This window comes from Myodes glareolus, chromosome 10, assembly GCF_982192425.1.
Source record: "Myodes glareolus chromosome 10, mMyoGla1.1, whole genome shotgun sequence".
Classification (NCBI taxonomy): Eukaryota; Metazoa; Chordata; class Mammalia; order Rodentia; family Cricetidae; genus Myodes; species Myodes glareolus.
In genome coordinates, this window is record NC_142035.1 from 3,438,071 (window position 1) to 3,499,018 (window position 60,948).

Here is a 60,948-nt window from a genome sequence, read left to right on the forward strand (position 1 = left end):
GCTAAGTTTAAAATATAGGGGCTGAGGAAATGGCTCGGAGCACAAAGTGTTTGCTTTGCAAACATGAAGGCCTGAGTCTGACTCCTCAGCATGCACACACTCACCTGCACAAACCCTATGAACACATGATGTTCATACACCACACACAAATACTAAATAAGATTTATTCTTTGTTATGTGTTTGGGTATTTTGCCTGGATGGGGATGGATGGATGGATGGATAGATAGATGGATGTGCACCATGTGTGTACCACTGATGGGTGACTATCATATGCCCCTGGAACTGGAGTTATAAATAGTTGTAAACTTTCACAGGTGCTGAAAATTGAAGCTGGGTCTTCTGAAAGAGCAACCATTTCTTCTCATCGGCAGAGTATGTGCATGGGGAGAAAGACAGATAGTCAGACAGACAGACAAACAGACAGACAGGAGAGAAGAGAAGGAGGGAGAAAGAGGGAGAGAGAGAGTGAGAAGTTTTTCATTGTGAAACCCAGTTGGTCTAGAACTTGCTATCTAGACCAGGCTGTCCTCAAATTCACTAAGATCCACCTGCCTTTGCCTCCTGAGTGCTGGGATTAAAGTCATGTGCCCACCACACCTGGCCAGATATATTTATTTTTAATGAACCAGTTTAAAGCCCAAAGCTAGCACTTTAGTACCTAGGCCAGGCACTTTCCTATACTGAGCCATGATCTGTAGAACACAAGGGTTAAAAACACATATGACAGCCACATCTGCAATCCCCTATCACCATCTGAGTCTTGGATTCGATTCTGACAAGCAAACACAAGGGTAGAATCCATCTTTGGTGGTAAGGCAGCCATACTTCAAGTCTTCAGCATGCAGGTGGTCCCACCCCGCCTTCCCACCAACAAGACAGTGACCAAGGGATGTCTTCAATTTTGTCCATGTCACAGGGAGCATGGAGACCGAAAGAGGACACATCCTAGCCCACTACTGTGAGAGATGAGTATCTTCTGGGTTTTGAGGCCCTGGACACTTGTGTGTTACAGCCACAAACAGTGACCACCCTGACCAATCACACTCAACGGTGCTGACTTCTCTCTCAAGGTTGTCTGCCCATTGTCTACAGTTTCTTAATTGTCCTGTATGAGTCTTACCTGCTTGGGTTCTGATGAGCTCAATGTTATCAGCCATTAAAGCTGTTGAACAAAGACAATCCATGCCACCAACACCGTCAGGCCCAAGAGAGGCCACAGCATCTGAAGTCTTGGTTGACAAGAAATGAGACAAAGTGATTTTTCCAAATGAGGATAAAGCTACATGGAAAAAGGAAAGGAAAGAAGGAGTAGAGAAGGAAGGGGGGAGGGAGGGAGGGAGGGAGGGAGGAAGGAAGGAAGGAAGGAAGGAAGGAAGGAAGGAAGGAAGGAAGGAAGAGAAAACATATAGCAAGATGCTTGGAGCTGGGGTGAGAACAACAGAACCCTGTCCCCTCTGCCCCGCCCTCTGCCTGACTATACAGAACTTCTCCCTTGCCAGTCACGCTTCTCAGTCTGAAGCACACTATACACACAAACCACTCTTGGGCTGGCGGCCTCACCTGGAGTCCTATGTCCGGGATTTTGCCCCCACGTGCCCTTTCCTGTATCACTCTAGCCTGAGAACTCCTGATTCATCCTTGGGGTCATGCCCTCCTGTGCCTTCTTCCCTGCTTCCTCTGAGACACAGGGGTCAGTCGGCCACTGTTCCTTTGTGCATCCCAGCCAGCCAGCAAACTAGAATGCCTGTGCAGTGCAAGCTAGGGATGCAGCTCACAGCTCCTCCCCTAGGGCTCCCGAGGGCTCCATGGGGAAGACAGGCATGAAGATTCAGCGGATCAAAGGGAACCTGTCTTCAAGCATTATAAGCCAAGTAATCACATGTATATAACCTTATAAATGAAAGAATTTTAGAAACTTAGGCTTGAATAGTGGCCACCAAGGGGCTGGGAGAGAGGGGAGAGGGTGGGAAACAGGTGGTGAGGCTGCTTGCTGCAGGCTCAGCTTGGGCGTTAGTCCTTCCCAGTCTGTGAGGGTGAAGATGTGGGTGATGAGGTGGCAAAGGATGGTGGACACACAGGTGCGCACAGGTGCTACCACGAGGATGGTGCACACCACGAGGTGCACACCAGAGGAGGACGGAGCAAAAGCCACGAGGTCTCTGCACTGACTGATGCAGCTCCACGTGAACCTTCAAAGACGGCCACCCCCAGTTCCCCTGAGAGAGAAGCAGACAGTAGGCAGGCCTGCCTCTACCCTGCACCTTGGCACTGACTTTGAGCCAGCTTGAGCAATGGCACAGCTGGGGAGGAAGTGTCCTAACAGGGACTCACATGGGTCCCCAGCCATTGGGATGGGGCACTGGTTTTAGTTTCTGCTAAGTGTACCGACTTGCAGACACCACTTTGACGGCAGATGTCCTTTGAAAAACACAGCAATCCCTGTTTTCAACCCTTTCAACCTCCAAATTGCCCAGCTCTTGGTGGCTACAGATTGGAGAACTGGCCACAGCAGCCCCATTAGCACAGCTGTGTCCCTTTCATTTCTGCTCGTCTCCTGGCCGGCATTAGTCAAAGTCTCCATCCCTCTCTTAGCATGGTGCTGAAAGCAGCCACTAATGTGCCCTACATCATGAATGTCCCCTGCTGCTTCCTATTACACTCCTGTCCAGAACACAGGCTGCTTTTCAAAAGACCACCGAGGACCAGAGTTATCCAAGGCTGTGTTTCTGTATAGCGAGGGTCACTAGCTAGCTCGCACTGTGTTTGAGTCCCTGCCACCTGGACACGTCCATTAAGCCAATACCACATGCTTAAGTTCTGCTGCTCATGGCTCCACTCCACTCTGCCCTGCATTTTGTGTCAGCTAAGATTCAATTTGGCCCCAAGCAGTGGAAATTATAAAACAGCAATCTCTTAAACAAGGAGCATTTAATTCCTCTTTTTAAGTCTCAGTGTGATACAGGGAGGAAGCAAGGGAAAGAGGGAGACCCCTGGGGGTCAAGGAATCTCTCCCATCCATTCTGTTGCCATTGGAACCCATACATAGGACGGTTGCCCCAGTTCCGACCAACATTCTCTCACTGCCTCAGGGAAGAGAAGACAGGGACGAGACAGACCGTCTTCACCCTGCAAAGACACTTCCTAGAAGCGGCTGTCCTTGGACCAGAGTGTAGTCACATGTCTGCATTTGGCTGGAGGATGGGAAATGTCACTGCCAGAATGGACGGCTCCTGCATGGCGGGATTCTGGGTTCTTTTGCTGAGCAAGAAGAGGCAGCCTAGGTTGGTGTATTTGGAGATAAGTGGCCTGCTGCAGCCTCTGAATCTTAGTTCCTTCATCAAGTATCCCGAGGGCTTTGGAGTTAAACCTCCAGAATTCTAATCACTTCTTTATGGCAGAGGGGACCATGGCCAGGCTGGTTTGTGGACAGTAGTCTAGAGAAGAGATCTGATCTCACAAATATCCCACATCCAGGGCTGCCCTGGCTCCTAGCTAGCAGACTGGATCATCCATGAAGGAGGCCACTGGCACTCTTCACAGGGACATAAATGATGTCTCCCTGGTCAATAAGGAAAGCGTAGTGAGGGTTTTTGTTTGCATGTGTGCACGTTTGCTTGCACAGTTGCTCTTTGTGTTTTGGGTAGGCTCTCACTCTGCAGCCCAGGCTCTCATAGTTCTTCTTTCCTGCTCCCATTGTCCTCCCCTCCTGCTCCCATAGTCCTCCCTTCCTGCTCCCATAGTCCTCTCCTCCTGCTCCCATAGTCCTCTCCTCCTGCTCCCATAGTCCTCCCTTCCTGCTCCCATAGTCCTCTCCTCCTGCTCCCATAGTCCTCCCCTCCTGCTCTCATAGTCCTCCCTTCCTGCTCCCATAGTTCTCCCTTTCTGCTCCCATAGTCCTCCCCTCCTGCTCTCATAGTCCTCCCCTCCTGCTCCCATAGTCCTCCCCTCCTGCTCCCATTGTCCTCCCCTCCTGCTCTCATAGTCCTCCCCTCCTGCTCCCATAGTCCTCCCCCTTCCTGCTCCCATAGTCCCCCTCCTTTCAAGGCTGGAATTGCAGGTGTGCTATGACAGGAAAAGGAACGTTTTCCAGTGGCAAGGTCTCCTACATGTAGCAATCCTAAAGGTCCACAGAGCATACACCTGAGCTGGGAGTTCAACAACCCAGGCTGTTACTGTGTGCACAAATAAATAAATTAAATTAATTTAATGAGGCATGGGCTGAATTTTTAACTTCAGTGGCTGCAGCTGACTTTGGATTAGCAAGTCATTCAGAAGCTAAGGTTCCTAATAACAGCCCATCCTCTGAAACTATTTACCACTGTCGCCTTATTTTACACTCCATTGCCACCAGCAAGAAGCTTCTTGCACGAGGAGATGGATTTTCACTGGAGGTGACTGATTTTCCACAAAACCTCCCGGTGCTGGCGTAGCCAACAGGGACCATCTCAAGGGTGCAGACAGCTTTCATTGTTTTAGGGTTTGCTTTGGGGCACTGGGGATGGAACACAGGGCTCCTCTGTTCATGTTTGAACATGAACCTGTAGGAAGAACCAGCCAGATGACATCCAGGAATGTCTCCTGCAGACAACAGCAGAGGAAGAGGACTGTATCCAACTGGCATCTGAGCAGGGCTTGAGGCACACTTCTTCTGTGAAGACACCAACAGGGCTGGATGTCAGAACCCCAAGGCCTGCGCTTGGGAAAATGGCCATTATGAGCTGGTGGCATGGGGGATCTGAGGAACTGTCTTACAAATATCTAAAAATGTTGGCAAGATCAGCATTAACAAATGTCTAATTAAATATCTACACAATGTAAGGCTGTGCTCTCCTTGTTAATTGCTGAATCTGCATTCATGAATATCGCATGAGTATTTTATTACTTTTGGAAACAATGTGCTGGAGAGCATCTTACAAGGCAGGAATCTGCAAATGTGCACCACAAGACCATGGGGAAATGAGATGAAGCACCAGCAGAGGCACACATACTCAAACCTCTCAGGAGCATCTGGTGGTGTGTTCCTAGCACAAGGCACAAAGCATCAGGGTATTTGCTGTGCGCTGGGAGTTCCAGGAAGAATGCTGAAGGGGAGGCACCAAGCTTGGCTTCCTCAGAAGAGCCTGGAAGACAGGGCTGCATACTGGGATTTGCTGGCCTTGGATGTGTCTATGGTAGCTATGAAACTTTGCTGTCAGAGCTCAGAGCAGCCTGGCACCACAGGTGTGGCTGGGTATCGATAAACCTTTATTTACAAGAACAGACAAGGGACCAGATTCTCTTTGGTGGTCATTTTCTTTCTCTTGGCTTGGGTCTAGAAATATCTGACGACGATTTACCAACCCTAGCCTGTAACTCAGACCCAAACATATTTTTTCTTTTAAAAAAGTATTTTATGTGTGCATGCATGATGTGTGTGCATGGGTGGACATGCCGTTGTGCATATGTTTAGGTTAGAGAGCAGCTGTGTGGGGTCAATATTTACACCTGCTCAGGCTTTTAAAAGGGCACACGTCCTTGTGAATAATTTTAAAATACTCTTCCTACCCTGCCCTACCCTATCCAACCCCACCCTGCTTCTGCCATACAATTTACATGAATACGAAGTGGACAATGAAATCCTGTAAAAGGTTATGGTCCTGTTTAAGCAGAAATAGAACCAAAACATATTCTTTCAAAGTTTTCTAAATTCTTTCACCATACTAATAGAAGGAAGTTAAATCATGGTGTGCCTCAGATTCTCAAAGCACGTTCTGTTTATATGATTTTAAGCTTAATTATTTTCCTCAAAATGACATAGCTGGCTAATCAAAGCGTGGAAAGGACTGTTATCTTTTCCAAAATCACTGAAAGTACTCATTACATACACTCTAGAAAACTCTTTTCGTTTATTAGCTTTCTCCACTTAAAAGGAAGCAGAATGACAATCACAGAAACGTAAATAATCTTTTAAAAACCCATTTTCATTTTCCCCCCAGAATTTCCTACTTCTCAGCAAACAGCCAGGTGACCCATGGGTTGCAGTTTCACTCTCCATCAGAGGTGGGTCACCAACAGAAGCAAAGAACACATGATTTGCTTTATGGCTTTCAAGAAAACGGGACGAATTAAATTTATAAAGCATGTAGCCCACCGTTCAACTTTGTTTCCAGACATTGAGTTTGGATTCATGGCTGAGCCGCAGGCTAGGACCATGTCTTAGGTCCTCCCCTCTCACTGTCATGAAACACTCTGACAAAACTGACTTAAAGGAGAAGGGTTTATTCTGGCTCACCGTGCAAGGGTACAGTCCATCATGGCAGGAAGTCAAGGCGACAGTCACAAGACTATTCACAGTAAGAAAGCACAGAGTGATGCATGCTGACACTCAGCTTCCTCCACATCCCAGCCAAGGAATGCTGCCACCCACAGTGGATGCCTCTTCCAATCTCAGTGAAAACAAGATCATCCCCCACTGGCATGCCAGAGGTATATCCCCCAGATGGCTTCCAAGTGATGGTCAAGTTGGCAACACTAGACACTGTGAACTAGGAAGCCATTAAGAATAAAGAACAAAAGGAGCAGTCCATGAGGAGTAACCATCCTCCCAAGTCATGCCCACCACATGCTTTTAGGAAGGAACTCTTCCTAAGCCATGTGTTGATGTGACATGGCTTCAGATGGAGTAGATTTTAAACTCAAGTAGTCCAGCAGCTCAGGAGGGAGGTCCTGCTCCAAGAAGGTCAGAGAGCTGAGGGTCTCAGCTCCTTCACACTCTCCCTCCTCTCTGTAGACATGGGGTGGGTAGCCAGTGTCACCATTCAGAACATCAATAGCGTGGAGTTTCTATGGAAGGCAGAGAAGGAGACAGTCACTGTCCTGGGCTCCCAGACAGCACCAGTATCCTCTAGATAGATTTGAGGAAATCCTCTGGCTGCTGGTGGGAGAAAGTCCTCAGCCTCACAGATTCAGCTGTGGGGGCCAAGCTGAAGTGGGAGCTACTGCCTTCTTCATGACTATTCCAGCTACGATGGTGACCATCCTAGGTACTGATAGCCTCACCCCTGAGACATCTCACCCATTCCTGCTCCATGGGCACTCATCCTTGGCACTGTCCCCAACCTCCCATATCCAGGACACGTCCTACTCACAACTCTCCTGGATCTTCACTTGGGTCTCTCTTTTATCACGCATACCATGTTTCATGTTGGGGGACCCTTCCTAACTCACAAATGTCCTTCCCTTCCGCCCACCCTTCACTGTCTCCATGGAAGGGTGATCTCCACTCAGTGTTCCCTTAAATATTATCCTGTCCACTCCCACCATGTTCTGACTTCCCAAGGCATGCACAAGCCCCGGTATCACTCACTCCCTAACAAAGGTAACAGGTGATTAGCTCTCAGTTTGGGACAACTCCCTGTCATCACAGTCAGGGCCCAAATCTCTACCTCACCTTCCCTGGGCAGCTCCACAGGGCCAAACACACAGATGTCACACTAAACATCCCCAAGAGTGCCTCCTCTTGCCTTCCAACAACCTTCTCCACTGGAGTTCCTCAACATCATGTCACAGGAGCTGGCACATGGCAATTCTGGGGACAAACCCAGCCCAAACACTGTTGAAAATGAAGACTTTGGTGCAACACAACCAAGCTCCCAAGTCAATACAGTGGCAGAGTGGAGATGTTGGGCTCGACCCACAAGTCCTGAAGTATTTTCTGGCTGGGTCTTCACAGGAAGTTGGTCAACAGACAGACCATATCAGATGGTCCTAGAAGATGCTGGGACACATTTTCCTCCGCATGCAGACACTTTAGTGAACTCCATAATTTCATGAATACTGTTGATTAGCTCACAATACAACGAAAAATTAGCTAAAACGTACAATGAGTCATAGTGAATGGGTAAGACATTCCTGGGAAGGCTGTGTGGAGCCCTGAGCACATGAAGCTGTAGTTTGGCTCACACCATGACACCCCCAACATTGCAACAGTGTATGGAATTCTTGCATTGTTCACTGCGTCCCCATCTGCCACTCTTCCACACAATGGCTCTGTCTCCTCTTCTCCAATGCCTTGGACACTGCCTAGGACCCCTTTCTCACTATATTTGCCAGAGAAAATAATATTAGGCACCTGAGGGACCTCATTTGCTTTCCCAGACAGACACAGTGACTGAGCATAACCCATGGATGACAGGCATCAAGAACAGTCACCTGGCCACAGAGACTCCCATAACCTCTCTTCTGGCCACATGTCTTGGGTTCCTCCTATTGGTAGGGTCACACATGGACCAGAGATGCCGGGCCCTTTATCCCATTCAGAAATTTCCTTTTCTTAAAAATGTTTTTTATACTCCCATCTACCCCCTCCCCACCCAATCCCCCATCTCCATTCAGGAAGTGGCAGGCCTCCCACAGGCTTGCACAAGGCATAACACGTCAGAAATTTCCTTTCTTGCAGCTCAACTGTGATATGAGCAAGAAGCACAATCTTCATGTTGTCACTGGCTCCCTCTCCTCCAGGCCTCTGCTGCTCTTCTCCATGAGTGAGGGTCTCGGCTGCCGATCTCCTGTCTGGAAGCTCTGGCTCAGTGTTCAGGGCCCAGATGTCCCTCCGGCAGCATTGTCTGACTTTTTCTCGAGTCGCTTGTTAAGTGTTTACTGGGTAGGTGGGCAGGTGGACAGACAGCTAGAGCTATGGACGGATGGACAGTAGAGAGAAGGGTGATAGAGAGATGAAGGGAGGGAGAGAGGTAAAGATGGAGGGACAGACAAACGGTGGTATGACTGGAGAGATGTGTGTATACATGTATTATGTATTAGACATGCATGGAAGGATGGGCAGATGGAGGGATGGATGGACAGACGGAGAGACGGACGGATGGACAGATGGAAGGAAATCAAAGAGAGAGGGATGGCTAGATAGCAAAGAGATGAAGGGATGAAGGGGTGTAAGAAGAGCTTCAGTCTATTTACTGGATTCTAGGATGGTGCTATCTGAAATGAGCCACTCCAGTCGGTTATAGAGGGAAAGGATCTGGAGGGATTTCTTAACCTGTCATTATCTTAAAAGGGACTCCTGACAGCTTGTGTGGAGGACAAAAGCAGCCAGAGCACGGAGACTCAGAGCCTGGACAGGCGAAGCCGTGGGGCCTTGAGGACCCATGCTCATGTTCCCCTAACAGCATCATCGTTTGGTGCACTCTGCTGTCAGCCAGATGCTCTCTACCTCCCTGTCTCACAGGAGAGCGGAAACCCAGCCTCCGCTATGCATGGACTGCGGTGCCCACAAACAGGAGTGGATCTCACACACCAGTTGTGTTACCTGAGGGCTGTGGCCTCCACCCTGCTGCCATCCACTCCGTGCCTGGGTAGTGGTGAGGAAAGGAAGCTCTCATAGCCGAGAGGCGAATGCCCAAACCTGGCCCAGATGTTAGGAGTCCAGTCACGTCCTTTGGGCAAAGCTAAATAGATAATTCATGACAAACCTGGTGTGCACAGAGCAAAACAGAACCAGGAGCAGGGGCTGCGCCTCAAGAATTCAACTTCAAACCCCCAAGGCTGGCAGCCAAGCAGCAGGGTTCTGCACCCTGATTCAGCAATTCCAGAGTCCCCTAAGATCAATAATTCATCACAAACCACCAACTAAGTCTGAAGGCTCGGGAGGGAAAGAACCGCTCTTCTCATCTGGGTGTTTGATTTTTTTTTTTTCTTTCTTTCTTTTCTTCTTACACCATGGAACTCGGGGCTTAAGTTGTACTGCACTAAGCTGCTTGTCTCATTGGCACAAAGAGGAGGGAGCTTCTCAACTGGAACTCAACCTTCTCCTGCCTCGATACATGGGACCTGTGCCCTATCTGAGCTGCCTATGTGACCCCAGCTAGGTGTGTGCACACGTGAAAATGGGCACCGATGCCATGGTCACCAGGAGATGTGTGTGGTAGTGCATGGCCTCATCAGTGCACAGTCTCTGGCCATGGGGTGGAACTGGCCAGCATTCTTCACGGTTAGGAAGTTCAGGCTTTGCTGATATCACTCAATAGCCAGGTGGGCTAGCCTGGACTCTGTGGCCTATAGTCTATCCCCAGATCGATTCCTTGTTTCTCTGTCACCAGGAGGAGACAGTGGTCTATGGCCCAGACATAGCTCTGCCTTCATAGCTCAAAAAGGTGAGGAAGTTGGTGGGCTGTGCCAAGTCTCAGCTCTACAACATGGATGACTCAGTGGTCTAGCCACTGCTCTGCCTTCACAGTTCTGCCACGTGGGTGGATGACTCAGTGGTCTAGCCCCAGCTCTGTCTTCACAGCTCTGCCATGTGGGTGGATGATTCAGTGGTCTAGCCCCTGCTCTGCCTTCACAGGTCTGCAACGTGGGTGGATGACTCAGTGGTCTAGACCCAGCTCTGTCTTCACAGCTCTACCATGTGGGTGGATGATTCAGTGGTCTAGTCCCTGCTCTGTCTTCACAGGTCTGCCACGTGGGTGGATGACTCAGTGGTCTAGACCCAGCTCTGTCTTCACAGCTCTGCCATGTGGGTGGATGATTCAGTGGTCTAGCCTCTGCTCTGCCTTCACAGGTCTGCCACGTGGGTGGATGACTCAGTGGTCTTGCCCCAGCTCTGTCTTCACAGCTCTGCCACGTGGGTGGATGATTCAGTGGTCAGCCCAGCTCTGTCTTCACAGCTCTGCCACGTGGGTGGATGACTCAGTGGTCAGCCCAGCTCTGTCTTCACAGCTCTGCCACATGGGTGAATGACTCAGTGGTCTTGCCCCAGCTCTGTCTTCACAGCTCTGCCATGTGGGTGGATGACTCAGTGGTCAGCCCAGCTCTGGCTTCACAGCACTGCCATGTGGAGTAGCTTCCCTGGGCCTTGTTTTTCAGGCCCATCTTTCTCCTGGAGCTTTGGTGACAAATCCATCTTTCATTGATTATTCCTCTTGGACTCAAAGTCTACTGAAGTGACGTGCAGGAGTGGGGCTACTGAGATGTGCTTGGATCCTGAAAACTCCGCCCTCACCAAAGGTAAGTGACGGAATGATGGAAGGCAGGGTTGGAGGAAGTGGGTCCCTGGGGCTGTGTCATTGCAGCCTCTCTCTTGCCCTGACCTCTCCCTGCTATTCTGCACCACTTCATGGCAGCCTTGAGTTGGGCACCTTTGTTGCACCAATGTGTCCCCACTGCTGAGATGTTCAAACCACAGGCTCACAGTAAGGGAGACAGTCAACATGGGCTGAAGCCTCTGAAACAGAGAAAATATAAGCCCTTTCTCCCCTCAGAGTTTTTTTTTTCTATCAGGTATTTTACCAGAGATGGAAATGTGGCACTCTTTGAGGGTATAGGGTTCCATCATAGAAGTTCTAGTCTGCAGAGAGAGAGAGGGAGGAGGAAGGGGGTGGAGAGAGGAAGGAAGGAGGGGGAGGGAAGGAGACAGAGACAGAAACAGAAACAGAGGGAGTGAGGGAGAGAGGGGGAAGGAAGAGGGGAGATGAAAGGAGAGGGGCGGTGGAGAGAATGGCTCCCCAAGGATATTCCTCCCAGAGATCAGGGCCCAAGACAGGGTCTTGCAGCCCAGATCTGGACACAAAGTCTCCCAACTCAGGAGCCTGGTGGATCCGCTTGTGGTGTATTCCAGCAGCCGCCAGGCATTGTCCACATGGCAGATCTCACAGGCAAAAAGTCTATGGCAGCTACAGACTTACCTGGTGAAGTGCAGAAGCCCCAACACTGGGAGACCCTAGCAGAGGCGCTACATCTAAACACCGTCCAGGCTCACGATGCCCTGCAGCCCTGTCCCTTGTCCACTCTGGCACCATAGATGGAGATGCCAGGGGTATCATGAGGGTTCACAAGACAAGATCTCATAAATGAAGTCCAGAGGCTCTGTTTAACATCCCAGGTCCGTAGCACCATGAGGGTTCACAAGACAGAATCCCAGCACCTCAGATGAGAGGTTCCGATGAAGTTTGCAATAAACTTCCGTGGTTTAAGCCACCAGGTACTGACACCATTATGGCAGTCTTTGTTGACTCTTACGGTGGTTTAGGAGAGAACATCTCCAGTTGGACTTGGAGCAAGGTAGGAAAGGGGGAGATTACAGCCAGTGCAAGTACAAAAAGAACCTACCTGATTCCAGGTCTCTATCACCCTTCCTTCCATCAGTGGCAGGGGGCATCTGGGCACCAAAGGATCCAGATAGACCTGCAAAATGAACCAGAAGCCTCTAGCCTGAGGAGCACTGGCCACACAGCTCCCTGCACCAGTATGCCCTGCCCTCAGCACAGATTCAACACCGAGGGAGAGTCAGGCCAAAGACAAGGGGCTCACACTTCCCTGTGTGCTGGGAGCAGGGAGTTCCTGCACACAGCAATGCTGGGTAGAAACACATTAGTAGGAAAAGCGACTGGTATCCACCTGTTAGCAGCATTAAGGTCTCTTCCACAAGCCCCATTCCTTGGGGACCTTTGTGTGCTGCCCCAATCCCTGTTTATAATTTACCCTTTAGCCATGTTCATGACCAGCCCAGGTCACTCTCTGAGGTGGGAACACGGGCGTTCCCTGTGTTGATGCACCCAGCTGAGCTCTAAGGGTTGCCACAAAGGAAGCGTCCAGTGGGAGGGCGCAGGTTGACCACGTGCCAGAAGCTGCATGATGCGCAGCCATGTGCCCGGGGCCTGGCTGTCAAACACACTTACACTCCATTCATATCATGCATGTGCTAGGTTAGTACCTGAGAGTGGCAGAAACATGAAGAGTTATGGATGACAGAAGGGAGAAGAGGACCCTTCACCTAGTGGGAGCCAGGGAGACCTCTTAGGGCAAGGAGAAATGTGAGGGGGGAATGGAAGCACCACGGGGCAGGCATTTCTGGGTGGAAGGGCTGTACAAGGCCCCAAGGCAGGAGGGAGGTTGACGGGTCCTCATGGGGGTGAGGCAGGGGACCCCGGCAAGCAGCACTGAGGAGGGGAAGGACAAGGGCAGAGGCCAAGATATGGAGGATGTCACAGGGCAAGGGCAAGCTGCCAGGGGCTGTAAACTGGAAGTGGAATGCTGGCCCGTGCCTATAAAGGACTTGTGACATGTTATGGCTAAGTTGACCTATGACCATCTTAAGTTTTGAGACACCCAATCCCAAATGACATACATAAAGATGAATGTATGAATATATACATAAAGTAGAATGTAATGTCTAGACCAATTTTACATCTCCTTGATGACACATATAGACATGTGTATACACACACAAATATATACACAAAACCTGGACATGCCTGTCTCAATACATAGACACTTACAGATGAGCATACACAGCGGCTAGTAGCATGTTCACCGCACCAATGCTGATAGAACTAAACACATCCAACAACAGAGGCAAAGCATGGGCTGCACCCCCACACACAGTCCTGGGCACACTGTCTGCCTGTTTCCAGGGCTGGGAGCACTTGATTGGAATGGCACCACTGCTTAGTGTCCTCAGTTTACCTTCATGTGCTTCTCTGAGGAGACTCCTTCAGACTCAAGCTGTGGGGCTGGGGGGAGGGCTCAGAGGTTAAAGCTCTTGCCAAGCGAGGAAGCAATGAGAGTTCAAATTTCCAGAATTTGTGTGAATTCTGTGTGGGCACAGCACTCTTCCCATACTTCCAGCCTCAAAGGGCAGAGACAGGGCATCCCCAGAGCAAGGGGACTAGTGAGACTAGCTAGGCCACTGAGCTCTGGGTCTTTTAAGACCCAGCCTTAAAAGAGTGAGACAGAAAAGTGATGGAGGTTGATTCTGGACATCGACTGATGTCCACAGGCATGTGCATACCAAAGCACGTGTGCACATGCACATACACACACACACACACACACACACACACACACACACACACTCAAAGAAGAGGAGGAATGCAGGTTTTGTGTAACATAGAAGCACAGGTTATCATATGTCTTTTCTAATCTGGTCAGAAGTCAGTGTGGCTTCTTCCCAAAGAAGACTCATGCTGGTTTTGCCTTGAGTCACTTAGCATCCTAACACTGGGCTACAGGAGAGCCCTCTGCAGCCAGGACAGTGCCCTCTCCTTACTCCGCACCTCTCTGCTCTTAGCCGCTGGCCATGGGCCATGTCTCTAGGCTTGTGACCATTCAACAGTATTTCAGCAAAAAGAAATTTATTTTCATCTTAGGTGTTTGCAGGTCATTTCAGCGGTGTTCTCTAAGGTTACTTTTGCATTGTAACAGAAGGTGGTCCTCACCATCTTGAACCCCATCTGGGATGCCACACCAACTGGCTTTCATGAAACTTGAATTAGGATTTTTTTCCATGTCTAATGAATCAAAGAGAATTTTCAGAGGACGACCAAAGCTGTTCAAATACTGATGATAGTTGGGATGATTCCATGAACATATCAAACATTTCTTGATGCTCAAAAGGCAATTTCCCATGAGAGAAGAATTAGGTATTAGGAAGTATACTTCTGCAACTTCACCCCAGCGCCTACGTTTCTGTGGTACCTGGTTTCAAGAGAATCATTATTTGAATCCATGCCTCTGGTCAATAAGTGTGAGTTATGTCGATACCCCATCACGGAAAGGCTTTAAAGCATCCACTTATCTGTCTTATTAAGAATGGATGCTTGGTGGATTTCAGTGGGAAAGAAGGAATCTGCTACCACAGGGGCTCAGAGCAGGAATAAATTGGGTGGTCTTTCCCATCCACCCCATCTCCAGCAGCTCGAGGTCTCAAAACACCTGTCAGTGCAAAGATAAGCGCAGATACACTTCTGCTGGAGCAAGCATGCAGCAACCCAGCAGCCAAAATGAATTTGCAGGGACCGATGCCTGTGGGCCTTCACATCCTTAGAAACCTGCGGTTTAACTACTTGCTTTGTGTATGTGAATGAAGGCATGTCTCTGGTACATACATGTCTCTACTACATGCATGTGTGTGCACGCATGTGTGGAAGCTTGAAGTTAATGTCAATTGTTTGGGGCCATTCTGTCTTTTTTTTCAATCTTCAAAATTTCCTATTTGTGTGTGTGTGTGTGTGTGTGTGTGTGTGTGCGCGCGTGCGCATGTGTGTGTGTGTGTGTGCATGCGCGTGTGCGCACAGGTCTATGTGTGCATATTGTTCTGTCTAGGCCAGAGTGTGTGTGGAGGTCAGAGGACAGCGTGCAGGAGCTGATTCTCTCCTACCATTTACCACTGATTCCTGGGATGTAACTGGAGTCGTTAGCTTTGGGCAGCAATCACTTTTCTCTGCTGAGCCATCTCCCTGGCCCCAGTGTTTATTTTTTGATACACAGCCCCTCAGTAAACCTCAAACTCATCAGTTTGGCTAGGACAACAGGCTGGTGAGCCTCAGGATGTGCCTGTCTCCACCCTCCCCACACGCACTCAGACCTTCATGCTTGCCTGGGCACCTTAAGATTGAGCCATCACCCTCATCCTGTGTCAACCACTTCTAGTCCATATTCCATATTCTATTCTAGGTATGTTGGGTGTTGACTATATCTTGAACCCACTCTTCTCTCCCAAGCCAGCTATATTTTAGTAGTTTAGTACAAGGTAATGTTCATGGCACCATGCACGGCTATACTTACCGGGGTGGAAGATCGGTTTCTCATGCCTCTTGGCTCAAAGAGCATGCCATCACCCTTAAATTTAAGAAGAATGAACTTTTGTTGATTTCACATAAACCAGAGACAGTGCTAAATGCAAGACTAGGAGTCATTGAGATGACTCCTCACTTCACTGCTGAAGGGGAGAATCCTATGGACTGCAATGCAGATATTCACTGCAGAGTCTACACGGGGACACTCACAGCTGACAGTCCACATACGGGGACACTCACCGCAGATTCCACAGGGGAGACTCACCACAGAGATCCCACACGGGACACTCACTGCAGAGATCACACACATGGGGACACTCACAGCTGATAGTCCACACATGGGGACACTCACTGCAGAGATCTCATACACGGGACACTCACCACAGAGAGCCCTCACAAAGGTTTACATGCTGTGTAGCAATGGCACACGAGGCTGTCAGACCTGACCTTGCATTCTCAGACACCTAGTGAGGCATCCTGGGTCATGGCCATTACCTCAACAGGTGAATGGACACCTATTCAATCCCTAGAATACAGGACTGGCCATGCAGCATGAAGGGTCTGGGTGAACAAAGAAATAGCGGGGTCCCTTTGGTTAAAAACTGAGGACTGAGTAGGTGGTAGCAGCAGAAGGCTACCCTTCACAAGTCTCCAAGTGTGACTCCCGCACAGGCCCTGCGCTGGGCCACTGAACAGGCTCCATGTCTACAATACCAGCCTTACAGGACTAGGGGAGCAGGACTTCAATGCCCAGACCCTCACTGGTGGATTCTGTACAGAGAACAACAATGCTCAGGTGCAGCCTAGGCAGCAGGAAGATCCTGCACACATCGTGAGTTCCTTCTTAGAAGGCTTCCTCCTTCAGAGAGGTCTTGGCTCTTCATGCCTTAAATACTACTTCCTCATATGCCAAGAAAGTAAATTTTTATTAAAATAGTAACCAGTGAGGTCCAAATGAGATGGGTACCCCAGACTCATGTTGAGAGAGCACAATTAGCTAATTGGCTCTGGCATGTGTGGTGGTCATGTGAATTGTCCTCTGGAGGACCTGGGAGAGTCACAGGTACCCTCACCTTATAGCTTCTTTTGGCTTTAAACATATTCTATAAAAATCACTTTGCCAAGCAGGGCTGTAAATCTAGAGTTGGCATGCAGGGTAAATACAGACACTGTAGAGTGGGAACGGGGGTCCTGCTTGCTGGCAGTGCAGGCTCACTCACACGCTTTTAACTTAGAGACTGAGCTCTGGTGCCCTCAGATGGACACTAGAAAATGGAAAGTCTGAAATGTGTCATCTTTGATAAGGACTATCAAACAACGTGTGTGTGTGTGTGTGTGTGTGTGTGTGTGTGTGTGAGAGAGAGAGAGAGAGAGAGAGAGAGAGAGAGAGAGAGAGAGAGATTTATCATGGGTAAATGCCTTCCCAGTATATGGGGTGACAAGTGACCACCACCATGTTTGTTTGTTTTGTGTGGATCCTGGAGCTTGATCTCAGGTGCTCAGCTTGTACAATTTGCCAGCTGAAATACCTCCACCCCCTCAAACAACAGCCACCAACACAAGCAATGATAATTTTAATTTTTTAATTCTATAAAAATGTTGGGATGCACGGCTTTCAGAAGAAAGGCCACCTATGGATTTTCATTGTGTGTGTTTGCTATAAACTCACTATGAATCTTCTCAAAGGGATCTCTCTCTCTCTCTCTCTCTCTCTCTCTCTCTCTCTCTCTCTCTCTCTCTCAAAGGAACCATCTGCCTGTCACTGGGGAGGTGACTGCAGCCAAGAGCAGCCATCTGTAACTCAACAAATTCCCTAGAGCACAAGACACTTTGTCTGTCCATGGCAGGATCTCACCAAAGTCCTGGGAGAAATTCTGGTTTTCTCCAAGATGATCATTTCTTCCCAGCCGGAAGGCAACCAACTCCTCTCCTTGCTCAGGTCCTCAGAGGCAAGGACAGCAGGGCAGGAAGAGGAGTGGGGGGAGAAGGGCAAAATCACAACAGCCCTGAGAAGCCTAGCTGGGTGAGGCAAGGAGTCCAGAGCGTCTGTGGTTGACACAGGTCCCTAAAATGAGTGAGCACATGGGGTTGGTCTAGGTAGGACGGTGACAAATGGATTTAAGAGATCTAATAGATAGCAGGTGATATTTGCATAAGATCTCTGTGGTGGTTTGAATGAAAACAGCCCCCATAGATTCATAGGGAGTGACACTATTAGGAGGTTGGCCTTGTTGGAGGAAGTGTGTTACTGGGGGTGAGCTTTGAGGTTCCAGGTGCTCAAGCCAGGCCCAGCGTCTCTCTTCCTGCTGCCTGTGGGTGTTGCAGAACTCTCAGCTGCTTCTCCAACACTGCCCACTTGCTGCCATGACCATGGACTAAATCTCTGAACCTGTAAGTCAGGTCCTTAAATGTTTTCCTTATAAATTGCCATGGCCATGGTGTCTCGTCACAGGAATAAAAATCTAACTAAGACAAACTCTGTATTTTAATTTAGACTTTCCAATCAATAAGAAAGCAAATTTTCAAAGAAGATCAAGCTGGTGGGCTGAAGAAATACCTCAGTTGAATGCACAAGCGTGAGGGCCTGAGTTCAATCCCGAGCACTGGCATTAATTAAAAAGCTGGAAATTGTGGTGTCTGTCTGGCTCCCAGCCCTGGGGGCGGGGTAGGTGGAAAGCAGAGGATCCCTTAGGCTTGCCATCTGGCCAGTTTAGCCTAAATGAGGCTCCGGCCCCAGAGAGAGACCCTGACTCAATAAACAAACAAACAAATATAAGAGATGGATCCTAAGGAAGGGACACCTGAGGTTGACCTCTGACCTCCAACCATAGTGTACACATGTGCACCCTCAAGCACACAGGCACATACACACACACACACACACACACACACACACACACACCATAAAGGAAATTTGTGTGGCTCTTGACATTGACTTGATATTATCTCCTTTGCCACAGAAGTCAAAGAACTGCTCTAGCAAACAGTCCCAAGTGGTTCCTTAGCTCCGAAAGAGTGGGAACAGAGGCTGATCTAACCAATGTTATGAAGAATATGCTTAGTGTGTGCAGGACCCTGGGAAGGAACTCAGGGACACAAAAATTTGCTACCACAGGGCCTCAGTTTTCTCTCCTGTAAAGTAGGGACCAGCACTTTGGTGGTTTAAATGAAAATGTTCTCCATAGATTTCAGCTACTGCTGCTGTGTGGGGAGGTTCTGGCACCTTCAGGGAGGAGCTTTGCAGGAGGAAGTGTGTCACTGGGGGTGGGCTTTGAGAGTTTATATCCTCACCCCATGTTCTGATCCCCCTCTGCTTCCTGTGTATGATCAAGATGTGATCTCTCGGCTCTCACCACTGCCATTCCTCCCTGCCATGACGGACTCTCCTCCTGGGACCTAAGCCAACGCAAACTCTTCCCTCTGTGTGTTGGCTTTGCCCATGGCATCTTATCACAGAATAACAACTAATACACAATTCCCCTCTCCCTGCTGTAGTTCTAGTGTGAACTCAGTGGGACTACACATGCACAGTGCACACCACAGGTTTAGGCACACCTAGACAATGCTCTGACCTCAGAAACTTCCAGACTAAAGAATGAAAGAGAAAGCAATGTCTTCCCACATACCACGGTTGTAGTTATGGTAACAAGTCAGACCGCCCTGACTAGGAGGGCTGAATGAACAGGGTAAGCAGAGACCCTGGGCCTCCCTTAAATTCTGCAGCCCAGAGTCATTTGAGACTTTCAGAATTGGAGGCACCTGCTGCTTAGATAAAGAAAGCTAAGGCGGGCTTGTAAGCAGCTCTAAACTGCACTGAACTGAACGGTGAGTAAAACCTTCCCCCTCCAGTTCCTTGTCCAGAAACCTCGTGACATGTGGGCAGAGAAGCAGCCAGGATGTTTCTCCTGCAGAACCAACAGCAGATAGCATCTACAGAGAGGTGATACCTTCACATCTGGCTTGGCATGGGCCGCAGCTGCACTGAAGGATAGAGCAGGCATCTGATCACCCCCAGTTGGCTGCATCTGTAAAAACCAGAGGAGGAAATATGACCGTGGTCAGAGGGCAGTTATAAAAGTCAGCAAAGAACCCCGCAATCTAAAACACAGGACTGCAGTGCTGTCAGGAAAGAGCCTTGTCTTCCATACCTTCAGATGATGCATCTGGGGAGTGGATGTCTTACTGCTTGCCATTCATTCTCAGTGGCTGGGTAAGAGGGTGAACTTCCTACTGTGCAGGTTTTATGTCACATTATACCATGAGACCCCGGATCTCAAAATCATCCTCTCCTAAGGCACCAGCAATGGCCCCTCAGGTCTCATCCTATCCTCACTCAGCAAAAATCACCCCAAGGAACTTCAGTGTTGATGGGTACCCAGTGGGGCCCACCAGCCTCCCTACAAACAGGCAGGCATCCACATGACCCAGGGATCATCTCAGCAGAAGAATGTGGCCATGTGGGTGAGTGACTCCATCTTAGATGGAGTCGTTCCCCCAAAGAATAGAATGTCCTTGGTGTAGAAGCTGGATTGGTTGGCATGGTCAGGTGAGATGGACAGTCAAACAGGCATACACATGCTGAAATGGTGTTACGAGCCAATGAGGTCAGCTGCCAAAATTTACCGAGTGCCGTCAGTGCTCAGCTGAGGACATGACTTTGATTAAATTGTCCAATAAACTGCAAGGGAGTGGAAACATTGACCTCACTTTATATATGAAAACCCAGGGTCAGCAAAATAACCTAATGCTCACCAATGTGGTTAGTTGAGTCTCAGTTCCCAGAGTACCAAAGATGCTAGTGTAGAACAGTTGTTTCTCAGCTATTATTTGGGGAAACTTATGGAATCTCTGTGGAGAAAGACATAGCAGGCGAAGGTGGGTCACTGGGGCGGGCTTTTGAGGGCCATAGCACCATTGTGGATTTTGGCCTGTGCTCTCTCGCCATGAAGAAGGCATTCCTGTATGTTCCTGCCACCGAGGAATCACTCGCTAGCCACCATGTGTTCCTCACTGTGATGGGTTAAGTCTCCTGAACCATGACTCAAGAAAAGAAAAAAACTACACAAATGGACAGAAGCCCACCTTAAGTTCTTTTCTGTTGAGTGTTTAGTGTCAGAAAAGAATAAGTAACACAGGGTATGTCCAGTGACCCAGCAGGACTTCCTATATCAGCCACTCCTAGTTCCCAGTGAAGACAGACAGGCGACTTCATGACACCATCATCTCGTTGCTCGTGTGACCCATCCCAAAGCAGCCACAAGGACAACAAACAAGGCTACATTTCAGCACCATCAGGTGGGAAGATCCAGCAGGCACTGGTGCTGGCTCCCTGCAGGTTGTGGTTATGTTGGGCGCGTCCTTAAGGACTGTCCTTCAATCCAGTACCTGGGGAGCAGACTCCATCCCTTCGGGCCACAGATGGCAATGTGAGCTTAAATAGTGCATGGCTGGCTCAAACACACCAAATTAGTAAGAGGTAAAGGCAGAAAGAGAGTTGAGTATTGTCCCTGAAAAACCAGGGGGACCTCTTCTTGCCCTCCGTGTTACAGGAGGATGGAGCCGTAGTTCTGTTATAGGATGACTGACCGAGCCGGAGAAGCTAGCTCATGTGTCACCAGTGAGCAAAGCAATGTCACCCAGAAATCCTCAACCTGGCAGAATTGTTTTCTCCTGAGCTTGGTTTCTCACACTGACACTGAGGACACTGGGCCAGGTAATTCTGTGTTGGGTGATATTTGACTATAGTCCTGGCCACAGGCCATTAAGGGCTCATAGTATCTTCTAATTGCGACTATCCAAAGTACCTCCAGGCATTGCCAAGGGTTCCCTCGAGAAGAACTGAGCATAGTTGAGAACCACTGATAGAAAACACAAGCGTGTCTGGCTGTGACGTGCAGTTGTGGAAGCAATGCCTTCCCATGTGTCACTCAGGCTTGAATTAGGAGTAATGAAATGAGGTCTGCATGATGGCTCGGCAGTGTCGAGCCCCGGCTGACCGTCAGAGGATCCAGGTCCAGTTCCCAGCATGCAAACAGCAGCCCCAAACCATCAACTCGTAACTCCAGTTCCAGGGGATCCGAGACTCTTTTCTGGTCTCTGCAGCGAGTACACATGCCTGGAGTGCAGACATACATGCAGGCGCTCACACACACACATGAAGGAAGTTAATCTGTGCAATGTGTGCTCTACAGATTTCTGCTGTTGACATCGCTGCCACGCAACGCACCGCTCCACGGTCCCTACCTGGGCTGAGAGGGCTTTGCTCTCCTCGTTGTACACAATCAGCGTCTGGTGGCCATTGTCACTTGGGATGACGCTTCCGAGCCTTCTGTGTCCAAACGCAGAGCGGCACCACAGCAGAGAAAGCAGAGCGGCTGTGATAATACAGAAAGGACAGAGCAAGCTCACCTCTGTCAGAGGCCTCAGGGAACCAGGTTCCGCTCACATCCACTCAGCCGCCACTGGACAGGGTCAGGCTCCGTCTGAATCATCTTAGGAGCTGAGCAGCCTGTGGGACTCAGGTACATGCTAACACTTCGTGCTGAACTCACTGCTTGGTATTAACTGACCAGGAATACTCTATTGTCTTTTGTTTGTTTGTTTGTTTTATTTTTTTGTTTTTTGGAATAACTAGTGCCCTTATTAACCTTAGCCAAACCCGGGAACCTAGACACCTGTGTACCTCTGTAACCATGGTTACTACAAACATATGCTCACCCTTGGACCCATGTTCCTCTGTGGATTCCATTGTTTACATAATTGCCTGCTGATGGAAACTGAATTTCGGGCAATTAGTGTGTCTGGCAACCTTCGACCTGAACAACCGTGGAGCTCATCCTCCTTCCACCCGTGCAGAGCCTGTCCCGGTGTCCGTCGGTCAGTGAGAGGCCCTGAGCTCCCAGGAGGCACTGACCTGCCAGAGCCAGGAGCGCTGCACAGACAGGGGACAGGGCCCACAACAGAAACCTCGTGTCGGAGAGAGTCTTGCACTTGGATCCACCAGGACAGGAGCAGACCCTCACGTGGACCGTCTGCCTCTGCGTGAGGCCCTGTCTGTCTCCTATGAATAGTGGCACCAAGTAATCCCCGGGCGGGAGGCTTCTCAGCATCACGAGCTCAGCAGAGCGGCCTGCAAAGGCAGGAAGACACGAATAGGCTCATTGGTTCATGTGCATCTCCTTGCTTCCCCCCAGGACCAAGACTTTGCATGGAAATGGGACAAGACAGAAAATACAAAATCAGGGAGCACATAGGAAAGAAGAGAGGCCCTTTGTCCCAGGATCTGGATGGCCTTTTCTGTTAGATACATTGATAAAGTCAAATTGCCTACAGATGGGGTGTCTTCCTAAAGACCCCAAGTGAGGATGACAGATAAGCTATGTTAACTTAGGGCCCAAATGATCCACAGCCTTGAGTTTTCAGCACCCCTCATTCTTAAACATAAACAACACTCCTTGTAACCCTACTTTACAGCTTTATTGACAAAAGTCTGTAACCTTTAAACCTTACTGTCAATTGTGTTATCTGAACAAGCAACTTAGAAAAGCTACAGGATCTTACCTACACTCACAGGATCCTACTTACATCTACAGGATCCTTGCTACACACATGGGACCCTCGCTACACATGCAGGACCCCACCCAACCCACAGGGCCCTGCCTACACCCACAGGGCCCTGCCTACACCCACAGGGCCCTGCCTACACCCACAGGGCCCTGCTTACACCCACAGGACCCTGCCTACATCCACAGGATCCTGTCTACACACACAGGATCCTCCCTGCAACCACAGGATCCTGCCTACACCCACTATAAATGCACTTAACTGGGACTCCTCCTTGAAAAACCTATACCCACACTTGGGTATAACTTACACTCGCCCATGAGCCTTTTTCTCTGATTGTAATAAACTCCACCTGCCTTTCAGTCTGGCTCACCCTGAAAGTCTTTTAAGTGGTAAAGTGAAGAATCCTGGGTTTGCATGAGTAAAGGGCCCTAGGGGAGAAGGGAGTTTCTGTCCATAGCAGTATGGAGCAAGGCCTCCATCCTTGTAGCTACCCCATTATTGCTGCTGGCAGAAGAAGCCATAGGAAACATCAGAAGGAAAGTCCCAAGACTAGTTTCATTTCTGATGGCAACCACAAGTTCACAACCTGCCTTGACCACGCTCAGGTGGACAACTGCAGTGGAGACAGGTCCTCCAGGCATTATATACTCATTGGCATCAGGAAACAGAGAGTGCTAGTGACCCACTAGGGACTTTAGGCCCAGATGAGAATTGGGGGACAGAAGGGCACAGAGCAGACAGTCATCTTCCATGGTGTCAGGAAAGCCATGAGTGACAGCAAGCATGCGATACTCCATCCAGGCAAGCTCACCCCAGTCCTTGTGCCCAGAATCCTTTCTGAGACTTGATAAGTAATCCTGGCTGGCCTCCCACACAACATACTCTGATCTTTAGGTTCTCCAAGGGTCACCTGAGACTGTGTGACCCAATGTCCCCACCCTAAATCACTTGTTGCCGTCTGTGTTAGCCCCTAACCCATACAAACCTTCACCCTGCTTCATCCTCAGCATCCAAGTACCAGCTACATCTCTCTGGGCAGAGTCCAAATCAAAAGTAAAGGGGTCAGAGTAGGGGTCCAGGTCTGCATCCTCGGCCTCTAAGAGCAGGGACTGGTTCCCAGCAGACTCGCAGATCTCCAAGTGTCGAGAATGAGACTGGAGAGTCGGAGCGTTGTCATTGATGTCAGACAGGAAAAGCATCAGGGTCCCTGTGCCAGTCAGTGGTGGGAGGCCTTGGAAGGGAGATCAACCCGGGACAACAGAGGAGGTTAAAGCACGGGAGTGAGAGAATTAAAATGAACTCACAAAACCCCAGCAGCGTCAACAGCTCCTGAACCAGGAGGGCTTGCAACAATCGCTAGCTCTCTGGAAAGTCAGTCAGTTTTCAGTCAGGGTGTGGCCCTGGTTGGTCGACCACCCTGCAGTGGACAGGGACACACAGAGACACACAGATACACACGGGCAGCACAAACTGTTCCTGACGGGCTTTTAAAAGATAAGAAGAGAAACACAGTCGGGTGTGTAGGGGAGGAGGTGGCATCTGAGCGGAGTTGATAGAGGTGAGCAAATATGATCGATCCAAATATGGAATTCTCAAAGAACTAATAAAATTGTGACTAAATGAATGAATAAATGAATCACTTAAGAGAAAATCAATCAAGCAAATGAAACCCAGCAGTATCTTAACTGGGAGAAACAGCACCTCCTTTTAACCCAGCTTTGAGGTGTGGTGCAAACAAAGGCAGGCTGGCCTGGTGTCCCTGCTTCTGCCTCATGTGGGGAACACGCCTGTGTTGCATCCTCCTTCCTCTGCCTCCCTCTCTATCTGAACTGCAAAATTCGCATGCTAAGGGGACCCAGGAGGTTGGACAGGCACCTGGTTTGCCAAGAAAAAGCTATAGCCAGTCTCTGCCCTACAAATCCTCCACAGAAACGGCAGAAGAGCGCCAACTTGCCCGGCAGCAGGAAAGCTGCTGCTCCCACCCATCACCCCATCACGACTTGACCTGTGAAGACAGGGGTGCACTTCCTGTGAGACAGACTACTCCCCATCCCACCTGTCAAGCCTGCACTGGGACGACAGCTCTTCCAGGGCCCCTGTCCCCTTTATTTTCTGAGAGTGAACAGGTAGTAGGCCCTCTGGGCCTGGTCCATCCATTCAGAGAGCCATCCTTGTGCACACAGGCCTGGTAAATAACCATGCTCAGCTGTGCCGCGGATGAATCCACCCACTGAAACATCCGGCCATTTCTCTTCCATGTCAAGAACTGCCCAGGTCTGTTTCTCACCTATATGAAAAGTCAGACCATCCATGAAAAGCAACAAAACCCTTGTCGTTATCTTGAGCCATTTGTAAATGAGGTAGCGTGTACTAGCACGTCCTGTCAGTCAAGTCACGTGTTAAGGGAAAGCGAGTGTCTGTAAAAGGGTAGCATGTGGGATTCCCAGGGAAGATGGGGTCAGTGTGGTTCCTGCCTGTTATGGTGGACTACACAACTTTATAAGGTGTTGTACTGGGGAAGCTGGCAAAGGGTGCTGGGGTGCTGAAACCCCTGTGAATCTGCTCGGTGTCTGACTGTCCGGTATTAGCAGTTTCGGTGTCACTGAGGGTGGCTCTCCCCTCATAATTCAGCAGCTGACAAAACTAGGTACTGAAACTCTGGACTCTGACCCCAGATGAAGACATGGCAACCAATCAGAACTGTCTGAAAGACTAAGACTACTTAGTAATAATCTACTACAGATCATATTGTAAATCTGGTAAAGTACTTGCCAATCACCGGGGAGGGAACATCCCTCAGGAAAGTGTCTATTTTAGAGACTTTAGGAACAGCATGAAGCCCACTTAAAAGTGGATGTTAGTGGTGGCCTCTTTGACCGTTGGCCACTCTCCTCACTCCATAAGTATGATTTCCTCCTCAATGGGCCCTATCCCTGCTGTCCACTCCCTCCCCCACTTCTCTCTAGAACACACTCATTGATCTCTATACTTCAACACATGATCTCTGAGTTATTCTGATGGAAATCACAAGGGCTGGGGAGCACAAGGGAGGGAGGAATGGTACAAATATATGATGATTTAAAAATCATCTTTTCTAATTAAAATTAGAACTAAAATTAAAATTAAAAACAAGTCATGGCCATCAAGCAACCATCCCCAACCAAATCGTCACACCCGAGAGCTCGGGTTGGCCCGCTTCTCTTCCCTGGACATCGACTAGAGGCTTGCTTCACTGACAAATAATTATGCAAGTGTGTTGGGCAGGCCCACGGTCCTTGGAGCCTGGGCTTTCATCCACAGATGTCTTTAGGTACGATTCTTAATGCTACTTGAAAACGTTCTCAGATGCAGCCCTGTGAGAATCTGGAGAAATGTGCTAAGACGTGTTTTTAAAACCACTCGTCCTGGATGATGACAAAGGCATCCCGCTCAGTCGCATTTGCTGCGGCTTATGAGCCATCCCAGGTACAGGAAGCTGCTAAATATTTATCACACATCGTTGGGCTTGACGAAGTGCTACTGCGTTATCTTTTGAACAGATGAAAATGGCAGGCCTGATGGCAGCTTCCCTCTCGATTTAATTGTCTCTGCTGAGTGAATACTGCCCCTCTTTCAGCAGAATTGGTCCCCAGCTTACCATTTCAGGAGTTATTATCAAAAATAATCTCCAGCATCGAAGCAAAGTGAAAACAAGGTTTATTTTATAATTTCCTCAGTGACGCTGAAAACGGCCTCCCTTAGAGGCCAGAGTCACCACTCTTAGCTCCCGGCTTAGCCGCAGCACTCACCACTGTCAACCGCATGGACGAGGATTGTGTAAAAGCTGCCGTTCACATGAGGGGACTCCCGGTCAATCTGCTGCTTGGTGGTGACCGCTCCTGTTTCTTCATCCACGGTCACCCAATCTGCTGGATCGTGAACCAGTTTGTACCTTGTAGAAGGAACACAAACACAATTTTTAAATTTAGAAAACTTTAGCAAAAGACAAATCATGGCTGTTATGGTGCATGCTTGTCATTCAAGCACTTAGGATGTGGAGTCAGGAGGTCATGAGTTCAAGACCATCTCCAGCTTTATAGAGGATTCAAGACCATGCCTCAAAATATCTTTTTAATGACAAATCAAAATATATCACAGAACTCCTGTGGTGATCTGAATACAAATGGCCTTCTTAGGTTCATAGATTTGAGTGCTTGGACACCAGGGAGTGCCACTGTTCGAAAGGATCAGGAGGTGTGGCTTTGCTGGAGGAAGTGCGTCACTGGGAGTGGATGTTGGGGCTTCAGAAACCCAGACAGGCCTAAAGGTTCTCTCTCTTCCAGTGCCTATGGATCCAGATGTAGAACTGTCAGTCACTTGACCAGCACCATGTCTGCCGTCATACTTCCTGCCATAATGACAATGAACGAAACCTCTGAAACAGTAAGCAAGGCTTAAACGCTAACGTGAGTGCCCTCGTCCTGTGTGACCTGAGCATAACTCAGCCTGCCTTGGGGAGACACGTGGTGCGGGAGCAGACCAGTCTATGAGTATCAGCAGATGGCGGCTTTCCGTTCAGCACAGTGTGCCTCGGAATCATGGGTCTTGACCCTCTTGTAGCAGATCCTAAAGGACTCTCTCACTTGAAGATCATCCTCCCACCAATCACTTGTGAACCTGGAGCCATTTTATGCATGTGGCAGGACACTTCAGGGTTTCTGAGAGAGACTGGTATCAGATGGCATCCATTGGAACCATGTCAGGCTGCCAACCACTATGCCTCTGGAGGGACCACAGTAAGGGATTCCTGTACTCAAGCCAGGAGCACCAAACTCAGGCAGAGAAAGGGTCAGAGAAGGGAAGCTTCTCCAGGGGTTTCGTCTTCCTCATCTGGGAAAATGCTTTCAGCAGGGCCCACCGTGATCTCTCGTGGACAGTCAGTGGGTCATAGATTTTAAAGAGACCATTTTCTCTTGCACAACTTTAACAAGTAGGGAAGGTTCTAGAAGTCGCTGTGGTTTTATAGTGTTCACAAGCCAGGAGTAGAAACTCAAGAGTTCATCCATACATCATCTGAGGCCAAAAGCAAATTTGGGCATGAAAAATAACTAATTTCAACCGAAGGACTTTGAAAGAGAAAACACTAACTGTGGTCTGTGAATGCCACCTCTACCCTGGCGAGAAGACACAACCGATACCTTGACTAAGCAGGTATCTTATCAGTGACCGAAGACACACTGTAGGGTTCCATCACTGGGGTGGTCAAGACAAGGGGATGGACGGGAGAGTGGTGGCTGCCAGGGATCTGGGTAAGGGAAGTGAGGAAGTAGACTGGACAAGAGGTTGAAGGGAGGGGTTTGGGGGAGGAAATCTGGGGAAGAGGACTTGGAAGGGGCTGGGGGAGCTGGCTTTACTGGGTACAGAGAGATTCTAGGTGGTGTATGAATGTATTCAGTCCCACAAACTGAACTCTTATAGTGGTATACATAAATACCTCATTAAAATGATTTGACTGAAGTATTTCATTTAAAACAATAAATATTATTAAGAGTATTAATCCAGAAGCAAGAGAGCTAGGATATCTGGCAAAGAGAGACATAGAAACATGTTACAAAGCATTTTTGTACACAAAAGAGACTCTGAAGGGTCAAGGGGGGGGATCAGTGAGGGGACTCCAGGAGGGTGCTACAGGGTAAGGGTGCTAATTGGGTTAGTCCAGCCAGTTTACCAGGTAGCTTCTTACATTTTTACTCCTGGGACTGAAACAGTCTCAGCAACATTCTCTAACAGCCCCGTGGCCAACAGTCCTCACCCTGCAGCCAGCCTTGCTGCCTGCTTCTCTGTGCCCACCTTATCTGGCTGGTGACCCTGTCAGGGTCTGTAGCATTGAAACCTCCCAGCTGGACGCCCGGCCCGGCTCCATCCTCCTTGCTGACGATGAAGCTCCTGGGGTGAAAGGCTGGTGGATCATTGGTGTCCACCACCTGCACGCTCACAGTGGTGCTGGCCATGGCCTTTGTCGACGGCTGTGCCTGGCCCTCCTCACAAGAGAAGAGAGGCTCCTGATTCTCCACAACAATGACGAGACTGTGGGCTGCTTGAGTTTCATAATCCAAAGGCTGCCAAGGTAAGAGAGGGCTTGATTAGTGCCCACTGCTCCCCTTGCTGGAAGACGCTTAGCAGAGTCATCAGAAGCCCAGCGGTGGGAGGAGGTGATCAAAAGCACAGAGCCACCCTCCGTCAGAGGGTGATGAAAAATGCAAGAAAACCCGGAACTCATGAAACATTCAAGTCTTAACCGTGCCACAGGAAAAAAAAAAAAGAAATCAGAGGAACTTGGAGAAATATAAATACTAATGATCATAGCTACTCAGGGTACAAAGTAGCCTGGGACTTGGAAGGACTCAGCAGCCGGGAGGGTGACAAACTCAATGGCAGGCAACTGTGCAGCGGGTTGTCAGATACTTGGTATTCACAGTGTGGTCTGCGGCTTCTGAACGTTTCCTGGATCTTATTCAACTGACAGGCAGAATCTCGACTCTACCCAGAGGCACTGACTCTGGTCGGCCCGTTCAGTTGAGGTAGCTGTTCTGTGCGGGAGGTGCTGGCCATTCTTAGCTCTCCTTGAAAACCACAAAGACTAAAAGCGTCAGCGCCCGCCTGCCCCTGTCAAGCCCACTATTCTCAGCCTTGTGACTTTATGTAAAGGGTCTCTCTGGTCTTTGATTTCCTCACCCATAAAACATGGCTATAATATTCTCCTCCAGGGCCAGCTTCCTTGAGCTCAACACTCATTACAACCCACACAAATGCCCCAATATTTACACTTCAACTGCTTAAAATGTTTTAAACCTGGGAGATTAAAAGAAGAACTTTTCATTAGAGAAACATTTTAAAGGATGGGGGGGGTGGCCCAACTAGTCCCACACTTGCCTAGCATGCACAAAGCCCTGGGTTGGAGTCCCAGCACCACATACAGTAAGTATGGTTGTGTATGTCCCTAATCCTGGCACTCCAGAGTTAGAGACAAGATGAGAAATTCAAGGGACTCCTCTAACTATGTAATGTAATGAGCTCAAGGCCAATCTGCAATATTTGAGACCCTGGCCTAAAAAATTAATATTTTTTAAAGTTCACTTTTCATCACATCAGGAAAAGAAATAATTAAAACTCCAGCCTTAGGTGAATGTGATAGATTTTGTCTGTAACAACAACAACAAAAGGTGTCAAAGAACTCAATAGCATAAAAAGTCTGTTTCTTGTTACTGCAGGAGGAGCCCTTGGCCTCTACACAAAGGGCTCAGATGGTCCTGCATTCTTCAAAGGATGGCACAGGGCACACTATGCATTCCACACACAGTGAGTGCTTAGCAGGTACTAGCTCCTTAGTCATTATGGCTTGTCCTCCAGACGGGAACCATAGCATCCACCACCGCCTGACCCTGACTTTACCTTGATAACATTTAATACTGCTCGGTTGGTCTCAGGGTCAGTCATGATGTCAAAATGCCCCTGCTCATTGCCATCCACTATGTGGAACTCTGCTCTCCAAGCTGGTGTAAACGGTGCGTCTCCGTCTTGAACAGGGAGACACAACGTGCCCCATGCGACTTCACCTTCAGAAATCTGAATCTCATACTGGAAGAAATCATCATCATGTTCACGTCACAGACGCGAAGACACAAGATGGAGAAGAGGACGGGGGCTGGGGAAGGACTGGGTCCTCATCGAGACACCCTTGACCTTCAAGCATTTCAATTTCTCCAGCTATATTAGGGAGACCATGAAGTCGGGAGCATACTCCTCCATATGAACAGCGTTCCCTGAGACTCTGTGCCTAAAGCTGGATAATTTTAAAGAGATTCTTCAGTCCAACTCAGTGCATTCTTCCACTGAGAATTTTTAAGATGCAATACACAGCCTAGCCCACGTGTCATAAGTATCCTAGCTCTTCCACAATGGGGAGAGATTTATTTGGATCAAGGGGACCATCTTTCCAGTGCACACAGTTCCTTGAAACAGCTCATTTTTCAGTAGTTTTTGTAGAGAGTCTCTAAGCAAGCACAGCAGGACAGTGAGGTATTATTTTTCCAGGCTTACTATTGAGCGCATAGATTTTTCCTAAACCAGGGAAGGATTCTGACATGGGCTTAACTGGAACATTATTTTGTCATTGGTATAAACTTTCGGATAAGGAACTTTCCCTGAAAACATTCCATGTTGGTTTATGTAATTAAAACATGTAAATAACCCATTTTAAAATTAATTGGTTGAATCATTAATGCAACAGTCAGTACGCACTGGTATAATAGTAATAATAATGATAATGATAATGATGATAATACTAACATTTATAAGGAGTTGAGAATGGAACGCCTGTGTTGGGAGAGGAAATCAGGCAGGAGCTAGGATAAATGAGTTCATTAAGTTGAACACCACAAGGCAGATGAATGCACAAGGGCTTAGAGTATTCAGGAGGGGTACAGGGTGTTGACTGGGTCATCAAGAAAAACTCCTCTCGGGATCAATTTGTGTGTGCAAGAACATACATATGTAGGAGCCGCCCCCCACCCGCCCAAGACACTGTGAAAGTGTCAGTTCTAGCCTTCTATCCACGTTCCAGGGATGGAACTCACGCCGTCAGGAGGGCAGCATGCTCCTGTGCCCACTGAGCCATCTTGACGGCTCCAACCTTGCTCTTGGAGACAGGTTTCCCACTTAGACAGGTTTCACCAATTAGGCAAGGAAGGCTGCGAATGGACCCCATGGATCTTCCTGCCTGGCCTCAGTGGACAGCACCATGCCCAGAGTTTTATGTGAGTGGTGGGTGTCAAACTCAGGCCTTCACACGTGGGAAGCAAGTATTTAACAGATGGGACTATCTCTCTAACCCCAGGTGGACTTCCCAGTTCCAGTTTAGGTTACTTTTGAGTATCGTATGTACTTGCTCATGACCCAGGAGGAGTACATAAGCCTAGGGCTTGGGGACCTTTGTAGAGGGCTTAGAATTCAGGCACCCTATGCCTTACATGGTCTCCCACAAATGTGGGCATGTGGTTGTTGCCTTCTTCCACACTGATGTGAATGGTGGCTGTGGATGACAGGGATGGCTCTCCACAATCCGTCGCTCTGACTATCAGAGTGAACCAAGGAGCAGACTACATGGGAAAGAAAAGGAATGTTAAGTCCCACAAACACAGGTGAGGGAAATAATAACAAGGACATTTCCTTCTAGCAATTTCTATAGCAAGGCTTAACCACAGAAGACTCCCAGTTGCAAATATAGACCCCAATCTGGGGCTGAGGCATAAACAACACTGTGTGAGTGTGTGTGTGCACGCGCACATGCACACATCGCCAGAAGTCAACCTTGGGTGTTCTTCAGGAACTGTTCACTTTCATTCTTGATTCAAAGTCTCTCATGGAGCCTGAAGCTCACCATTTGGCTAGCCTGGCTGGCCAGGAAGCCCTAGAGAGAAGCCTTTCTCTGCCTCCGTAGCTCTGGGACAACAGGCACCCTGCCACAGCACTGGTTTACATGGGTTCTGGGACTGGGAGCAGGTGTTCCTGCCAGGGCAACAATCACTTTGCTGACAGAGCTAGTTCACCAGCCCCGGTGCATTCAAATAATAAAATCTACATAACCTCATATTTTAAGCATCCCGAGAGTCGTACTTCCCCACTGATGAGATCAATCCGAAAGCCACTTTCTCTCAGTAATGGTGTTTGAGAAACGAGGAAATAAAGGACTTGAGAATTTGGAGTGTTTTCTTGATCCAAATCGACCGTTAACAACTGAAAAATAGGTTGACCTAGAAAGAAGTTTTTAAGAATGTTATTGCTGGCTGAAGGTTGTTTGCCAAAGCAGACAGAGGGAAGAAACTTTGCAAATGGCATCAGGGCACACACCAGAATGGATGAGATATTTAAATGAAAAATCAGCATACAGATACACTATGCAAAATAAAGGTGGATATTTAACTCAGGGTAAACTTCAAGGAGCTTTCTAGCTAGGATTGCTTCTGCAGAAGAGGGCGGGGTACAACTGATACATGAAGTTTTTAAATCTATAAGAAATCCAGACAAAATTTAAAAGTGAGTGATAAACACTTAAAATGCATGTGCCAAGTATGTGTTATTTACATAGAAGAAGCAAGTTGTGATCAGGGAGCAAATGACAAGCATATTAACAGAAAAGGTGCACTGATTAAAAAAGAAAAGGCTGAGAAATGTATGGAAATGTTCAGCCACAGGAAAGATGTGCAGACAATACTTGGCATGCTCTCACGCTCCGTGGAATGAATACTTGACCCACTTCAATTCGCCACCCGTCTGAACCAGTCACTCTTCTCCTCTGGGCTTAAGTATTGTGAGTGATGCCTGAGAGCAGCACCAGCCAGCTCAGATACATTCCTCAAACAGTTTGCAAAAATACTTTTTAAATGACATCAACCAAACAGTCAGACACAGGAGACCAAGGAGATATCTCAAAACATGCCCACCAAAGATCTAGTGTACCAGATGTGCAGGCAAACGTGGCAGAAAAGTATTTATATTAGTACATGTCTGTATGATAGGGGCACACATGCCACAGAGCATGTGTGGGCGTCTCGGAACAGGTTTGTGGAGTCAGTTTTTCCTGCTGTCTTCGCAGGAGTTCCGGGGTAGACCTTGGAGCTTCAGGCTTTAGCAGTGCTTACCAGCAGGGCCATCTCACAGTACCAAACCAGCTTTTTAAACCAGGAAGCATTCACAGATAGAAAGAGATATCCAGCATCTATAAACATTTAGGTACTAATACATGTACATTTCCTGCTCTCATAAAAAGTACGTATGTAAGTGTGTATTTACACTCACACAGAACACCTGACAAGGCATGAACATGCACAACACAAACTGTGGGTAAACATGCATGTAAAACCCAAAGGAAAAAAGTCCTAAAACTTTACAAACTTCTGAAAACGCTTCCTATTTCCATGGCTTCAGGTCTTCAGATTTTCCAAAGACTATTTTACAATATTAAACACTGCTTTTGTTATAAAAATAGATTCTCCTTCTAGGAAAATTAGTTTGGCATGTAAAGATTTACTTTCTGAAACCCAGAGGCCAGATGTCATCTCCCTGTCATTCTGCAGATGAGACACTTGCCGAGCCCCTGGTGAGCCTGCCATGGCTCCAGCTCCATCCCTTGAGGTGTGGCTTTGTTGTTACGCTACATTTACACGCCCGCTCTTCCAGACGGCACAATTTCCACATCCTTCCACGGCCAACACAAAATGAAGCTAACGGAGAGCAAAGCCTTCAGCGACTCTGGGCCTGCGACCTTTTATGTGAGCAGTGAAAAGCCTTCCTGAGTTACCTGGATCAAAGTCCCCATCACTATCAAAGCAAGAAGCAGGGAAGCCACACAGGGCAAAGAGAGGCATACTCACACAGTGGAGCACACCCAACGCACCTGCAGCATGGCTCTCTTTCACACTGATGTTAAATTCCTTCTCGGGAAACTGGGGTGCGTGATCATTCACGTCTCTGACTCTAATGTTGAAAATCAGGGATTCGTCCACCACTTTCCCTGTGGATCGATCCACAGCATCAAAGTAAACCTGGGGAGCAGAGAACTCTGTAAACAGTGTGGGTGAGTATACCCAAGGGCACTGATCAAAGAACCAGTAATGCCAAGATGAGTAGTGCGGTCCCAAGGACCTGCCTCGGCGCCATGCTCCCCCAGCACAGGCTCCTGCAGATCATCTATGTGCAGATCTGGGGGGAAAGCCCAGTCATTATCAAGGTCAGACTTGGCTTCTCCATTTGAGTAGACCTGAGCAAGATGCTGGAGAGCTGTTTCTACAGTTTATCAGTGTCATCTTGAGAAATGAAGACACGGTTACTATTACTAGGTCTTGAGAATGATAGCTGAGACCTATAGGTTTTGGAGAAAGGGATGCCCAGAGGAACCACTGCAGTTGCTGACAAATCAGGTTCATAGAGAGCCAATGTCCTCACTGAGGTAGTGAAGAGGAACGGCCATGCCTCTCCAGCTTGTCCAGGAGAACTACCTTGCTAGAGGCTTCTACTAGAAAGTTAAACTTGTATATTGAGAACGTTTGGGAAAGTTAAACAAATTAACCCAGATAGAAAGGAGGAAATAACAGAGATCAGAGCAGATTATCAATGAAATGAAAAACACCAAACAACGGCCATGGTTGATTAAACTAAAAACACTCTAGAAAAATTGACGTGTGGGATGGGGCACAGAGAACAGACAAGAGTGAACGAAGGAATCCAGACCATAAGTGAGAGAACAGACATTACTACAGATCTCACGTGTGTAAGAAAGACAGAAACCCTTCTCCCTTAAGCTGTTTCTTATCAGGGAATTTTACCACTACATCAGAAATGAAACCAGAACACACACACACACGCTTGCAGCCATGCACCCACACGCATATGCACATGCTCACACACACATATGGACCCACATGCATTTACACATGTACACACACCTACACACATGCACATATGGCACATGCATGTGTATACACACATATGCACATGAGAAACACACACGTGCAAACACATACATGTGTGCCCATAATTTTTTTTTATAAAGAAACAGTCTAAAAGGGCTATGAACCACAGAAGTGCAGCTCCATCACAACCTGGAAATGGCAAATTTATGGATAATAAAAAGGATAATAAAAAGCTTGTGGTTCTCAATAGGGGAGGGGTGAGCAGGTGGAATATGGCGGGTTTCAGAGCAGGAAGCTCCTCCACAGGAGGCTGTGGTGGGAGCCCTTACAACACAAAACATCAAGAGTGCACCTGGACAGAGACAAGGCAAGCAATGGGCTTTGACTGGTGATACTGTAAAACCCTGGCTCCTCAGTTACAACAGAAATACACAAACCACACCAGGGCAAGATGCCGACAGCCGACAGCGGGGACCTGGGAATCTCAACACCGCGTGCTGTGCTGCTCTCTCACACATCTGAAAATGGTATAAAAGGCACAGCCCACTCGTTACAGGGTGTTCTTGATTATAATATTAAAATAAGGTAATGTTTACTACATAACTTAAGATATGCCATTAATTATAAAACAGAAGTTGGGAGGTAATAAACGTATTTCTAGAAATTGATCTGCTTACATGTTGAGAGAGGCGCATGTGTATTTTCAAGTGACTGAAACCCGCTTCACCACTGTGCCTCCTTTGCCCCTGGGTGCAAGGGTTTGGTCTGTTGAAGGCTGGCAGGCCGGAGGGACGGAGCATGAGAGAGCCTGCAGGAATTCAGTCGCAGCAAAAGGAACTGAATGCCCATGAGCTGCAGTTTGAAGGTGCTCCCAAGCACAGCAGCCCTCCACCACGGGACCTTGGTTGCAGGCACAGGGATCAATAAAAACGAGTTTCTTAAAGAAGAGCAGGGGGGGTCCACGGGCAGATGAACCCCTCGTACCCTGGCCCTAAAAGCCCTAGTGAGCACCATGTTCCCTCTGTGCTAGAGAATGACTGACTATTCAACACTCGGAAGAGGTAGAGGAACCCAAAGCCCAGCCAGCAGGCAGAGGCTGAAGCACGGGTCTAGCCTTCCACTTCTTACCTGGCATCTCAGAACCAATGTGGGCAGCCTCAGTCTCCTCAGGGTCAGCTTTCCCCTCCAGGAAGGCTGACGGCTGCTGCAGGGCTCCTACTCCTGAGCTACTCCGCTTCAGGGACTCTAGCATACATTTTTAAAGTTTTCACAAGCAAATTGGCTCTCTCCCACACTGTTGCTCCCTCGTCCTCCATAATTCATCGCGGTGCCGGCAGCTCAGCTCCTTAATCACCCTGACTCCTCGCTCTGAAACTGGGCCAACCGTAATCCTCCCACTTAAACAAGAACCGTGTGTTTGTTTTGTGTTTATTATTTTATATTCCATTTATTATCCTAAAAGCTACATCTGAGACCTTTAGTTCTGACAGATGCCTGAGGGGCGTGAGTGCTGTTTATTCATTGGCAAGATGCTAGGAAATTCCAGGGGACTCAGTCACAATGCAGAAAGGAAATACCGCCGGTGCTTTCTGTACGCCGAATGGTTTTCAGCCTTTTGTTATAGCCCGGAGATTTACACCCTTGGATGAACAAACCATGCAGCACTTGCATGACAGACCGCCATATGGCATTTGTAATTACACGCACAAGAGCTATAGCCTCACACCCAAGCTAGCAGACGGAAGCATCCGAGATGCCGGAGGCACAGTGGGAAATCAGTTACATGCATGGCTTAGAAGTGGGTCAGAGTCTCGGTGCAGGGATGGTCAATACACAATTATTTGAAAGAATATAAAAGAATGGACTGGAATGGGCATTTGTGTCCTATGAAACTGAGAAGATTTAAAATAAATAGAGAAGATTCCTTTACAGGAAAAAAAGACATTCTTCTCTTTATGAATCTATCATAAATCATATTGCAATTCTCAGCAGATTTTTACAGATTTCTTTTAAGTTTAAGACATTAAGAAGGTAGTTCACCCCCCCACACTCCCAAACCCAAATTCTACAAGTCACTATATAAAGAGCCTTGCTCTTGACCTGAGAGAGATTTTCATGAGGGAGCGGGTCTCTCACCTCTTAGAACCTACATTCTGATGGAAGAGTTAGACTTTAAAATCAAATACAAATGCACAAATTCCAGAAAACTCTGACATTAAAGAGAAAGTGAAATGGAGTCACAGAATAGAGGGTGCTCAGTGGATGGTGCCAGCTCAGAATTTCCACCCTATATTCTATAGACAAATGAGAGGACCAGGTGGCTTGATTTTTTAATAGCATTTGCATATTTACATAAATGTACATAAAGGACCACTGTAGGCGGCTGGGGAGATGGCTTAGTTAGTAAAATATCTACTATGCAAAATGAGTTGGCGCTCCTAGGATCCATGAACAAGCCAGTCATAGGGGCATGCATCTGTATTCTAGCCCTGAGGGTGTGGGGACAAGGACAGCCAGTCTAGAAAACAGGTGAATTTGGATTCAGTGAGAGACCCTGTCTCAAAAATAAAATGGACAGTAAGTAACAGAGGAAGACACCCAACCTCCACATGCACAGAAACAGAGATGGAAACACACATACACCCCCACACACCCCTACACATACACACACACATACATACACCTATACACACATATACACACCTACATACACACACCTATACACACATACACCTATACACATCCCTATATACACATACCTATACACACGCATACACACAGAAGCATGTATACACACCAACACACACACCTACACATAAACATGCACCTACATACACACGTACCTACACATACACACATACATGCACACACACCTACACACACACAGAGTCAATGTAAAAAGACAAATATGATATTGACGACACAGTGTAACAAGCCCCAGACCTCTGTACAACCGACACCATGATGGAAATACCATTCAGGCCTTGGAACCCAGCACACAGGCAGAACCACCTGCCAGCATAGGAGCAAAGAAAGACCTTAATCCACCAAAGACCATAGTTTGGGGAAAGTCCCTAAATATACTAACCATGCTTTTCAGCTCCTGTACTTCTGCTTCTGGCTAAATTCTTACTAACTGAGGTACGTCAATCCAGGATTTGGGTTTGTATTTAAAAACCCACCCTAAAAGGCTCAGGACTGCCCTTGGGTCTGAACACACAGTGTAGTCATTGGCTGACTTGACTTGAACCACATGGTCTGCTCTAGTGGGTATCTCCCTCCCTTCCTCCCTCTCTCTCTCTTTTTTTTCTCTCTCTCCCTCCCTCTTCTCCCTCCACCCCCTCTCTCCCTCCACCCCCTCTCTCCTGCCCTCTCCCCCTCTCTCTCTCACACACACACCAGTGAGATGCCTGTCCCTTTGGAAGAGTATCTAACATGTTACACCTTTTTGTTCTAAATGGTGCCTGGGAATTATCTGTGACTTGAACAGTGTCTTAGGTTTTCTATTGCTGTGACCAAACACCATAACTTAAAAGCAAGTTGGGAGCAAAGTGTTTATTTGGCTTACATGTCCAGATCATAGTCTATCGTTGGAGGAAGTCAGAACAGGAGCTCAAACAGGGCTGGCTCCTGAGGCAGAAGCAGATCAGGGGGTGACAATGCAGGGGTGCCGCTTACCGGCTTTCTTCACATGGCTTACTCAGCCTGGTAGAGCCCAGAACTACCATCTTAGGGATGTCACCACCCACCATGCACGGGCTGGGCACTCCCTCATTGGTCACTAATTGAGAAGATGCCTTACAGCTGGATCTCATGGAAGCATTTCCTCAATGGAGGCTCCTTCCTCTCTGATGACCCTGCTTTGTGTCCAGTTGACACACACAAGCAGCCAGTACACACAGCTCATCCATCCCAACCCCAAGTTTCACAAAAAGTTCTTAGGGACGGGGCTCTGTGTTAGCAGCTTCCAGGCACCAAACACATCCAGCCTGTGATGTGTCAAATGTTTAAAGCAAACAAACACCAACCACACTGGGGCTTTGGTTTGGTTCAGTCTCGCTGGGGCTCTCCCTGCTGCTGTGCACCATAGCCATGCCTCTCAGCACAGCAGCCCAGAACAGTGACTCAGCATCCCTTCAGGGCTCATCAGACATACAGACTGTCTGGTCCCAACCGAATGGATGGGCAGTTTGCATTGTGTGTGTTAATGTGTATGTGCACACATGTGCACGTATGTGGAGTCCAGAGGCCTAACTCAAATGTCGGGCTCAATTTCTCCACAGTATTTTCTTGAAAGAGTGTCTCTCCTTCACTGGAGCTCACCAATTTTGCTGTATTGACTGGCCAGAAAGTTCTAGGAATCCTCCTGTCTCTACATCCCCAGCTCTGGTGTTACAGGTGCATACTGCTTTCAGCTTTTTACATGGGATCTTGGAATCAAACTTAGAGCCTCAGGCTTGGACAGCAAGCGCTTCACCCACTGAGCCACCTCCCCAATGCAGAATCTGCTTTTCCCCACGCTCCTCCAGTGGTCGGTTTGTTTATGAAGAACTGAGAAGCTGCTGTAGGATTCCTCTCGTACTTTTTCCCTTCCTAATAGCACCATAAATCCTGAAGACAGGGAGGCTAGAGAAGACAGAGATCGTGGGGCTAGAGAAGAACCACAGAGTCAACTTTGCAGCTCGTGGGGTTTGGTTTGGGGAGAATTCCTGTCTCTTTAAAAAACGAGTAGGCGCCTGGCGGTGACTTTAAGGCTTATATTTTGTTGTACATATAAATATTTTGAGGCTGCTGGAGGAATACTTCATAAATTCCCTTTCTCAGATAGCAAACACCATATTCCCACCCTGGTGGGGTTAACTGACAGCCAAGCCCTGTTCCCACAAGTTCCCTGGAACAAAGGATGACAACCTTTGTAGCCAGCAGAGACTGGAACATGATACACCACCCCGTGACTTGAGACTTTTTCTTTGTAATTTTCTTTCCTGGTTTGGAACCTGAATTTCAACTGCACAGAAGGTCACGAAGTGATAAAAACCCTGAATACACAAGGACCTCAATAACTTGTCAGCAAATCCTCCCGCAGCAGCTACCAGGCACTTCTGGGTTCTGTGTGTAGCCACTCTCCACCCTCCACCCTCCAAATGTTGGCTACCGGAAACCAAATCCCAGCACTTTACAGATGCTCTGTGGCTCCATCCCCAAATGACTTCCAATCTCTCAGTCCTGTTGGGCCAGTGGTCTGAAAGTTTGTCCATCGCACCTCGCTCCCATTGCGTCAAACTTTGATAGTGACTCCATAGTTAGCTACATCCTACACGTGACTCCAAAACCGGGCACCCTGAATATGTACTAACTTCCCAGATCTGGACAAAGTTCAACATCTTACAAGAGTTTTGCACTAAATACAAGCTTAGACTGGATCCATTTTAGGTACCAGAAAAGATGGTGTCACTTCTCGGTCCACGGCCCGGTGCACGTATATTTTTCCACTCTGGTTATCTTCTATAGAGAATAAGCCGATCTCTGGAAATTCATCCACGCCAGGCCCTCTGAGTAAGTACATCAGGGACACATTATTGGACATATTATTGAACAGCTGAAAATAAGAAAATCAGAAAAAAAATTAAAGGACTCTGCCAATAAATCGTGGTGAGCTTCAAACATCAAGACTAAGAACCAAGGCATCTTTCAGGAATCTAAGCAAGGCATCTCACTTCTAAGGGGCTGGGCTAAGGAAGCAAAAGGCTCAGCAGAGATGTGGGAACAAAGATATTGGGGCAGAGGCTGGAGAGGGAGCTCCATGGTTAAGAGGGTTCTGTTGGAAATATTATGTTAAGGTGTAAACAGAGATTCACGTTGATTTTGACTGCCCATACCCAAATAATCACACAGAAACTATATTAATTACAACACTGGCCAACGACTCAGGAATATTCCTAGCTAACTCTTATATCTTAAATTAGTTCTATTTTTTCATATTTTACCACATAGCACGTAGTTTGTTACCTCTTGCTTCTTGGACAGCTACATGGCATATGCCTGACTCCGCCTTCTTTCCTCCTCTATCTCTGCTTGGATTTCCCACCTTGCTATATTCTGCCCTGCCACAGGCCAAAGCAGCTACTTTATTAACTCAGGGTAATAAAACATATTCACGGCATACAGAAGGGAATCCCACATTATTAAGGTGTGTTACTTTTGTTTATGTTGCATTTGTTTAACTCTGTGAAGCTGCGATACTTTGCCTGTCTAGAACATCTGATAGTCTAATGAAGATCTGAACGGCCAATAGTGAGGCAGAAGAAAGGATAAGTGGGGCTGGCAGGTGGAGAGAATACATAGAAGGAGAAATCTGGGTTCAGAGAAGAAGTAGCCAGAGAAGAAGGAGGACGTTAGTGGCCAGTCATCCAGCTACACAGCAGTCTACGGAAGAAGAGTAAGATTTACAGAAGTAAGAGAATGAAAGAAGCCCAGGGGCAAAAGGCAGAGGGGAGAACATAAACTAAGGCAAGTCTTCAAGAAGCAAGCCAACTAAGGCCGGACGTTTGTAACTGAGAACAAGACTCCTTTTGTGATTCATCTGGGAGCTGGGTGGTGGGCCCCCGAAAGAGTTCAAAGAACTTAACAACAGACCACTGCAGTGTTCACCGTTTCAAAAAACGAGTTTGTTTTCCAGTTCTATATAGCTTACAACTGCCTGTAACTCTAGCTCTGGAAGATCGGTAGATACATCTGCCGCTGACCTCTGTAGACAAAGCTGCTCATGTCTGCAAACCTATACAAGGACACGCAGATACATGTCATTACAAATAGTAAAAATAAAATCTGTGATTGGAGAGCTGACTCAGTGGTTAAGAGTGCTTACTTTTCTGTTCTTGCAGAAGACCAGAGTTTGGTTCTTAGCACTCATTTCAGGAGGCTCACAACCACCTGTGACTCCAGTTCCAGTGAGATTCTAGTCCTCTGACATCCATAGACACCTACACTCATATACATGAAAGCACTTAAGCACATACACACACACACACACACACACACACACACACACACACACAAAATTAAAATAAAAAATAAGTCTTTTAAAAAATAAACTAAAGATATTGGACTGGAATAGAGAAACTGGAAACAGCATGGATGTTTATGGGATTAGAAACACCACACAAGAATGCCCATCCCATGACCTCAGACATCTGCTGCCCAGGCTGAGGATGTGCCCTGCCTGGAAAGTCTGGCAGCCACACTCTTAAATGAGAAAAGGGAGTCACAGAATGGAACGTGTGCTGTGATCTTAGTCCTTTACACACTCACATTCCTAAACCTGCACCAAAACATCTGGTGCCAACTTGTTAATATGGGCTTTCTCTTGAGAGAGAGAGAGAGAGAGAGAGAGAGAGAGAGAGAGAGAGAGAGAGAGAGAGAGAGAAAGAGAGAGAGAGAGAGAGAGAGAGAGAGAGAGAGGTCACACTTAACTTTTCATAAAGAGAAGCTATGAGCAGCCCTTGGCTGACTCTTATTCTTTTTTAATCCCAGCACTCAGAAGGCAGAGGTAGGTGGATCTCTGTGAGTTCGAGGCCAGCCTGATCTAAAGAATGAGTTCCAGGGCAGGCTCCAAAGCTATAGAGAAACCCTGTCTTGAAAAAACAAAACAAAAATGAAACGCCTGCAGGGACCAGTGAAGTAGACCTGCATGTTAGAGTCATTCTCATTCAGTTAGGGGGGAGACACCAGTCTCAAGGTACACACTCAGACGGTCCCTAGAAATCAGCTATCACAGTCCAAGCCAGTGTCCTGCCTGCTTGTCTTCACTGCCTGGTTATAAGTCAGGCAGGCACACAGCAAGGCAGCTGCCAGAATCCACTCTATAAAGAGGGTGTGATTCTGGGTTTTCCCCCAAAGAAATAATCAATAAATGCCAGCAGGAATCAAGACCCCACTCCTCCATCCAGAAGGGACAGAAGGGACTTACTGCTCACAGAGGCCAGAGTATGTCCTTACCTCCCCAACCAGTTTGGGAAAGGGCCCTGAATCTTCCTCCTCCAGCTCCAGAGTGGTGAGAACCCATCTTCTCTTGGATCTCCGCAGAGGTTGGTGGTTCTGTCCCTACAGGGCATAGGATGGCAGTATCAGTGAAGATGAAGGTAAGGCTAGCAGCCGGAATCTGTAATATCTGAGTGTCATAGCTGGGCACTGAGCTGACTCCACATAAGCCTCCTGTCTCTTGGATACAGAGCAACCATCTAAGCTTGGCCATTGCAAATATCTGTCCTCTTAACAACTCCTGTCATTCCTAAAAGTGAGGTACAGGTTACCTAATGATTTCACAAGGTTTGTTAGATAGCTTTGTGAGCTATGCAGACATGGCATTAAAAACCATTTTCAACCAGGTCTGAATGTGTGACCTACAACAATAAGCCAACAGCCTAATACAGAGAAAGTCATTCCCTTCATTAGTCTCTTGGTTTTCCTGAAATCATTGACAAAAATGTTTCCATTTGTTGCCAGCAGGCTTTTATTTTTTAAAAAAATTTTTTTTTTGCTTATTTATTATGTATACAATATTCTGTCTGTGTGTATGCCTTCAGACCAGAGAGGGCACCAGACCTTACTACAGATGGTTGTGAGCCACCATGTGGTTGCTGGGATTTGAACTCAGGACCTTCAGAAGAACAGGCAATGCGCTTAACCACTGAGCCATCTCTCCAGCCCCCGCCAGCAGGCTTTTAATGTTAATGTTACTAGTCTCCCTTTTAACCAACATGTGTATATACAGACACAAGACTCTGAATTGAAGCATTCCATCCTGGAAGGAAGCTCATTAAACCCAGGAAAGAAACAACTCACAAGTCTCAGGAAATCCTTGAAACTTACAGGATTCACAAGGTCCCTCCCAGATTTCAAGGTTATATAAGCGGTAAGAAGAGATAATAAACAAGGAAGTGGTGAGGATAAGCCTGCAGGCTTGCACCTTCGACTGTTTTTGGCTCTTCCCAGTTAGACATGAAGGCCTCACTGACTCCACAGACAGCACCTGGGCTGCTAGAAGACCATGTGAAGCTGAAATTCTTTGTCCCACAGAGCCAATGTGAACACGCACTGAATAAGTCAGTCCTACCCTTCTGTGGGCAAAGGGCAGATTCTGCCTTCTTTCATTAGAACCGACTTCCAACCCCACCAGTGTGATCAAGACAGTCATCAGCTTCTTCTTGGAAGTTATTAATGACTCTGACCTTAAAAGCAAAAATGACACTAACTAATTAGTGCCATTAATTAATGTCCTTATCAGTGTTCTACAGCAATTGCCTGAAGTAGAACCTCTACATTTAGATTTTTGGTTCATGGTTCTAGGGATACAACTCAGGGGCTCCTCCTGGGTGCTAGGCAAGCACCATGCCTGAACTACATCCCAGCCCCTGGGTTTAGTGTCAGAGGCTATGATTTCGTGTTCATTGCATGTCCATTTAGATCACCTTGTCCCTAACCCCAGGGGAAGAAATCAAAGGACTCTGGTGTGTTGTTGCTAATGGAAGGGATCCTCAATCCTGAACCACCCCACTATTCTACCACGGAAGGAGATGGCGCTAACCTCATGTGGTCAGGGTTAGCGCAAAGCCTGACACGTGTGTAGGAGTCAATGTCAGTTGGTGGTGGGACTTAGCTGGGCTTTTCTGTGTCCTCTCCTGTTCTTTATTTACAATAATTGCTATAATAATAGAACTTGGCATTTTCACTGGGAATCCCTAGTGTGTGGTTTGTATTCCAACAGCTCCTCCCCCATCTCACAAGTTCATATGTAAGACTGCAGACACACAAAAAGACACATCCTACAACGGCGTCCAAAGCTGGCAGTACACTGATGGGTGTGTGCTTGCTTTAGATAAGGCAGAGGCAGAGAAAGGGTGCACATAGGGAGCATATGGCAAGGCAAATGGGACAAAAGTTTAACAGATGATAAATTCTCATAAAAGGTATTCCTACGGGCCACGGAGTTGGCCCAGAATGGAAAGGCGCTCGCTGCACAGTCCTGGTGTTTATCACTGCAATAGAAGTCTTAAGGCACACGCACACGCCTGTGCACACATACAATCATCAAACTCACAAGATGCACCAAGGCCTGAGGGTGTAGAAGCAGATCGTGGCTGAAAGGTCCAGAGCAGAAGACACCACGTCTGTCAAGTTGATTGGCTTAGCAAGCTGTCACTCATGCTGGGGTGGGGCTTATTGGTGACACAGCTGCCCAAGAGTCACCCATGCTCCTGCACACAATCCCTCACCCACATTGTCCCAGTAAGAGACCCTTTCACAGACTCGCTGAGCTGGGCTTGGCTGGAATTATTTCCTTGTATGTTGCTGCTCTCTTCCAAGTCATTTCTGTATCTCCTGGAAAGTTATAGCAATTATGAAAGCTCATTCCATTATATTCAGATTTCATATGGGAGGGGATGGTTGGGACATCAATACTGTCATGTTTTGGTGTAGTCTCAAAAGAGAAAATCCAGAATTCCCTATTCAAAGTATTCAGATCATTCCAAATGCAAACACGTGGGAGGCCAGGATCTCCGCACATCCTTCAACTGAACAGCATTCACAACCGATTAAGCACAAATGCGGGAGGAGAATCCAGCTGTCTTCCGCTAAACCAGACACTCAAATGACTTGACAGAGTACACAACAGCACTGCTTTTCTCATTAGGCAGGATCTGAAAAATACAGTCATTTTGAGTAAAACTCCGTTATTCATATTTGTGTGTGATGGGGTTATTGTTCTCTTTAGTGAATTAAACATGGCTAAGGATTGTCAGCTTTCATCTCTAACACATTATCAATAAATATAACTCAGGCAGTCAGAGTCGCTAGGACTTGAACCCAAACCACAAGTGCCACTGTCAGTGGACCCAGATCCATCAGGTCACCGCCACGTGTGGCCACATAGAACACACAAGGGCTGTCTTAATGCAGGGTTATACGGAGACACGGTGGGCTTTGAGGGCTCATAGGAAATGAAGACACATTCTCCATGTGTTCATTTGTGGTCGCCTACCTTCACGGTGGTGTGTGATATCACTGGGTCATTTTGTTTATTTATTTATTTATTTATTTTAACCTGCCTCAGACTGTGTCAAGTTGGGAGCCTAGGCCCCAGACGCTCGCATCTATCCAGTACCCCCTCCTGCCCCCTCCCAGCCTGGTCTGGACTCCAAATCCCAGCAGGCCAGGTTCTGACTGCTCCCTGGGGGTGTGGTCAGGACCACTTTCTCTCCAGGGTATTTAAATGAGCCCCCAAAAGAGGAACTCGTGGTCTCCCTTTCTTCCTCCCTTTTGCGCAGCTTCCCGGTTTCCCCTCGGGGCCACCTGAGAACGCAGAACTCCTATTAAACCTGGATATTTCTTAATTTGGCTTGTTTTGATTAGGCTTGATTGGGAATTTTGTGTTGGCAGGGAGCTCACGTTAGGAAATATTCCTAAAAGACTGTATTTCTACTTCCATCTATTTACCCAAAGGAAAGGAGTTGTTGGTGCACCGCGTGTATATGTTCATGGTAGTGTATGTGAAGCACGGGCATCCTCCTGACTCTTGTTCCCTCACTCTGGGATGACAGGTACACACTGTGCAGAACTCAGGTATGCCGAGAGAGCATGTCCGTGAGAAGTGCCTCTAGCCCCAAAGAAGGAAATTTCCAGAGTCTTTGACTACACAAACCTTAAACCAGTATGTTCAGATACTGAGTGTTTCTTAATTAATACTGGGAGATTTAAATACACAGCCGAGGGGCTGGAGAGACGATGGTTCTGGTTCGGCAGTTATGAACACTGGCTGCTCTTATAGAGGAGGATCTGATTTCAATTCCCAGCACCCACTGGTGGCTCACAATCATTTGTAACTTCAGTTACTATAGTGATTTTTATGTTTTAATAAGTAAAGCTTGCCTAAAGATCAGAAGGGCAAAGCTAAGACACTAGAGATCAGGCAGTGGTGGCACACACCTTTAATCCCAGGATTTGGGAGACAGAGGCAGACGGAGCTCTGTGAGTTCAAAGCCACCCTGGGTTACAGATGATCAACACAGAAACAAATTCAGGTGGTGGTGCTTCACACCTTTAATCCCAGCACTAGAGGGAATGTAAAATGGGAGGAGAGTGAGGCTTAGTCTGCAGTTGCCCAGCCTTGGTAGAGGAAAGACTTCTCTAGTGGCTTGGTTGTTTTGCTTTTCTGGTTTTCAGGACTGAACCCCAATTTCTGACTCTGGGTTTTTATTATTCATGCTACAAGTTACAGGGGATCCAACATCTTCTCCTGACCTACATCAACACCAAGCACATATGGTACACAAACATCCCGGCAAACTACCCATACACATAAAATAAGGTAATTTTTTATTGCAATTCTTGCAAACGAACGTAGAAATTGATTTTGTTTCTGATCCAAGCTTCCGGTCATTGGGTTGGGCTGTGTGACATCCCCTGTCACTCTCAAGTCCCTCTGTCTAAGAAGGAGACTTCCAGCGCCTGCTCCACCCTCTAGCCCTGTAGAGTCTGTCCTAAGAGCACAGGTGGGCCCAACCAACTGGCAGGGAAAGCCGACAGGATCTTCACAGAGAGTTAAAGGTTTACACTTTGCTGGAGAGGAACCCGAAATCCCCACAGCAGCTCCAGGCGGCTTTCTCTTCTCTTTGTGTGGCCTCAGAACAGCTAATCTGCATGATGCAGAAGGACTCGCAATTGTTCCCTGAGGAGGAAATGGCTCTGTAAGAGCACCTATTACACCTCCATCCGGGACAATGGAAGCAATTCCTTCAAAATGGACACTGCTCACAGCAATTTGCATAATGCTCTCCACCCTGTTGGTAGGACCAACCATCCCTAAAACTGGCTTCCCCAGCTGTAGTCTACCCCAGGCTGCTTTAGCAGAGTGGTAGGCAGGCAAGCTCCGCCCCCTCCATCCTATAGGCCCTTTCACAGGTGGGACTGGACTTGGGTCAGGTCACCAGGGCCATTCAGGCTTACCTGGTCAAGGGTGCCATGATATCTTTGGAGAAAAACAAAAGCAAACCAAAAATTCATAGAATAAATTAGGGGGAAGAAAGAACTAAGACACTAAAATGCTTGAAATAAATCAGACTTTCTCTCTCTTACTCTCCTCTTTCCTTTCTTTCCCTTCCTTCCCTCTCTCCCTCCCTCCCTCTTTCTTTCTTTCTTCCTTCCTTTCTTTCTTCCTTCCTTCCTTCCTTTCTTTCTTTCTTTCTTTCTTCCTTCCTTCCTTTCTTTCTTTCTTTCTTTCTTTTTTCTTTCTTCCTTCCTTTCTTCCTTTCTTTTTGACAGAACCTCACAGCCTAAGCTGGTTCAGTCTTGCTATACATCCAAAGATGGCCTTGAACTTTCTAATGCTCCTGTCTCCTTCTATACAATGCTAGGGACTAACTGTAGCTGACCATTGTAATGTCTGGTTTTGTGTCAACTTGACACAAGCTAGAGTCATCAGAGAGGAAGAAGCCTCAGTTGAGGAAAAGCCTCCTTGAGATCCAGCTGTAAGACATTTTTTTCAATTAGTGATCGATGGGGGAGAGCTCAGCCCATGGTGGGTGGTGCCATCCCTGGGCTAGTGGTTCTGGGCTCTATAAGAAAGCAGGCTGAGCAAGCCATGAAAAGCAAATCAATAAGTAGTTCCTTACCATGGCCTCTGCACCAGCTCCTGCCTTCATGTTCCTGCCTGTTTGACTTCCTGTCCTGACTTCCTTCAGTGATGAACAGTGATGTGGAAGTGTAAGCTAAATAAACCTTTTCCTCCACAGCTTGCTTGTTGGTCACAGAATTTGGTAGCAGCAATAGAAACTTTAACTCAGATAATCATGTCCGGTTTATATGGTACTGGGGATTGAACTCTTGGCTTTGTGTGTGCTAGGCAAGCACTCTACCAACCAAAGTCCAAATATTTAAAATTTCAATGTATGTTTCCATTCAAGGAGACTTTGGGATCCTAGAAATCAGTATTTTAAATTCCCATGGGACATTTCTGTACAGATTCCTTGGCCTTCCACCTACACCTAGTTGCTGGGCTCTGGACTCAAAGTCCAAGGCACCTCGAGGACTGAGTGTTCTGGCCTGCGCTTCACAGAGTGACAGCCACTGGCTGTGTGGTCCTCACTGAATACTTGGACGGTAGATCATGGAATTGAATCTTAAATTAGACTTAAATGAAAGTTAGATTGCCACAAGTAATGGCCACCTTCCTTGCACAGTAAAGACAATACTGAGAAACCCAGCATAGCTTTCTGGGGCCAGGCCTGAGTCCAAACCCTGTCCCTTTTTTCAACAGCTGCATATCAGCAGGCAAATGGTTGAACCTCCCTGAGTCTGAATCTCATCTTTGTGATGACATGTAACTGCGTACAACTGTGTATACTGAATCCTCAAGGTAGAGCCAAACACAATGCCTTTAGTACATAATGTATAGAACACACTTAAGACCATTTTAAAAAGCTGGAATAAGGGTGACCCTGCAGGTGTCATGACAGGCAGGGAAATGAATGGTGAAGAGGTGAGAATGACCTCATCAGCCCGCACCAAACTTTAGGGAGTCTGACACCAGACAGTTTATTGTCAATAAACCTAAACACAATATAATTTGGGGGGAAAAAGTTTCATTGTGTAATACAATCCCTAGTGAACAACAAAGAGTAATTACATTGAAACTCAGCTCAGGGCACATGTCATTTCCTCCAAAGAGATGGGATTGAGAGATATTTGTATTAGCTTTAGGGCCTAGGGAAAGATTTGGCATGGTCTTGGTAATACAGATAGTATAGAGGCCATTTGGGTTATTAGCCACCTCTGGTCCTGGTTGTGGGAGTTTGGAGAGTCTCTAGATGTACAGATAATGTAAGTGTCATTTAGATGACTAGCCACCTCTGGTCCTGGCTGTGGAGCTTGATGTAGCCTGGCTCAACAGATCCTGTAGATCGCCAGGCCATTAATCACCTCTAATTCCCATCTTTCCGGATGGAAGAACAGGTTTTACCTCTTTTCCATTGAAAACGCAATCCTGCCTGCTTAGTATTCCTGGTTTCCCGGAGATCTGTGGGTAGAAGAACCTTCACACTCCCCACATTAGAAGAAAAGATATTGAATGTTTCTACCATAAAGAACGGTAACGAAGTGAGGTGATGGATGTTGGTTCTGATTTGACCACTCTGCAATGCACACAGCAATAGAACCATTATATGGTACCCTGTAAGTACAGCTTTATGTTTTTAATGTATCAGCTCCCTACTATTTAATTTTTTAAAGTACTAAATGAGGCTAGTGAGATGGCTCGGCAGGTAAAAATGCCAAGCCTTATGACCTGCTCTTGATCCCTAGGACCCACGCGGTAGAGGAGAGAGTGTATTCCTGAAAGTTATCCTCTGAATCTACATGCATGCCTAGGCCTGCACAGGCCTGCACACACTTGTATGTGTACATATGTGTGCGCGTGCACGCGCGCACGCGCGCGCACACACACACACACACCAATATATGTAAAATGTGATTCAAACAGGAAGGGCCAAGGATTTGCATTTTCCTATGAAAGTCAAATACTTGACTTTGAAACAAAGGCAACCTTTTCTTCCTCTTGTACCTCAGTCAATTTGAATTCAACATACCCTTAACCCCTTTCAGCTCACTTTCTCACAAAACATGCCTTCTTCAGGACTCCCTAATTTACCAACACGCAGTCACATGTTTACTCTCCATATCTCCCCCTTCCTAGCTCCACAGCCAACCTCCATTTTCATTCCCAGGCTTTCTTGGGCCTTCCAGCCCTCTGCGTCCACCTCCAGGCCTGATGGTCCCCACATTTCTATGGGTGACACTGGAGCATCCTCTGGAGTGATCTCTCTCCTGTCCCTTCTCTCCCACCTGTCCCTTCTTATCCCTCTGCTGGGAATTGAGTGGCATCCCTAACCATGGATGCAGAAGTCCTAATCCCCATACCTGTGGACGTGATCATAGTTGCTAACAATGCTTTTATTATGATGATGCATATATATGTATGCATTCAAGTATGCCCATATGGAGGATTGAAGAAGGACACTTAAAAGAAATCCCACACTAGCTCAGAACTGAGAATAAAAAAGGGTTAACCCTACAGCAGAAAATAGTGGTCAACACCAGGCATCTTTCTCAATTACTTTCTACCTCACTGATCTGAACCAGATTGACCATTAGTTGAGGCTGGCAGCCAGCAAAGCCCCAGGGATCTGCATCTGCCTTCCCAGATGTGAGCCTCCAGCACATGACTAAACTAAAGATCTGAACTTGGGTCCTCACGCTTCCCTAGCAGATACTGAACTGACTGAGCCGTCTCTCTAAGATTTACAATAGGTTTTTTTTTGTTTTTTGTTTTTGTTTTTGTTTTTTTTTTGTCTTTTGTTTTCTTTTTGTTTTTTCAAGACAAGGTTTCTCTGTGTAGCTTTGGTGCCTCTCCTGAAACTACCTCTTGTAGACCAGGCTGGCCTCGAACTCACAGAGATCTGCCTGCCTCTGTCTTCCGAGTGCTGGAATTAAAGGCATGCACCACTACTGCCCGGCTAGATTTACGATGTTTAAGGATAACATTTTTCAGAATTTCAAAAACAGTACCAACCCCAGAACACCAGGATTTCTTCCTAGTTCAGTTTCATTCTTTGAAAAATTCTCTAATCTCTGGCCTTTGAATCCTGCCCAGCCCAACCTGGGGTTTCTTGGGCTCTTGGGACTAGAAATCACCAACCAGGAGGACAGCTTGTTACTGGGTGACAATGAATGTGTCTGGGTGACAAAGTCATAAGGCCACAGAACATACTCTGACCTTGTCATCTGGCTTCACATCAGAGTCACAGAACTATTGGTAATGTTAGCCACTGGAGGGGGAAAGTCATTCCTTTTATAAGAGCATAGGCCCTGGTAAGTTGACACACCCAAGTGAAAGGCCACATATCCAAGAATATTTATTAGGATAGCACAAATTCTTCTTGATTTTTCTTTTTATAAGCACACAGATCTGGGTGGGTAGAGAAGAGGAGAGTCTAGGAGAGTCAGGGAATGGCGAATATGATCAAATTGTGTAGGAAATTCTCAGAGCTTTAGGAGAAATAATAGCAGAGCAGGGTGGTGGGATTTCAGGGAGAAGCTAGCACACAGACACCTCCCCAACAGAAGAGCACTGGTTGTCCCTGAAGATTAGGTGTGGGTGTGGGGCGGGTATGCCTGCCAAAGACACTTGGGAACAGAATTTGGAGGAGCCTTGAAGGCATTGAGAATTGCATTATTTCCCACAGCCAGTCCTGCAGCTTCTGAATGTGGACTTCTTCACCAAGTGAAAGGTCACTCGCCATGGAGGTGAATTAACCACTCAGGCCCTGTGCTAACACAACAGAGAGGGGATATTGCATTTCCTTGAAAGACTAGTCACAGGTAGGTGCAGGTGTGAGAGAAGGGTAGAGATGGGATTTGATTTGCAATATACTCAAATCCAGGCTACCATGGGGTCATAAAATGGGGTTCTATGAGAAACCGTAGACGAGATGAATGCACGCTCAACTCTTACGGCAAAATACAACCAAGGTAATTCTCCTAACTCAAAGATTGGTACCAGGCAAGGTATCCACTTTTAAAAATGGGACTCTTCTAGAGTGTGGGTACGCCAAGATGGAACTCCCTATGGTATTTGCTGCTGTGTCCATTCAGTGTCTGGCCCAGGAGACGTCTAACTAGTGGTTATAAGGATACAGCCCCCTTCATCAGTGTCAGGAACACAGAAAGGAGTGCTGAAATGCCGCGAGCCAAGCACAAGCCATCCATGGCGTCCCCTCCCTCACCAGCACACCCCCCAAGCCAGTGAAGCTCAATGTTTAGCTTTATTGGCAAGTAAAGAAAACACAATAACAAAGTTGTTTTTGTTTTAAGTCCTGACTACCCAGCTGCACTGCTGGAACAATCAACCTAAACTTCTGGTTTTCAAACCCTGCAGATGAGATGGAACCGAGCTGAGCTGAGGATAAAAGTTGGCTTTACACCACACACACCCCTTTCGGAAGTGGTTGACCTTGATTGTTATTTAAATACTGAATTCAGACCCCAGAGTGTTTACTCCCAACCATAATTACTGCCTTGTCTGTGTGTGTGTGTGTGTGTGTGTGTGTGTGTGTGTGTGCTTTGTCTGTCTCGCTCGCATGCTCTGTGTGTGTGTATGTGGTATCTTTCTCGGTGTATGTATCTGTCTGTGTGTGGTGTGCCTGTCTGTCACTGTCTCTCTCTGGTGTATGTGTCTCATGTCTGTCTGTCTGTGTGTGCATGTGTATGTGTGCTGTGTCTGTCTGTCTCTCTCTCTGTGTATGTGTCTGTGTGTGGTGTGTCTGTCTGTCTCTGGTGTGTGTGTCTGTGTGTCTGTGTGTGCGTGCATATGTGTGTGTGATTCAGTTAGAATGTAATAATCTTGGGAGGGCACTGGGATATGGGTGACATGAAATCGGAAGGAGGCTTGTAAGATGGGAGGAAGAGACTGCAGGAGGGGCTGGGGATGAATGAGAGCAGAGTACGCATGAAAACGATGAAACCTGTAGCTTCATACGCTGACTTAAAACACTATTTAAAAAAAAAAAAGAAAGACACAATTTTCTCTTCCAACCAACAGAAAGAAAATCCAGCAGGTCACACCCAACAACCACATGCAACATTGGCTGCCCCCTGGAACATAAGACACTGGCCGCCATTGAACACAGGACACTGGCCGCCATTGAACACAGGACACTGGCTGCCACTGAGCACAGGACACTGGCTGACACTGAACACAGGACACTGGCTGCCCACTGGCGACCCTGCTCTTCCTATCCTGTTTACAGTGGGGTGTTTTAGTGCCCCCTGCTTGTTCGCCCCAGTTGTCTTTAATACAAACTGCTGAGATTTCCTCAGTCCCCTTAAAGTCTGGGTAGAAGTACTGTAGGAAACTGTTATGTTATTAAAACAATCTAACCTGAAACTGTTTGTTTCATGAATTAGTATCAAGTCCCTCAGTTGTTCCCTACTTCCTTGTAAGAGGTGGATCTCGAGCCCACATTTATGCATCTGTATTACTCTAAAGACAGACAGCCCTCTTATTCAGATGAATGGTTGCTTCTCACCAGGTTCAGTTGGATTATATGCAGTTATCCTGCCAAGTTCCTTTAGGGTAGGATATGAAACACCACCCCCCACATGCAATGCACAGTTCCCAGCACCCACCCAGCTCACCTGCAGGAGCAGCAGCAGCAGTAGCAGCAACTGGGCGCAGCCTCTTATGGCCATGTCTGGGTGGTCACTGGGCAGTCCTTGGAGCCTGGTGGCCTCACCAGGAGCCAGGCACCTGCTTTCCAGCCAGGGACATCTCCTCTAGTCACTCTCTTGAGAACTTCGCCCCTGATACTTCAACTTAGCCGATCCTTCAGTCCTCTGCCCCGCTTGCATTTGTCAGAACAGGTAGGCTGAGGGGTAAGTGTGACCTCATCTGTGGCCAGCAGAGTCTAGGGGAGCAAGTGCTCAGATACCAAACACCAGTCATGTGTGTACACAGAAAACTGGCTGGATGTCCACCTCGGGGATTATAGCTCAGCCAAGAAAAGACAGCCTGTACCTACAGGAAGACGGAGTTCATCGTTTCTTTGTTTCTTGGTTGGTTTTTAGTTTCTAAATAGAAGTCCAATAATCCCTCAATAGTAGGGCAATTAATGGTGCTTAAAATCAGTCAAAACTGGAAAAACAACCCCAAGAAATTATAGAGCGCTAACACACATGCGTGCGCACGCATACACACACACACACACACACACACACACACACACACACAGAGAGAGAGAGAGAGAGAGAGAGAGAGAGAGAGAGAAAGAGAATGGTGCACACACACACACACACACAGAGAATGGTGGTAGCTCAACAAACATGCTAGCCAGTTCCCCTTTCTGTTTTCTAATTGCACATCTGCTGGGCCAGACACTCAGTGGACACAGAACACAGCAATAAACAAACACAATAAATAGGGAAGAATCCTGTCTTGGGGTGATCACACTCTGGTGGAACCCCACATAACTATACCGGGGGAAATGTGGGATGAAGAAAGAAATGAAGGAGACTTGGGACAAGACTCCTCTATAGAGCATTTACCCATCATGCATATGGAAAGGCCCTGGCTTCCTTCTGCAACTAGCACAGAAAAATAAGTTACTTTTCTACAACTCCCCAAAGTATGTTACAAAATCTTTATTCTAAGCACATCTGGACTCTACACTGTACAGACGTTTCTACCCAAACCTCTTGTGAATGAAGATGGAGTTAAAGCGTAGGCAGAGAGATGGAAAAAGAGCAAATTTTGAAGCAAAATCTGAACTTGGACTTTGGCAATCTTAATTAATATATGAATTGTTGTCTCCTTATCTCTCCCAAAGTCATGACCAGCTTTCAGCAGGCAAAATGGGTAATCTTTCTCATCAGCTTCCTGTGTCCGCGGAGTGTGAGCTGCAGCTGTGTGTGCTGAACTGTTAGCATCTTAGCTCCTCTAATTCTGCCATTGAAAAGTGGCAACGGTGTGGCGGGCTGTTAGTTTTCCTATGGGGAGAGAGAGAGAGAGAGAGAGAGAGAGAGAGAGAGAGAGAGAGAGAGAGCAGGGTGCTAGTGCTCCTATGCAGAAAGAGAGAAAGAAAGAGAGAGAAAGAGGGGGGTGGCTGCTAGTGTTCCTCGCAGAGAGAATCGGTAACAACAGCTGAGTTTAGTTCGTGCTCATTTCAGAGAAAGCGGATTGCTCTGCCCATAGCCTGTGAGACCTCCAAGCATAGTCCCTAATGTGGAGTCTGTCAAGTCACATGAGCCATGCCTGGACAAGAGCGGTGCAGAGCCCCACGGGAGAATGAGGTCAGATTGTAGGTTACAAAGCTCTGGGAAGGAACCCAAGGATGCTGGGAACAGCTCCACTTTACACTTGTTCTGAGTTGAAAAAAAAATGGCATTTTAATAAATTAGGAGAGACCAAATTTTCAATGCCCTGAAACATTTAAATATATCTGGGCCAAATGCCATTTGAGCATTACATGGCCCTTTTCCCACCAGCTGCACCCTAGTGTGTGCTTTCTAAGCCCTGGAGTTCCGGTGACAACCAGCCAATGCCCTGACTGGGCTTGGAAGCACAGTATTAGTTTGGCAGCCACTTCGTGGCTACTCTCAGCTCCCCAGAAGCTGACAGAACAGAATGGAAGGTCTTCTGGGAGGATGAGAAGGAAGGTGAGAGCCACTGTTGGTCCCCCTAACTCAACATGCTCACCTCAGGTGCTCAAGGGAGCACTCCCCAAATGTTCAACATTCTGTTTAATGGCAACAAGCAATGCATACCAGAGGAATACTTTTGTTTCAAATATTCCATGCCAACCCATTTCTGGGAGTGCTAAGCACTCACTGAGTTTTATACTTAGGGCTGTTGGATAAGATGTCTTGAACATGGTCATTTGTGGGCTTTCAAGTGGAAATGTATTTTTGGAAGGTTTCCACCTGCTCAGGTAAACCTTAGTTGAGAACCCTTAGCTGAGAATAAAGAAGCATTAAACGTATCCTATCCTGAGAGCCACCGACAATGGGGGCTAAACATCTTAGGACTTCAGAACTGACCCTGCCAGGCCCCCAGCTGCTTCTCGGCCCAGTCTGATCTCCCCACCTCTGCTGCCCACAGCAGGGGTGAAGGAAGAGGTAACTGCCTTCTGATATTTAACTCCAGGACTCCTTCCTGGGCCCTGGGTGCTCCTTTCTCATGCCAGAGTCAGATGGGAACATCCGGGGTGCACTGGTGAAGAATCCGTGGGTGTGAGTGCACACTTGACTGCGAGGCTTGGATTTCTGCTGAGCCCGTAGCCCAGCTGGTGGGATGGGGACTGCTGCGGACAGCTAGCCCTGGGGAAGGACACATACCCATACTGTCAACACGGGCATTGCTTACGTATATGAAGAAAACACTCTGAGAGATGCCATAGCTGGAGCTGAACCTTCCTTGCTGTCTCCAGTGGGGTTCTTGCTGGCTCAGGAGGTAGAGGACATAATCTCAAATAGAGAGATGTCATGGCTTGTGGTGCTTTCTCCATTGAGATGGGGCAGCAGAAGGCTGGACGAACCCATGTTTCCCATTTGCAACCTCTGATGGAAAAGAGCCTGGATCCCAGAGAACAGGGAGAGACACCCCAGTGAGAAGCTACAGCCTGCTATCCTTCCTTATGCTGGAATAGAAGGGAAGACACCAGGCCAGGGACAGAGGAGTCCAGCCTACTCAGAGGGAGGAGAGAGACTTGACATCAACCTAATAGACTAGACGCCTTCAGCCAACCAAAGTGACTAGAGGAAAATGCACGCAAGACGGAATAGCTGAGAGACTACAAGGGCATGGTTCAAAAATGGCCCGTTAGACAGCCATTGGGTCCACCAGTAACCAGCCAATCAGTGAGCTCAGTGTCCTGCTTCTCATGGTCACAAGGAAAGCTTCATTCCACAGGAATCTCAAGAAGAAATGTGTATGTATGTGAGGTGTGTATGTGCAGGCATACTTACATGCATGTGTGGTGGTCAAAGGTTATCCTTGGGAGTCACCCCTCAAGAACCACTTACCTTATTTTTGTTTGTTTGTTTTTTTTTTTTTTTGAGACAGGGCTTCACTGTATAGCCCTGGCTACCCTAAAGCTCACTCTGTAGACCAAGCTGGTCTCAAACTCACAGAGATCCGCCTGCCTCTGCCTACGGACCACTGGGAAGGAAGGTGTGGGCTACCATGCTCTACTTACCTTCGTTTTTGAGACAGGTTTCTCACTGGCCTTGAGTGCATTAATTGTCCTAGGCTGGTTGGCCAGCAAGCCCCAGGGATCCTTCTCTTTACTTCCCAGCACTAGGATGACTCGTGCCGCCATAACTGGCTTAAAATATTCTAAATTACATTTGTTTGTTTGTTTATTGTGTGTGCTCATTTATGGGTACACATGTGCCCACAGCGCACAGGTGGGGTTCAGATGGCAACCTGTGAGTGCTGTACCGTCTCCTTCTCAGAGATCCCTCTCAGGTCATGGGGCTTGACGGAAAATGCCTCCACCCACTGAGCTGTCTCGACGGCCCATGGGTTCCTGAGCACAGACTCAGGCCCTCGTCCTTGTGTGGTAAGCACTACCATGACAGGTCTGCCTCGCCAGCCCAAGAACAGACAAAACAAACACACGAACATCAAGGAGAGCTCTGTTTTCCCAACAGTGGCGTGGCTCTGTAAGTTAGGCCTGCTGTACACAATGGCCACCAAGAGGAGGTTACAGACCCCAAGGTAGAGATATTCCTGGGCGGTACTGTGCCTCTGGAGCTCAGAGGGAATCAGTGGTCAGAGGCTACAGCTAGGAGAGGCCAGAGCAGATGAGGTGGCCTGCTGGCCACGGGGTGTACACGAGGAGCCTGCAGGTGCTTGCTGTACTTCTTTCAACTTTCCCGTAGGCTTGAAAATGCTCACTGTGCAGTCCTGCAGCACTAGGGCATGGATCTCACCCCGAGTAATATGTTCACCCACACCTAGCTGCACAGACAGTAAGCTTTGGGGTTCCAACCACATCTGCCCCCAGCCCCACCAAGTGTGCCCATCGTGCCTGACTTTTCCCAGAGGTTCTAGGGGAAAACTCAGGCCCAAGTGCTTTACCAAGGGAGCCAGCGCTCATGGCCTAGCCCCACCTTTTCACCTTTCGCCTTTATGCTTCTATACTAGCAAAACTATACTATGCTATCCTACAGCAATCCTGTTGGAAACTTTCAGTCACACCAATAAGTTCTGAAGGGTTATGGGAGAAAGGCTAGAAAACTACAAAGAGGAAGAGCTTTAAAGGGCTTCTAGTTGATTTCTCCATATCAAGTTCTGAATGAAGACATATTTCTTTTTTAAAAAACAAGATTATTTTTAACTGTACATAGATGGGTGCTTGCCTGCATGCATATACGTGTACATGTGGTACCCAGGGATGCATATATGTGCACACGTGGTACCCGGGGAGGTTAGAAGATCGGTTTCCCTGTAACTGGAGTTGCAGACAATTGTGAGCCACCACATGGGTCCTGGGATCTGAACCCAGATCCTCTGCCAGAGCAGCAACTCCCACCTATGCAGCAGAAAGACCTGCTTCCCCAGTTTCCTGCCGGGGAGTTTATTAAAATGCAGACTGTCCCACAGGTCTGGGGAGGATCACAGGGGAGTTTATTAAAATGCAGACTGTCCCACGGGTCTGGGGAGGATCACAGCAGGAGTGGCGTGAAACTGGGGGGCTTCACAGGAGCTACCGGGAAGCATTCACTACTGTTTTCTCTGCAGGGCAGACATGTGTGACCCCATGGTCACCCAGAACAGGGGAAGGGCATCCATGTACAACAAGACAGGTAACACAAAAGCACAATAGCTTTACACGTCACGTCTCATTGACCAAGAGTCTTCAGAAGATCCCGGGGTCCTGGAGGAGGGGAGGGGATACCGTTTTGTGCAAGAAAACCTGTACAGTTATGCAGAAATGCTGACATGCCGGAACACCTGGGTCTGTCTTTGAGGCTAGAAGACAGGAGACTGCCTTCTTGGCCACTCTTGCACAAAAAGGCAGTGGAAAGGGAGGGAAGGACTCACGTGTTTCCAGCTGCTTCGAGGTTCTAGTTTAAACAGCTCAGCTGAGGGGCGGGGGCAGGGAAGATTAGGTCAGAAAGGACTTGCTTGTGAACCCCTCCTTTATAACACTGTTAGCACACCAAGGCACCACACTTCGGGGTGTCCCTTCCTGAGCCCCGTGCGTTTACGGCAAGCTTCGCGACAGCATCCACAGAGATCCATTTTAATATTCCATGTATATTTACAGCGCTGGTATTGCCAATTACTCAGACGGTGAATGGACACGGGTGGGTGGGCATATTGGGTGGTATTTTACGGAAGTGGGTTCTCTGTGAAGATTTTATAGATGTCGCGTTATTTCACATCTGCCGGGCGGGGCCTTGTGATTAGGGAACTATCCAGGAACACCAGGGAGTTAACCACACCTAACAGTTCCTTTGCTCTCTGGTGGCAGAGGACAGACAAGCGAAGAACCTGCTTTGTGTGGGAAGCCAAGCAGTGCTTTCTCTCCCATTCCGTTTTGATCTTAGTACAAAGGTCTGCTCCATCAGAAGACACTAACATAAATTCACCAGGGTCTCACAAGGTTTGGTCGCCACCTAGTGGATGATCAGGTAACGACCACTAAAATAACCACCATTCATGCCCAATCTAAGCCTGGATTTTAGATCTCCAACTTGGTTAATTTGGCTAAGAACAGAGAACCATTTCTAACCCACCACCACGACTGCC

General features: G+C 47.6%; 1 protein-coding gene across 1 annotated transcript; it reads right to left on the bottom strand.

The window, feature by feature from the left end:
• Positions 1-6,243: 6,243 nt before the first annotated feature.
• On the bottom strand, positions 6,244-58,507 carry Cdh26 (cadherin 26). The gene is made up of 17 exons (XM_087911400.1): positions 58,385-58,507; positions 43,581-43,685; positions 41,020-41,181; positions 36,711-36,758; positions 34,568-34,715; positions 32,758-32,924; positions 32,142-32,270; positions 30,565-30,750; positions 28,963-29,231; positions 26,922-27,064; positions 24,119-24,364; positions 22,481-22,696; positions 21,811-21,941; positions 19,515-19,592; positions 15,557-15,610; positions 12,101-12,175; positions 6,244-6,823 (listed from the first exon to the last, which is right to left on the bottom strand). Exons 1-17 carry the CDS (start codon positions 58,505-58,507, stop codon positions 6,626-6,628), a joined length of 2,478 nt encoding a protein of 825 aa, XP_087767526.1. The 3' UTR covers positions 6,244-6,625.
• Between the last annotated feature and the right edge of the window lie 2,441 nt (positions 58,508-60,948).

Coding starts and splice junctions, on each gene's coding strand:
- Cdh26 (XM_087911400.1), bottom strand. CDS start 58,507: ATGGCGGCACGAGTCATCCTAGTGCTGGGAAGTAAAGAGAAGGATCCC. Junction 32,271..32,757: donor CGGGATGCTTAAAATATGAG/GTTATGTAGATT, acceptor TTTCCCATGTAG/TCTGCTCCTTGGTTCACTCT. Junction 19,593..21,810: donor GCAAAGCCCTCTCAGCCCAG/GTAGGGACCGTG, acceptor TGGTTTTTACAG/ATGCAGCCAACTGGGGGTGA.